The sequence below is a fragment of the Lolium rigidum genome, chromosome 4 (genome assembly GCF_022539505.1).
Source record: "Lolium rigidum isolate FL_2022 chromosome 4, APGP_CSIRO_Lrig_0.1, whole genome shotgun sequence".
Classification (NCBI taxonomy): Eukaryota; Viridiplantae; Streptophyta; class Magnoliopsida; order Poales; family Poaceae; genus Lolium; species Lolium rigidum.
Window position 1 is genome coordinate 134,612,043 of NC_061511.1, and position 72,089 is coordinate 134,684,131.

The 72,089-nt window shown below is 45.9% G+C and overlaps 1 protein-coding gene and 1 long non-coding RNA gene across 2 annotated transcripts; both read left to right on the top strand.

Moving 5' to 3' along the window:
• The first annotated feature begins 30,283 nt into the window (after positions 1-30,283).
• On the top strand, positions 30,284-30,917 carry LOC124705869. Its single transcript, XR_007004174.1, has 2 exons — positions 30,284-30,422; positions 30,516-30,917. It is a non-coding gene; the product is annotated as an uncharacterized LOC124705869 (long non-coding RNA).
• Positions 30,918-32,168: 1,251 nt separating this feature from the next.
• Positions 32,169-36,740, top strand: LOC124647529. Its single transcript, XM_047187458.1, has 2 exons — positions 32,169-32,261; positions 36,048-36,740. The coding sequence occupies exons 1-2, from the start codon at positions 32,169-32,171 to the stop codon at positions 36,738-36,740; spliced, it is 786 nt and encodes a 261-aa protein (XP_047043414.1).
• Positions 36,741-72,089: the final 35,349 nt, after the last annotated feature.

Genomic DNA, 72,089 nt, shown 5'->3' on the forward strand with positions numbered 1-72,089 from the left:
ACCATCTCCGCACATTTGTCGCTTCAGCAATGCAGACGAGCAGAGCAAGGCGGATACTTCGCGCGAGGTTGGAATCCAATCCGGATAACTGTGTATCCACCGCGCAGAAGGACGCCCGCGCCGATCGGCATCCCGACGATGAATCACACACCGGATCCTCAGAGCGCAGAAGAAGGGCCAGGGAACACCCAAACCCGATCCCCGTCCCATCACAGACGCCTCCGTCGGATCCAAGAAAGGGAAAGGATGCGATGTACTCCGGACGAGACAGATACCGCAACCCCTCTCCTCCGCCCAACGGTTACCCGCGACCCCCCGCCGCCGTAGTCCAGCCCGGAAACACCGAGGCCCATAGGGCACGGTGCGATTGTTATCCGCGACAACGTGCTGCCAAGAAACGAGAAACGAGGAGCGTTCGCCGGAACCTCGCCGGAACCGGAACAATGTTCCCGAGCCCGAGCCCGAAGGAGTCGGAATGAAGACCGCGGTCCGAGAACCTCGCCGGAACCGCGATCCGGAACCTCGCCGGAGCCGCGACCCGAGCCTCGTCGGAGCCGTGACCCGAGCCTCGCCGGAATAACCGGGGCAGCCGGCGCCAAGGCGAAGGCAGCCACGAAGCCGGAGTCGGCACCGGGAAGGTCGTGGAGATTCGGATGGCGGAAGCAAGAAGTCGGACCGCCCACCTCGCAGGTCTCCTCGCCACCACCTAGCGGTGGCGGCGGAGGTGGAGGCGGAGGCAATGGCCGGAGATCTCGCTCGCGCTCAAAGTCTCCCCGCCACGGCTCGCGCGACGCACGGGACCGCCTTAACGAGTACGGAACCGACTACATTGGTCCGAAGTGCTTTGGCGGAATGATTCGAGAGGAACCAAAGCCAAGGAGCTCCCTCAAGCTACCCGGAAATCGAAGCATTATGATGGCACCGAAAGGCCGGATACCTGGATTGAGGACTACTACAACGCGAGTAACCTTGCCGGAGGAACCCCTAATATCGCTCGCCGCATGCTCCGAGTTGTACCTTGTAGGACCAGCCCGGATCCGGCTCGGCCGACCTCGAGAAGAACTCCATATTTTGCTCGGTTCGACCCGAAGACCGCTTTTGAAAAACACTTCGGGGGCACCTACAAAAGACCTCGCCACGGCAAGCGACTTGCAAGCTTGTATCCAGAAGAAGGGAGAAACCTCAAGAAACTTCCTCACACGATGGTTGGCATGCAGGAACGAGTGCGAAAACGTCGATCACACCACTGCCATGTACGCCTTTATTGGTGGACTGCAGAGAGGAGGATTGCCGAGGCATAAGCTTACATGTTTGGCGAACGCCAACAAACTGACTTTGGATGAGATGATCTCCATCGCCGTTGATCACACCGCCGCCGATGACGACGCGAGCGGTGACATCGCAGCTACGAAGAATCCCCCTCGCACCGCAGAAGAAGAACCGTGATAACGGTAACAACAGCGGCCACAAACGCAAAAACCCCGATGACCGGAAGAGTGGCGGATCCGAGATGGTCGCCATGGCGTTCCAACGCGGAGGTTCGAGGAGGCGGAAGAGGACGCGGCCGTGGAGGCGGAGCCGGCAGGGGTCGACGAGCATGGCACCGAGGTCACCGGCGGCGGATCCCGCGCCCGCAAACCTACGAGGAGTACGGAGACATGCCTCGCCCGGCCCACTTGGATCCGGCTACGGGGAAGTCCACTCATACCAACCGCAACCGCAAGTGGGTCAACGACCTCAAGAACGACCCGGAGGCGGGATACAAGCGAGCCCGGAAGCACCGCCCACGCGGCAAAGGAGGCAAGGGCAAGAACAAGGACAAGGAGGAGGACAGCTTCCGAGGCGATGGACGAGGATGATAACTCGCCGGATCCCAAAGCCGGATCCGCAGGAAAATCCAACCCCTTCGAGAAAAAGAGCGTGGGGGCTTACCACACCTTCCTCGGAACCCCACGGTCCGTGCTACAAAATCAGCTACCCGGTTCCCGAACGCCACAGCTTCCGGCCTGTGCCGCAGTATGTCAGGTGGTCGGAAGTTCCGTGCACATTTGACAGGGGGGATCATCCCGCCACTGTGCCAAAAGAATACTACGCCTTGGTTGTGAGTCCCCGCATAGACGGGTATGACTTCTCCAAGTGCCTCATGGATGGCGGAGCCAGCTTGAACATCATGTACCTGGAGACTCGGAGCGGATGAACCTCACCAAGGAACAGCTCAAACACAGCACCACCGAGTTTCACGGCGTGGTTCCGGGTAAGAAGGCGAACTCCCTCAGCAGCATCACACTTCCCGTGGCTTTCGGCGATGTTCATAATTTCCGCGAAGAAAAGATCACGTTTGAAGTTGTGCCCTTCAAGAGCTCCTACCACGTCATCTTCGGCAGGCCCACCTACCACAAGTTCCACGCAAGAGCATGCTATATCTACAACAAGCTCAAGATGCCGGGTCCCAATGGTATGATCACCATAACCGGAGACTACAAAAAGGCTCACGAGTGCGAGTTGGGCGAAGCCGCCTTCGCAGAGTCTGTCATATCCGGAGAAGAGCTGAAAGGCTACAGGGCCGCGGTGGATCCGACTGAGATGCAGACCACCAAGAAGCAAATCTCCGAGCAGAAAACCTCCTTCAAGCCCGTGATAGAAACCAAGAAGCATGACCTTATTCCGGGTGACTCTTCCAAGCAGGTTTCAGTCGGGGCCAACATGGACCCCAAATAGGAAAGCGCGCTCGTCGAGTTCCTCCGCGCTAACATGGATATCTTCGCATGGCAACCTTCGACATGTCCGGAGTACCTAGGGAACTCGCCGAGCACTACCTCAACATAAATCCGGGGGCTAAACCGGTGAAGCAAGCTATGCGACGCTTTGGAGATAAGAAGCGCCGCGCCATAGGAATGGAGCTAGCAAAGTTACTAGAAGCAGGTTTTGTAGTAGAAGTTATCCACACCGATTGGGTCGCGAATCCTGTCCTTGTACCCAAAAAGAACACTGAAATACTAAGAATGTGCATCGATTACTCTGGCTTGAACAAACATTGCCCGAAGGATCCGTTTCCCCTGCCGCGCATTGACCAAGTCATTGATTCGACGGCGGGGGCGGAACTTCTGTGTTTTCTTGATGCGTATTCCGGTACCATCGGATCCGGATGAAGGAATCCGACCAAAAGGCGACTTCATTCATTACCCCGTTTGGTACTTACTCGCTATGTTACTATGCCCTTTGGTTTGAAAAATGCAGGTGCTACTTACCAACGTACGATGCAGCGGTGCTCGAAGGACCAAATAGGCCGGAACGTGCACGCTTACGTCGACGACATCGCGGTCATGACCCGGAAAGGATCCGACTTGATCGGCGACCTCACGTAAACCTTCGACAACCTCCGCAGGTACAAGATGATGTTGAATCCGCTGAAATGCGTCTTTGGCGTACCAGCACGGAAAACTCCTTGGCTTCATAGTCTCTCACAGAGGCATTGAGGTGAACCCGGAAAAGATCAAGGCAATCCCGTGCATCAAACGACCAACTTGTCTCAAAGATGTGCAACGACTAACTCGGTTGCATCGCAGCAATCAGCGAGGTTTGTTAGCCGTCTTGGCGAGAAGGCGCTACCTCTCGTACAAGCTGCTGAAGAAAACGAGACAAATTTATGCCGGGACGACGCAGCCGACGCAGCTCTTCGTGGGTTGAAGGAAATACTTACCTCCCCACCTATCTTGGCAGCCCTGCCAGAATCGAGCCAATGCTCCTTTATCCGGCGGCTACCAACAAGGTCGTCGACCTCGTCATCGTGGTGGAGCGAAAGGAAGAAGGTCATGAATATGACGTACAGAGACCTGTCTACTACATTAGCGAGGTGCCGACGGAATCAAAGCAAAGATATCCTCACTTTCGAAGCTTGCTTATGGAGTTTTCCTAGGCAACCGGAAGCTGAGACACTATTTCCAGGAGCACCCAAGAATGGGCTGTGAGCAAAGCTCCGCTGTCAACAATTCTCAACAACGCCGACGCAACAGGACGAACAACTAAATGGGGCATCGAATTATCCGCCTTCGACATCGCTTACAAGCCAAGGACTGCGGTCAAATCCCAAGTCTTGGCGATTTCGTTGCAGATTGGACGAAGCTCCGGATGCAAGTCCGGAGCCGGAACCAGAAACATGGGTCATGCACTTCGACGGATCCAAGCAGCATCAAGGCTCAGGAGCCGGAGTCACCCTGAAGTCCCCTACCGGAGAAGAACTGCAGTATGTTCTGCAGATCCACTTCGAAGCTACAAATAACATGGCGGAATATGAGGCTCTACTACACGGATTGCGCATCGCTAAGGAAATAGGGATCAAGCACATCATTTGTTGCGGAGATTCCGACCTGGTGGCACAGCAAGTAGCCGGAACCTGGAACGCCGTGAAATTCCGTCATGGCGGCCTACGGAGACGAAGTTGACGAGATCGCCAAGAGCTTCCTCGGATACGAAGTCAAGTACGTCGAAGAGACGACAATACAGCGCGAGATATGCTATCCAAGCTCGGATCCGGCAGAAAGCCAATTCCGCCTGGAATTTTCCTAGAGCATCTCCGGATACCCTCGGTGAAGGGCGCTAACCCGGAAAACCCAGAAGTGGCAGTGTTTCCGGCTAAAGAGGTGTTGGCCACCATTCCGGCTTGGACACAGCCTTTCCTGGACTACCTCATCGATCAGAAGTTGCCGGAGGACGAGGTCCTCGCGCGCCAGATCATCAGACGAGCACGATCCTACACAATCGTTGATGGACAGCTCTACAAACGAAGCGCAACAGGGGTATTTCTCAAATGCGTCTCAAATCAAGATGGCATTGAAATCCTCAGAGAGATCCACACGGGGACTCGCGGGCACCATGCCGCTCCCGTATCACTCGTTGCAAAAGCTTTTCGGCTAGGCTTTTATTGGCTCACAGCTAAAGAAGACGCCGATAAGATAGTTAAGACCTCGCCGAGGTTGTCGATACTACGCTACTCAACCAAACGCTCCAGCCCAAGAGCTGAAGACCATACCTATCACCCGGCCATTTGCGGTCCGGGGGCTCGATATGGTTGGTAAGTTAAAAAGATCATCTCCTGGTGGTTGCGAATACCTCCTCGGTCGCCGTTGACAAGTTCAGCAAGTGGATCGAGGCCAAGCCGGTGAGAAAAGCCGACGGTGCTACGGCACTAAAATTTGTCATCGGCCTCGTAATGAGATTCGGCATCCCACACAACGCATAATCACGGATAATGGCACAAACTTCGCTCGGGGAGAATTGAAGGATTACTCGTGAGACAATGGGGATTCGATTGGACCTTGCATCTGTGGCTCACCCACAATCCAATGGACAAGTCGAAAGAGCTAACGGTCTAATATTATCAGGAATCAAGCCACGCCTCGAAGAACCGCTGCGACGAGCAGCCGGAGCTTGGGCCGATGAACTAGACGCTGTTTTGTGGAGTTTGCGAACTACCCCTAACAGGTCAACAGGGTTTACCCCTTTCTTCCTGGTATACGGATCCGAAGCTGTGATTCCCTCCGACATCATCCATGATTCACCGCGAGTTTCCGCCTATAACGATGAAACAGTCGACGACGCCAGCACAGCTATCTCGTGGACCCGATCGAAGAAGCTCGGAACCTAGCTGACCAGCGTTCCGCCATCTACCGCACGAGGCTCCGACGCTATCACGGCTCGTCGAGTTCGGAAACGCTCCTTCATGGCCGGAGACCCGGTCCTCCGCCTTCGACAGTGAAAGACCATAAGCTGCAATCTCCATGGGAAGGACCCTTTGTCGTTAGCAAAGTGCTTCATAACGGATCGTACTACCTTGTCGATTTCCGCGAGCTGAGGGATAGACCTGCTAACTGGCGCCGGAAACGCAAGCGTGAGGATCCGGATGACATCTACGATGAAACAGATCGCCCTTGGAATATCGCACAGCTTACGTCCTTTCTACACTTAGCATATTTTTCCGAGTTACAAACTCGTAATAGTTATACATGATCAATGAAATAAAGCTTATGGTTCACTCTTTGAGTCTTTTACCTCCTTTACTTGTTCATTTTAGATCGTGTATGTTTTTTCCGACTAAAACCGCAGAGCTGGATGTTTTCCGCCTAGGCGTGTATAAAAGTTGTGATTTCTAAAATCGTCCTTCGGGACGTAAGCTTAAGTTTTCTGATTAAGTTGTTATCTGTTGCGAACTCGTGGATTCCTAGTAGCGATTTCCGGCACCTATGCCTGGGGGCTTGTTTCCGCGGTTATGGACGGATTGCCATTGGGCTTCGTCGCCGCTGGCGAGCGTCTCCGGCTAAGGTTTTCCGGCTCGTGGAAGGTCAAGCGGGCAAGCCGGAAAATAACAAGATCAGCACTTGCTTTCCGACATAAAACGAAACATGCGCATAATATTAAATGGATAGCAGGATAAGTGTTTCCGCCCCATGCATAATCGTTTCGTTCCTAGCTACTTAAGAATTTAAAGTCTTATTACAAACCCTCGCTGGGGCCAAAATGATGCAACTTGTTTCATTGTTTCAAACAGGAACTCTACTCGGAGTCCTCCTCTTCAGATTGCTGGTAGCTGGAGCCGTCGTTGACATAGGCATCCCAAATGGGCCTGCCTAATATAGTACCCGGGGTTTATTAAAGGCCCACTACTCGAAGGATAAGAAGACTCGAGAGCCCAAGATGTATTTAAGGAAAAGATAGAGTTGTAATAGGAAGTGTTATTTGTAATCTGGCGGGATGAGTTAGAAACCATCCCGGACTCCGTAATCCTTGTATAGCACGAATCCCTCGGTTCCACCTATATAAAGGGGGGTCGAGGGACGAGAAGATCATCGAATCATTGTCCGCAAACCCTAGTTTTCATATTCGTCGAGTACTTTTCTACTGAAACCTTCGAGATCTACTTGCCCTCTACTTCTAACTAAACCCTAGCCTACAATCCATAGGCATTGACAAGTTAATCCCTTGTCAATTGGCGCCGTCTCGTGGGAATTAGAGGCGTAAGGATCTGATCTCGATGGCACGTTCAAGATCTTCGACATCGTCAACCGGAAGCAACACTATGGATCGAGGTAAACAGATCGCTATCGGGTCCCGTTGATTTTGTTCCTCACCCACCCTCCCGTTTGGATGCATATGCGTATCTGGCGGAGCCCCTGGAGATGACGTTCGGAAGGTTCCACTTTCGCGTCGGGAAGGAAGGATCGTATCGTGTCGAAATTCCGATTTCGTCGGGATCGTCGGCGGTCGATTCTGAACTTTCAAGCTATGCATCATCAAGCGAGTCGAAGAAGAAACTTCGGCAACACGCTACGTCGGCATCGAGCAAGAGAGAAACTCGCCAAGATCTTCAGCAACGCATCGTTTGGGTCATCTCGCGGACTCATATATAAGCGATGGCTCAAGCGATGTCGACAGTTACGACTTCGTCGACAAATCTCTCACAGTGGGCAAGGTCTTCATCAATCTCAACAATGATGTCACCGAACCCAACATAGATCTGAGTACAAAATATCATCAGATTTATGCTATCGAAGACCAAGAGGAAACATCGGAGGCTTTCGACCAATTGGGAAATCCTTTTGTCGATCCCTCAGATCTAAGGAGAGGTATGGGCACCAAATATGTCGGGCCCACACCACGCGTCAGAGTCCAACTTCCACGAGCAGCTCTGGGATAGAGCGGCAAAAGCCATAGATGGTTCGAGAACCAATGACGACAACAGCTACAGCTCAAGAACTGCAAGCTTATCAATATATGCTCGCACGAACCGCCCGAGAAATAGAAAAGCAGGCACTGAGCTAAACAGGAGAAAGGAGGCAGCTTACGCATCCCGGCGAGGAGAAGGGCAGATCTAAGTGGACAATCTAGAGTTTCGGGTGATAGCCACGGGAGGCTCGGAACGAGAGGAAGATCAAGGCTACAACACATACCCGAAGCGGACGGAGAGTACTTGGTTCAAAACCTCGACATGTCCTTTATGTCGATAGATACAAGAGGAAATATTATCCCTAGGACACCAGAAGCTGGGTATATGGCGACACAAGCTTACATCCTCGCATCCAAGCCACCCCCAGGAGATCCAAGGGAAACATTATACAACATGGCATTAGCAGGGAGTTGGAGCTATGGGGACAGCGTTCGTAGCAACGCCTCCCGAAGGAGCAAGCAAGGCAAAATAGTCCACGACCTGCAGCGGTAACGGCGGCAGCTCCGGAAGGACCAAGTGGAGCAAGAGACACAGGAGTGCAAGCAAGGGTCGACAGAGCAAGGCAAAGCAGAAGAGATCATCGGCAGTCCCCGGAGCTTAATGACGAGGATATGTGCGGTCTACCGTGCTTCACGAGAAGAGTCCGAAAAACTCGAGTCCCCTCGAGATTCAAGTTACCCGATCACTTCAAAAAGTTCGACGGCCCGCAAGACCCGGAGGACCGGTTAATTGATTACCTCGAGACGGTGAAGCTAACCGGAGGAACTAGAGCAACAGCGATGCAAAGTATTCAGGTGCACTTAAGTGGAGCCGCACGATCTTGGATCAAAAAACTTCCGCCAGGATCCATCGACAGCTGGGAAAGTTTCGAGGACGTATTCGTCAAGAACTTCAGGTCCACATGCAAGAAGCCTGCATCGTTGGAAGAGCTGAGGGCGTGTCGACAAAAGCCAGATGAGTCAATGAGAAAATACATCCAAAGGTGGAACATCATAAAAAACTCGGCAGAAAATATATCTGACGAGAGAGCAATAGATGCGTTTGTCGCAGGAATCAGGCGCGGAGATTTTGTCGAGGACTTGGGAAGGACCAATCCAAAAACAGTATCCGCGTTGATGGAGATAGCAAATAGATGGGCAGACGGAGAAGACGCTGTCCACAATAAACGACACAGGTCGCCATAGGAGGACCGTGGTCGAAATTATCAGACGAGGCGACGATTTCCTCGGCAGTATCCGAATTATGACGCCCCGGGGCAAATTTCGGCAGGATTTCGGTCAAATACGGAGCAAGCAACAGAGACGATTATCAGAGAAGCAATGAACAGCGAGGCGATAATAGGGACGACTCCCGTAACAGGCAAAATAGTGGGCCAAGGTTTCCACGACCTTTTATGTCTCCCGAAGAAATGCTGAACGGACCATGCCAGATGCATTTCTTCCTCGACAGCAATGGGAAAAGACAGTCAGGACACCTGCAGAAAGATTGTCGAAATTTCCAAGCAATGTTCAGATGTGCAGAAAACGCTCATGCACGAGCAGCACAGAGAAACCCTCGGGAGCCTAGGAGCGAAGTTCATCTACCGCCACCTCCCGCGATTACAGAAGGCAATCAACACCAGCTCAGAATAGCGGCAGCACCTGCACCACCACCCTATGTTGATCCTAACTCCAACGGAGCAGTGTCGATGATTCAGAAGGGAAGGCCATCCAATAGAGCTCAAAAAGTAATCTCACGACAAGTGTTTATGGCAGAGAAAATGCCTCCACCAACAGTTGAGTACCTCAATTGGTCAGGGCAAGACATTGGCTTCACCATAGCAGACCATCCGCAGCAAGTTCCCCGACCGAGGCGGTCGAGCACTCATTCTGCCGGCGGTTATCGCAGGATTTGACGTTTCTCGAGTATTCATAGATGGTGGCAGCAGCTTAAACCTCATGTATGCGGATACATTGAGGAAGATGAACATATCCTTAGCAAACCCGAAGCCAACGGACACAAGGTTCCACGGAATCACACCGCGAGAAACCAAGTTACCCATTGGGGAAGATCAACCTCGACGTTCAGTTTGGAACCCGAGAAAATTATAGAATCGAGAACCGGAGTTTGAAGTCGTGGATTTTCCATCGCAGTACCACGCTTTGTTGGGACGACCAAGCATACGCTAGATTTATGGCAGTACCACACTATACATACCCGTTATGGAGATTGCCCGGACCCAAGGGACCAATCACGGTCAAAGAGAGTTTTGCCTTAGCAGATAAGTGCGACAAGGATTTCCATCGGTTATCAGAAACCTTCGGGATGCAAGCTGAATACTTGGCGTCGAAGAGCATGACTGATTACGACGTATTGCCAGACGTCGGAAGGCCAAATAAAGAATCAACTTTCAACACAGAGAAAAATTCTAAGGAGGTGCGGATTCACCCGACGGATCCAAAAAGACGACATCCATTGCAAACAACATGGATATCGCATAGGAAAGCGCGCTCGTCGAGTTCCTCCGTGAGAACTGGAAAATCTTTGCATGGTGTCCAGCTGACATGCCGGGAGTACCCGGGGAACTTGCCGAGCACCACCTAAATTTGGATCCAACAGCGAAACCAATCGGACAACCTTTGCGGCGTTTTTCGGAACCAAACCGCAAATCCATGTCGTCGAAATAAATCGACTAGAAGAAGCTGGTTTTATCGGAGAGATATCTACGAAGCCACATGGGTAGCTAACCCGGTGGATGGTGCCGAAGAAAAACACGACAGTCCTTCGCATGTGCGTCGACTTTACGTGTCTCAACAAACATTGCCCTAAGGATCACTTTCCCTCCCAAGGATCGATCAAATTATCGACTCCACAAGCAGGTTGTGAACGTCTTTCCTTTTTGGATGCATACTCGGTTACAACCAGATCAGATTAAAAGAAGATGATGAAGCCAAAACAGCGTTTATTACACCTTACGGCGTGTTTTGCTACAAGACAATGCCCTTCGGTCTAAAAAATGCGGGAGCAACATATCGAGAGGATGATGCGAAGTGTTTAGCAACACAGATTGGGAAAACGTGCAAGTATACATCGATGATGTCGTCATAACATCAAAAAAGGGAACAACGCTGATCGAGGATCTCAAAGAAACTTTTGACAACCTCGACAAATTCTGCCTCAAGCCGAACCCGACGAAGTGTTCTTTTGGCGTCCCAGCGAGGAGAACTTCTGGGGTTTCTAGTTTCAGCAAGAGGGATTGAAGCAAATCCCGACAAAATACAAGCCATAGTAACAATGAGGAAGCCAACGAAGTTGAAGGAAATACAACAGCTAACTGGGCGAGTCGCAGCTTTGAGCAGATTCGTCGCCAGGTTAGGAGAAAAAGCGTTACCATTTTATGCGCTGATAAAACAAGGAGATAAATTCCAGTGGAACGAAGAAGCCGATAGAGCTTTTGAGGATCTGAAGCGAAAAATCTCGACACCACCAATCCTGGTAGCTCCAAAGGAAAAGGAACCTCTCCTGCTCGTATATTGCAGCTACACCCCAAGTGGTTAGCACGGTGTTAGTTGTCGAAAGAGAAGAAGAAGGGAAAATCCATGGAGTGCAGCGACCGAGTATACTTCGTGAGCGAAGTCTTGTCGCCCTCAAAACAAAGGTACCCTCGTACCAAAAGCTAGCATATGGAGTGTTCACGACGAAGACGAAAATTGCGCCACTATTTTTCTGCACACCCGATCATAGTGGTCAATGAAGCTCCCTTGTCAAACATACTGAACAACCCAGAAGCCACGGGTCGTGTCTCCCTTTGGGGAATAGAACTTTCCCCTCGGGACATCACATACGAAAAAAGAAAAGCAATAAAGTCGCAAATACTACCGGACTTCATCGCAGAGTGGATGGAGTTGCAAAATACAGGACCCCCAGATTTATCGAGAACCTGGACTATGAACTTCGATGGATCCAAGAGGTTAGAAGGGGCTGGCGCAGGAGTAGTACTCATATCACCTGAAGGCGACAAGTTGAAGTACATCCTTCGGATGACGTTCCCTAACGCGTCTAACAATGAAGCGGAATATGAGGCTCTCATACACGGGATGAAGATGGCGAAAGACTGCGTGAGCAACTCGACTAAAAATCTTTGGCGACTCACGGTTGGTAGCTCGGCAAGTTATGAACCAATGTGACGCGATCAATGATAGCATACAAGGAGGTGTACAATGAGCTCGAGAAATTGTTCGATGGATGCGAAGTAAATCATATTAGCAGATTGAGCAACGACGAAGCCGACGTTCTTGCAAACATCGGGTCGCGGTGCCTTGCGGTCCCACCAGGTGTATTTTGGGAGGAGATAACGAGAGATCCACCGAGACGTTAAAATCAAAAAAGAAGGAGAAGAAACCCTCGGGGGCTATCAAGGAGAAGCAAGAGGAAGAAGAAGAGGAGCAAGACCTGGTCCTAGTAATACAGATACCATGGATGCAGCCATACATATCATATATCCTCAGGAAAGAAATACCCGATGATCCAGTTGAAGCAAGGCGAGTAATTCGACGCTCCAAAGCTTTCACGGTGGTTAAAGGAGAATTATATAAGCGAAGTATTTCAGGCGTCTTGCAAAGGTGCGTTACACCCGAAGAAGGAAGAATAATTCTAAAGGACGTACATGAAGGAATATGTGGCCACCACGCAAGTAGTCGAGCTATCGCAGCCAAGGTTTTTCGGGCAGGATTCTACTGGTTGACAGCAATAGAGGACGCTAAGGACATAGTACGAACTTGCGATGCGTGTCAAAGGTTTGCCGCAAAACCTCACTCTCCGAGCAGCAGAGCTAGCACCAATACCTTTGTCATGGCCCTTTGCACAATGGGGACTCGACATGGTAGGCAAGTTACACAAATCGTCGCCGGGAGGAAAGGAATACATGCTAGTAGCTGTCGACAAATTCACAAAGTGGATAGAAGCGAAGCCGATAAATTCACCAGACGGAGCATCTGCAGTAAAATTCATAAAAGACCTCGTCTTCAGATTTGGAGTGCCCCACAAGCATCGTCACAGACAACGGCAGCAACTTCACATCCAATGAATTCAAAGACTATTGCGAAGAGGTGGGTATCAAGCTGAACTTTGCATCGGTCGCACATCCTCAAACCAATGGGCAAGTCGAGAAAGCCAATGGCATCATCCGCAATGGCATCAAGAAGCGCTTGTTAGGACCACTAGAAAAAGCTCGACATACCTGGCCTGAAGAACTACCAAGTGTGTTATGGAGCATCCGAACAACTCCAAATACAGCAACACAGGAAACTCCATTCTTTCTGGTACATGGAGCAGAAGCAGTATTGCCAATCGAAATAGAGCACAACTCTCCACGTGTCGCGGAGTATGACGAAGAAACGTCGAGAAAAGCGCTAGAAGATGATGTGGACGCACTTGATGAAGCTCGAGATGAAGTATTGTCTCGAGTAACCAAATATCAACAGGACTTGAAGAATTACCATAGTCGACGATTGCGGCCAAGATCTTTTCAGGTGGGCGACCTAGTTCTTCGGCTCACGCAAAAAAGTCATGAAAAACTCGAGTCACCATGGCTCGGCCCTTATATCGTCACGAAGTAATCGGAGGAGGAGCATACGGGATAAAGGACAAGAAGACAGGGGTGGAGGAGCCAAACCCCCGGAACGTGGCGCAACTCGGGCGGTTCTACGCCTAGAGTCGAAATATAGTCCTTGTAAAACTTCAATGTACTGAAACGCCCGCGAGTTTTCAGACGCACTCTTTTCCTTTTTCGGGGCACCGAGTGGGGCCGGAGAAGGTTTTTAATGAGGCGGGCTCGCGGTGCTGCAATATAATAAAGATAGTGGATATATCACCTTTTTCTTTATCAACGTGACCAAAGTCATCGCTCCGAACGAATTTCAATATAGTTCATCGATAAAAGAAGAAAAAACCTCGCCTTGGTATTCAAATACCTCGTGAGTCAATAAAAATACAAAATAGTACTCAGTAAAAGCTCGGAGGTTCATATTTGCCTTCAAAATATAAATGCCTTGGTCCACAACCTCGCAAATATACAAATATAGTAAAAAGTCACCGACACACTCGGGGGCTAGACAAACATAGAAATATAAAGGTTGCTTTACAATATAGTCATGGACTACAAAGAAGAAATTTCTACAAGAAGAAAATAATTAGTCTTGATTCGGTATGTCATCAAGAGTAACCTCGTTCTCTTCAGGAGCAAGCACCAAGAAAATCGGCATAATGGCCATCGGCAAAAAAGTCGGCATCCATCCGAAGAAGGTCCTCAATCATTTCTTCGGCTATAGGTGTAACCTTCGTATTAATCCTATCAACACCAACTCTCCGACGTTTTACCTTTTGATGAACCCTCTCGACAACTTGGGCAAGGTCAAGCTTCGAGTGGCAGATCTGGAGCATGATAAGAGCAAATCTGGCACCAGCCACCAGTTGTGCTTTGACAAAATCGTGAATACTGCGAGCATCCTTGAACCTTTCCATCAATTCAGGAAGAGTTTTTGGTGGGACATTCCGAGGAAACATGGAGTTGTAAACCATGGATAAGGTTTTGGTACAAAAGTGAAGGAAATCACGGGTTTGAGAGGTACGATCTTGAAATCTGGTAATTTGGCGGGTCCTCTCCGGAGTGGCCCAAAACAAAGAACCATGGTCCAAGGAAAGATTGACAAGGAGGTTTGTCCTAGTGTTTACCCTCTCTTCCTCGGCAGCGAGATCAATAAAGGCACCTATCAACACAACGAAGGGACAACCTTTAGGAGACAATAGCATGAAGATGAAAGATATCACAAGACGAGACAAACATACCCGACATATCTGCACTGGCTTCATTCATTAACTCGAGCATGAAATTTTCTCGAGTGACCGCTTTTTCAGCTTCAGAAACAGCAATCTCCTTAGCAGCCATAGCCTCGCGGACTTGCTGAAGGGCAACTTTTTCGGCTTCAGATGATTTACGAGACTGCTCCATCATCACAAGTGTTTGCTTCTTCGCATACTGAAGTTGTTGTCGAAGATCATTCAATTCTTGCGACAAGGTATCATCGACAGGTGCAGCATCAGTAACAGTTTTCTCCGCGCGGGAAGAAGGCGAAGCATTGGAAGGAGTAGGAATTGGAGTATAGTTATCAAATATCAACTGAAATTTAAACAGAACAACATCAAAAAACAGGCAAAGATAGAGTTCTTCATTAATCTCTTGGGAATAATTACAAGGGCACTACAGTGGAGCTAAGGAAATACGTGTCGCCAAAAGACTACTTTGGCGACAAGAGCAAAAGAGGCAAAAGAAAAACAGAGGCATGCAACTAGACCTCCGGCCTTGACGAACTAGGAGTCGACGTTGGCTTGATCCCGAGATACGCCAAGATTTTCTTCGTATTGGGCTTGGCCGCCTTCATCAGTGACTTCCACCTCGACTGCTCTATTTGATCGGTGTCGCCAACCTTCGTCCGGTCGAGAGTCCGCCGACCGTCGGCAATCCGAGCAACAAGTATTTTCAATGGCTACCTTCATGTTCTCATGGCGCAGCTTCAGCCCAAGATCTTCCGATGTATTGAACATCTTGGCGAGGTCAAGGAAAGTTGAAGGTTCCTCTTTCTTCGGGAAAAGTAGGGGAACAACGCCGACAAAGCCCCACTGGCATTGGCCACGCCTTCACGAATTTCGCGTCCATGGGACTCTAGAAGAGAAAGTGCGTCAAGGAGAGGGTCATTGACAGGTTTCTCCAGATCAAAATCTTGGTTGGTTTGAGCTGCCACATAAAACAGAATGTTAGTCGAAAACCAAGAAACAAGAAGTACAAGCAAAACAGAAGGGACAAGCGATATTACTCAGCGTACGTCGACTTTGCGAATTCAAGCGCTTGATGATCCCTTGTTCTCGTGCAACCTGTGCAGATTTTTGCTCGTGCAAAGCAGATTCAGCATCTTTGAGCCTTTGCTGCAATTCTTCGACACTAGCAGCCTTTGCTTTGGCATCATCAGCTTCAGCTCTGGCTTCGCTAGCGGCAAGCTCAGCCTTCTTGCGAGCCGTTTCACTTTTCTCAAGATTCCGAGAAAGTGTCTCGGCACGTTTGTTAGCCTCTCGCAAGTTTTTCCGTTGAGAAAGGAAAAGAAAGAGAAGAAAGATTAAAAACAGCGACAAGCGTAAGGAGTAAAAATTCAAGGAAAAACAGCAAGTACAACGATCGTTACCTTCGGCTCGTCTGGCATACTCGCGGTACCCAATAAATTGGGATCCGATGCGGATGAGATCCTTGATCATAGGCTGTCAAAGAAAAAAGTAAGAAGGGGAAAAACTTCGGCATTACAAGAGTAAGGGTCCGCAAAAGCAAAATAGAGGAAATATAGATCTCGATAAACTTACATCATCTAAGAGCTGCGACGAAGAGCTGCCCAATTGAGGAGGAGGCTCAACGACCATTTCAACCCTTGCCCTTTTTGGTGAAGGGACAAGGGGGCTCGATGGTGGAGTAGTGGTGACGACGTTTTGTTGGGGAGGCGATGTTTCATCTCCTTCAACTAACGTGTCTGAAACAAGCACAGTACGTGACGTGCTGGTCCGAGGAGCTACGTCAGTAACTGGTACTTCTTCCTCATCACTAGTAAACAAAAATCGACAGTACAAAAAGCAAGACAGAGTTAAATCTTTCGAGTACACCACAAAAAGGAGGAGAGATAAAATTGACTTACGAGCTGATGAGGGACTCAAAATAAGGATCATAAGCTGCCTTCGGATCAGAAGGAACAACTTCTTCAGCCTTAGAAATACCAGAATCCTCGACTTCAGTCCTTTTCCTTTTGTTCTTCGGAGAGACAGCAGGAGGAAGGGATTCAGTCGATTCACTAGCTTCAGACTCAACCTCTCTCTCATGAGAAGCCGCAGATTTGTGAGAACCCGCGACTTCACTTCCAGGAACAGAGGAGCCTTGAGTATCTTCGGCAACAATACCCATTTCTTCGACTTCTCCATCCTCAGGAAGAGGAGGAAGGGAAGCCATAGTAGGGTGATTCTACAACAAAATAGCGGCAGAGAGAAAGATAGCGAGATATTAATACAATGAGATGCAGGGAAAAATTCGGAACAAGATAAAAAATTCGAGAAGGCAAAATACCTCGGGGAGAGGATTAGTGGAGCTGTAGGGTTCCACGCGACAAGAGGAAGGAATAGGATCCTTCTTACTCAGCGAGGTAATTCTTCGAACAAGCTTCTCCAAGTCCTTCACGTAAAGATCATTGGAGAGCCTATTGGCGTCATTGGCACCGGAATACGTCCAAAGGGGATTTTTGCGAGCCCGAAGAGGCTGCACTCTAATCCTAAGAAAATAGGCTATGATTTGGACACCGGACAACTCTTTTCCTCGAGTATTTTGGAGCCGATGAACACGAGTCATAAGAGCTTCGTCGCCTTTCTTTCTTCTTCGGAAGCTTCGGCGTCCCAGGAGTGGCGGCGTTGAATCTTCGCGTTTCCGTCGAAAGGAACTATGTTGTGTTCCACGGAGTTGGCGCTTTCTTCGTGTATATAGAGCCACCTCTTGCGCCATCCTTGGACAGAGTCGGGAAATTTGACGTCGAAATAATCGACATCAGTTCGGACACAGATAACTACGCCACCTATGTTGTAGGTGGCGTGGTGAGCGCCATTACGGCGAAGGCGGAAAATGCGTTTCCGGAGAGCCCAATTGGGAGCAACTCCAAGAAAGCATTCGCAAAGTGTGATAAAAATAGAAATGTGAAGAATGGAATTGGGGGTCAGCCGGTGCAGTTGAATCCCATAGACAAAGAGAAGACCGCGGAGGAAATCATGGATTGGGGTAGAGAGGCCGCGGATAAGATGATCAACAAAACTAACCCGATACTCCATTGGAGGCTTGGGATAGCTTTCTTCACTGGGAAAGCGGATGGCGCCTTCCTTCTTCATCAGGCCAAGCCTTTTCATCAGGTTGGCGTCTTGGTTGGAGATTTTGGATCTCTCCCACTCAAGATCTTCAGCGGCCATCGCGGACTCTGGAGTGCTGTGGCGGGTCAAACGCGCACGCGGTGGCATCCACGGCAGCGGATTGAGCAATGTATGCGAGAGCGGGAATCGGCGAAGATTGGGCGCAGAGGAAGATTTGCGAAGAGGAACAGGTGAGCGGCGCAAGCGAGGGATGAACGGAGGTTGAAGACAGGTTTATATAAGAATTGGGTGAAGCGAGTGTACCGTTGGATGAGGAAATCGTGTGGTGAGAATTGATCTTCTAGTTACAAGGGCAAAAAAGTATTTTTATCGGGATAGGCGTTACCGTACGTGCACCAGAAAAAGCGGAGGACGTGTGTCCCCCACTTGCACGACGTGTCAACATGGTGGGAACGATGGACCCACAAAGCAGAAAAATATCGACCATTGATAGAGTTGAAGAAAATTTGGCAAGGGAAAATATGTCGACGAGAGAAAGGAGAATGGCGATAGGATAAGTTATTTGAATGCATCGGGAGCCTTTGGTCAGAAACAAGTTTTTGCCCAAATGCTCGGGGGCTACTTCGAAAAAAAGAAAAATTTCGACAATGGCAAATATAGAAAATGTTGAGCCTACAACCAAGCACAAGTTCTTGGCTGTAGCCTCGGGGGCTACTCCCATCAGGAGCGCTGTTCGCGCACCCGATAAATAAAAAAAAAAGAAGAGAGAAAAAAAGAAAGAGAGAAGAAGAAGGAGGAAAGAATATCAGGAGATAATGGCAATATAGTGACAAGGTGGACTAAAATGTCGAGCCTACAACCAAGCACAAGTTCTTGGCTGTAGCCTCGGGGGCTACTCCCATCGGGAACGCTGTTCGCGTGCCCGATGAAATTAACAAAGGAAAAATAGAACAAGCAAGAGAGTATATTTCGAGTTATCATTAACTCTCCATATACTCCCATCGGGAAAGCAATATAAATCATTTTTGACTCGATAAAATGTGCCATTCCAACAGCCGGAAAAGCACTCGACAATATATTCTCAGAACGCCGAAGTTGCGATCAATTTCTGAATGCCGCAAAATTGCGAAGGTAAGACCCCAGACCTATTCTGTTGGGCGTGGCATCGCCGAAGACTCGCGCTCGCTACTTTTATCCGTATCAACGGATACGAAGAAAAATCCTAACGGACGCGTTAGGTACTCGATAAATTTAACCGGGACTCGACGAATGGTAAGACCTTAAGCGGCGCTCGTCGAAGTTTACACCGGTATCCCGAAATCATGTCCGGGGACGTGATTTTGAAGTAGGTTTTTGCGGATTGCCACTAGAGCGGTTAACTAGTACACGATCCGTCGGATGAACTAGCCCCAATTACCAATATCCCTGTACAATATAGAATTTTGTGAGAAAAAGTATAAAAGTTAGAGCTTTCGAGTAAAAATAAGCAGTGGAGATTTTCCCTGATTCTACGATTCAAGCAAAATCTCGGGGGCTACTGACATAGGCATCCCAAATGGGCCTGCCTAATATAGTACCCGGGGTTTATTAAAGGCCCACTACTCGAAGGATAAGAAGACTCGAGAGCCCAAGATGTATTTAAGGAAAAGATAGAGTTGTAATAGGAAGTGTTATTTGTAATCTGGCGGGATGAGTTAGAAACCATCCCGGACTCTGTAATCCTTGTATAGCACGAATCCCTCGGTTCCACCTATATAAAGGGGGGGTCGAGGGACGAGAAGATCATCGAATCATTGTCTGCAAACCCTAGTTTTCATATTCGTCGAGTACTTTTCGGCTGAAACCTTCGAGATCTACTTCCCTCTACTTCTAACTAAACCCTAGCCTACAATCCATAGGCATTGACAAGTTAATCCCTTGTCAGTCGTCACTGTCACCAGATCCGGCTCCAGAGTCGTTTCCAGAGTTTCCTCCGGAATGCTCGTTGCTGGACCCGGATCCTTCCCCATAAAACTCTGGCTCGCTTGCTTCCTCCTCCGCGTCGGAAAAACCTTCGGGCAGGTTGTGCTTGTTGTACCAGAACGAGTGATCCACTCGCCTGACAAACAGCTCTTCATAGCCTTCAGTTTCCGCGAGAAGGGCGCTCATGTCGGAACTCTCGGGGGCTCCGCGGGCAACTTGCGCCAGATTGAGTGAAGGGAAGAAAGCCTTGCATGTGGCCAGGACCAAGGAGGCGGCTCCGCGCGCTGAAGATTTCTGCCAGTCCTTGATGAACTCCGGCACCTGTCGCATAAGATTGGTCATCGTATCGATGAGCGAGGTTTTGGCCTTCTTTAGCGATAGAGCCGTGGCAATTCCGCGACAGGCTCCAAACAGTGCATCAATGGAGTTCCGCACTTCCTCGTATGCTTCCGTCCTCGTCAGGTTTGAATCTTTCGTCCACTCAAAGCCAAGACTTGCTGTGGAAGAAAGAGGTTCAGTTCCGTCAGAGAAAACATGAAAGATGGTCGGAGCGACGACGCGGAAGAATGCTTACGGAAGATAAGTTTGTCAATGGCTTCCGCCTCCGTTTCCAGGGCTTTGTTCTTGGCGAGTGTGGAGATCACGCGGCCTTGGCTTTTCTCCAGCTTGTCAATCAGCTCCGCCTTCTCGCGGGAATGCTTCTCGGAGAGTTCCCTCCTCGCTTCAGTTTCTTTGCTTGAGGATTCTTTCATAAAGTTTTGGAGGGACTCGTTCTCCGCCTCAAGCACCGTGACCTTCGCGGAAAGCTCATCAAGCGAGGAGCGCTTAGCAGATTCTTCTGAAGGCAGACAAGTCACACATATTATGCATCATGCATTATGACTTAACACAAAAAGTAAAAAATCCGGATCTTGTACCTTTCAGGCGGGTCTCAAGCAGCTGGATAGCCTTTTGGCTATTTTCCGCGTTCTGGCGCAGCCCCTCGATCTCCGTGATCTGTTCCAGCACATGGATGCGCAAATCTTCATGCAATTTCCGTGTGGTCTGTGAAGCAGCAGGGAGTTAGCCGGATATTCAAAATCTTGGGGGCTAGCGAGGAGTTCAGTTTGAGATATAAAAATTTTAAATTTCCGTCTAAAGTACATTTTGAGAAAGCATCGGATAATACATGTTATTCGGAACTATATCACCCAATGCTTGGGGGCTAGTATTACCTGCCGCACTTCCCGTGCTTGGCGAAAAAATCCTTCGGAGTTCTCCTCCGGGTCGGCGAGTTCGCGCACCTCCTCCTCCGGTTTTCCCCATACTGTGTTCAGCATGACGGAAACCTTCGCGTGACGTTCTGCAAGAGTAAGCTTTTGGAGGGACGGAGTTGGTTGAAGGTTGACGCGGGTCGCGTTGGTGACTTGAAGTAGCTTGGCCTTTTGCTCCTGTTCTTCTCCGGTTGGCCCCGCGAAAGCGGAGCTTGGCTGATCAGGCGGAGGAATGGGCGAGGAGGTCCCCTTGGCGGAGTCGCCCTGGTAAACGGGATCTTCGGGAATGTCGTCAAGGTCAATGACGTCCTTCGGATCCGGCTTGCTGGCAGATGAAGCCTTCGGCGGAACTTCCACCTCAGGAGTGATAGGGACAGAAGCCGGAGATGGCTTGACCTTCTTCTTGGTGACCCTTGGGGCCTTGGGAGGTTGGCTTCCGGAACTACAGGAAAAGCATACAAACATAAGAACAAGTGTTAAAACTGGAACTTGGATCTCAGAAAGGAGACGCTTACCCGGAAGGTTTGAAAAAGTGCTGGATGGCAGGCTGCCCTTTGTTGCTGGTATTGATCAGCGCGAGGCGCTTCTTTTCCGCCTCAGCTTTCCGAGTAGCCGCGATACTAAGTGTTTCGCGGGGGCGTTTCGCTGGGGAGCTGGAAGGGGCTGGCCTTTTCCTCTTCGCAGGGCGGCTGGCTTCAGGAGCTTCCGCCTCCGATGCGGCTTCTGGATCCGGGTTACCGGTAGATGGGACTCGGAGGAGGTTTCCGAGTTCATTCTCTTCAAGCGCTTCGAGCTAATGCAAAGATAAAAACTTAGGCAAAGTTTGAAGAAAAACAATAAATCAAGTCCAGATGCCGTACCGCGGTTCCGGATCCCTCCGTGTGGATGTCTTTGTTGCATACGTGAACATGGAGTTCACGTGGGATTTTGAGGAGGAGCCGGATCCTCTTGTCAATAGCGTCGGCGGACAGGTTATCTTTGGTGGCGCGCATTGAATCTTCGCGCCCTGTGTATTCAAACATCAAGCGGTCCCTATGTTGGAGCGGCTGGATCCGCTTGGTAAACCAGGAGAGGGTCAAATCCTTCCCTGTGAGCCCTTCCTCCGTGAGCTTGCAGATCCGCCTTACTGCGCGGTTTAGCTGAGGCGAGTCGGAGAGGTGGGGGCACTTGTGTCCATGCCGGAGTCTCGTTGGCGGGGCTGTTCTTGAATGTTGGAAGTTTTTTGTCGCTCGCCGGGTCGGAGACGTCCTTCGGTAGAAGAAGCCTCCGGACCGGTACCTCGCGGATTCATGGCGATCGGTGTGGGGGTAGACGCGACCCGGGCGGAGGAGGAAAGTGATGGATCCGCAAGTTGGCGGTTCGGAAGTTTGGCGGATCTTCTCTTTCTTGACAGGTGAAGAAGTATCGGAACGAGAGGAAGCTGCGGAGTCACGCGGAGGTGGCCTTCGCAGAGAGCGACATGGTTGCTAATGGCGAGCACACTTGTTTGGAGATATATTGTGGGGTTGGAGCCCATATGTCTTCGAATTTCTCGGAAGAAGTCCGAAGGCGGAAACGAGAATCCGCGCTCCACTAATGCTTTCGTCGGCACCATCTCGTCATCCTTAGGAGCCGGAGTTGGTTCTAGTGGAACCGACCTCCGGCTTCCGGGTTGCGGGAAACCCTCCGCCTCGAGGTTCTTCAGTTCCGTTTCGGTGGTGGTACAGGGCCACCATTTTCCCTTAGCTTCAGAATCGCGCTTCCGAGCTTTGGATTTCTTGGCAGCTTCTTCCGCTCGCTGCTCCGTCTGGCCCGCCTCGGAGGTTTTTTCCGGGTGAGCGGAAGTTCCCTCAGTCTCCTTGCTGGAATCCTTTGAAGGATCCAGCCTGATGGGAACGAAAGGAGGAGGGGCGGAGGAGATAGGCGTCGCCATAATCGGTTCCGAGGTCGGAGGCGGAGTTGTTGAAGACATCTGGAGAAAAAGGTTGGCGGAAACTTTCCTTAGTCGGATCCCACTTCGTTTTCCCCAAGCTCATCCCTACCAACTGCGGTGCGAAAGTTGAGTTCGAAGTTTACCGTAATGGCGTGCGGTGGCCGGAGTTGCGGTAGCTCGTCGGAGTTATGAACACGAAGAACACTGCGGTGGCGGGAGTGCTCCGGTGATGCTCCGGTGGTTCTCCGGCGGGTTCCGGCACGGCGGCGGAGAAACTCTCAGGCGGCGCTCGGCGAGAGAGGAGAGGAGGGGTGAATGAGGGGTAAAGGGGTCGACGGGCTGGTATTTATAGGTCTGAGGGAATGAGATTCGTGTTCCGCATCCTGTGGTCGGAACGCAAGCGTCGCGCCGTTGGATGTGTGACACGTGTCCCAAACCCTAGCAGTAAAAACGGCTAGAGATAAGTTACCGCGCGAATCGCGCAAAAATGGCGCCAGAATTGGCGGAACCGTTTGAGTCTTTTTAAGATTCCGGGTAACTGCGTGAAGATAAGTTGTCTCTCATTCGAGCAGGGAGTAACCCGGAGATGTTCTTTTTAACGTCGATGGATGAAGTCCCGCGGGGTGGGAGCATTTTCCGCCTATAAGTTGGAAAAAAGAAGAAAATGCAACGTTGGAGCTCTTCAAGTTTCTCCGCGTTAGCACCGTTTGCCGGAGATTATGATGAACTAGCAAGGCGGAAACTGCAGGCGAAACTCGGAGAACTCTGGGGGCTACTGTTGTGGGTATACTTCATAGGTGTACCATCGACAGTGCCTAGATCCGGCAAGCCCGGGTGGCCCACAGACGGTGATGAGGCATGTGGCCCATCGGGCGGCCCGGTTGCTTGTTGATCATGAAGGAAGAAGTCCAGCCCGGGATCGGCGAGGCCGGATCCGTACCGACATAGGAGTAACCCGGATCCATGGAGGCCCATGAGGAACCGGATCCGAGTACGACGTATATGGAAGGCGGATCCGTGACGTGCACGGCAAGATATTGTACCGTAGTTAGGCTGTCCGTAATCCGGCTAGGACTCTCCATGTAAACCCTAGATCCGTGCGCCTTTATAAGCCGGATCCCGGGAGCCCTAGAGGCACAACCACAACTCATTGTAACAACGCGAAAGCGCCCGGATAATTCCGGACAAGCGGCGGTAGGCCCCTGTCATCGTGCGGGTGTTCCGAAGCTGGGTAACTCGCGTACCACCGTCCCGTGTGCACTCCGCCCTATGGCCCCTACTTCTTCTCCCCCTCGTGAGGATCCCTCCTCCGAGGTACCGTCGATTAGGCAACGACAATGGTATTGAGCTAGAGGGAAGGCATAATGTGGGGTTTGGAATGCACACCCGTTGGAAGATAATGCGTATCAACTCCGAGCAACGTTGGTCCATTTACAAGGAGACGGTGGCCGGGTCACAAGATAAGGCTTTGGAGTTGTTTGCAACCAAGACGGTTGAGGCTCGTATCGAGCTTGACCTTAACCGGCCCTCCTCCCCCGTTCGAGAGAGGACTCCTCCACCCATGAGCCAAGAAGAGGCCACCCAATCTCCCATTGTCCAATCTCCCATTGCCCAACAACCTCCGTTGGATAATGAGTATGATGAGCATGACGATGGTGATGATGGTTTCGAGATGAATTGCAACAATATCGGTGATTTGGATAAATATTGGAGGCAAGAGGAGATGGACCACTCCATTCCTTATTCCCGATGCTATGCGTCGGACTCGGATGATGATGGACCCGAAGAGGAGGTTGACGAGGATGGCTTCACGGCTAAGGAAGCCGAAAGAGCCGAGATCTTCAAGAAGGTAACCGGACGGGATATCCGGGTACCATTGTTCCGTGATGTTAGTCTTGCGGATGGAGCCGTGGTTGATGGTGGCAAAAGTTTACTTCTTGGAGCTAGGCCACTATCCAAGAGAGATGTGGATGGTACGACGGCTATGATCTCTAAAGGGCTAACGTTTGATACATTCTTGGAATTGAAGATATGGTTTAAGGAGTTCTCCATTAAGCATCATCGCCCTTACATCGTTGCTCACTCGGACTTGAAGAAGCGGTACACGCTAAAATGTGTGGATAAAAGGTGCCCATGGGTTGTCCGTGCACGACCTTTCAAAAAGGGCCCTCTTGGCACATAACAAGTTGTGTAGCCACTCACATGTGCCGGGGGCCGAAGCTTGATGGCAAGGATGCACAGCCGGACCACCGTCAACTCACATCCGAGTTCATTGCATACAAGCTCTCGGCGGAGATCTCATCACTTCCTATCATGAGCATTAGGTCCGTGCAAGATACGGTCAAATCCCGGTTTGCCTACGACGTCAAGTACGGGAAGGCATGGAAGGCCAAACAAGCCGCATTCAAGATGTTGTACGGTGATTGGGAGGAAGCATACAACCGTATCCCTAGGTTGTTGTTAGCGATGGCCGCAACTAACCCGGGCATGGTGCATGTGGTGGAGCCTTCCGCAACCAAAATGACATTGCATGATGGTAAAAGAGTGAGGGTATTTCACCGTGCATTTTGGTCATTCCAGCAATGCACGAGGGCATTCGAACATTGTAGGCCCGTCATAGCCGTGGATGGTACCTTCTTGACCGGTCAGTACAAGGGCACACTATTGGTTGCAATAGCAAGTGATGCAAGCAACCGTTTAGTACCATTGGCTTTTGCATTGGTAGAGATTGAGAACAATGATAACTGGCAATGGTTTTTCCATATATTGAGGACGAGGGTCATACCACCCTCAAAGGAAGTGTGTGTCATCTCCGATCGTCATCAAGGAATTCTCAATGCGGTGGAGGTTGCGATTCCCGGGCATGCTCCCTTGCATCACCGATGGTGCATGAGGCATTTTTGTGCAAACTTCTACCGGGCATGCAAGAGCAAAGAGTTGTCTGACCTTCTTCAAGATTGTTGCCTCGCTTATTCGGAGCGCCGCTTCGCAAACCTATACAACGGCTTGCTGAAGCACAAAGACCTCAACGCGGTGGTCAAGAGTTTCTTCATAGACACCTCGTATTTAACTCAAAGTGGGCGAGAGCTTATGATGAGGATGGGAGGAGATATGGCCAAATGACAAGCAACATGGCCGAGTGCTTCAACAATGTTTTGAAGGGTGTCCGTGCATTGCCCGTGACGGCAATCATTCAATACACATTCGAGAAGTTGAATGTCTATTTCCAGAACTACACCGATGAAACGGAGAAGGAAATTGCTTTGAATGCCGAGTTCCCAAAGAAGGTTCAAGAGTTCATGGATTTTCAGGCGAGGAAGGCCGACTCCCAAACGGCTACATGTTATGATAATGTTGACTGGGTTTACCAAGTGAATGAGCCGGGAGGCACCACACAAGGTGGTGTCCAACACGGAGGCCGGGCTTTCCGTGTGTCCCTAAAGACATGTGAATGCACATGTAGGAGGCCCTCTTTGCTTCATTTGGCTTGCTCCCACTTGCTAACGACGGCACGCACTAGACGTGTCGACTACAATAACCCGCTCACCGTTCGGGAGTCCGAGTTCTCAATCGAAGCCACAAAGAGGACATGGGCTCCAAGGTTTTCTCCTTACTTGGATCAATCACAATGGCCGGAGTATCATGGAGTGCAAGTTTGGCCAGATCCGGAATGGAAGGTTGTGAAACGTGGAAGAAGAAAGACAAAGAGGTATCACGGAGATATGGATAGATGGGGTCATTCGAGAAACAAGTTATTCCAGGAGTCTCGCGAGCCAACTAATTGTGGATCCTGCAATAGTAAGGGCCACAATAAAAGGAAGTGCACATCCGGCAAAAAATCAAAGGGCAATGATGCTAGCACAAGTCAAGCATCAAGTAGCCAACAAGCTTCAAATCAACCTCCAAGCCAACAAGTCCCAAGCCAACAAACCCCAAGCCAACAAGCTCCAAGCCAACAAGCTCCAAGCCAACCGCGTCAAACTCCTCCAAGCCAAACGCGTCAACCTCCTCCAACCCAAACGCGTCAACCTCCTCCAAGCCAAACGCGTCAACCTCCTCCAAGCCAAACGCGTGAACCTCCTCCAACCCAAACGCGTCAACAAGCTCCAAGCACACAAGCCCAACGGCAACAAGGTCCTACGCAAAAAGCTCCAAGGCAACAAGCCTCAAGGCATCAACCACAATGGCGACAAGCTCCAAGGCAACAAAGGATTCACGTAGGGCTTAGTAGAGGTGGCCGTCGCGGTGCTAGTATGCTACGATACCTAGCGGGGCCTTATCCGTATGTGTCTCGAAGTTACTACTTGCATTGTACTTTCTATTTTCATATTCCATGACTAATTTTGGTTTTTCAATTTGGTTTACAGGTATGGCAACTCAACCCACCAAGGGGAAGGGAGCATGGGAGGGCAATGAGAAGGAGGAGTCCGTTTGGGAAGAGGCGGTAAGGACGGTGCGGAAGAAGGAGAAGGAAGCACTAGAGAGGAAGAAGAAGGAGGAGGAAGACAAGAAGATGGCGGAGAGTGCCCGTATGCAAAAACAGTATGAGGAATACATATTGTTCCACAAGAGGAGGAATGCCAAGGTCGAAGGCCGAACGGGACCGCGAGGTACGGATAAAATTCTCGAGGAGCTGCCAACTTGAGCAAATTGCGAGGGAGAGGGCCAATAGGATGCACCTAGAGGAGGTGGCTAGGGAGGCTGAACGCATCAAGGAGGAGAGAGCTCAAGCGGAAGCTCGAAAAGACGGAGGAGCGCCACCACTTCTTCGATTCGGTCGTTCAGTTGGCTCGTGACTTAAGGGAGAAGGAAGAATTGGCTGAAGAAGCTAAGAAGAAGAAGGCAAGGGGGGAGGGAGCCTTTGCGACGCAGTGAACCTTGGCTATGTTCTTGTTGTCGAACCATTATGTTGTCTGAACCTTGATCTTCTCGAACCTTCGTGTCGTTGAACCTTATTGTAATTGAAACCTTGATGTCGTCAAACCTTATTTGTCATTTGAACCATTATGCTCGTGTCTATGTATGGTACATATTCAGTGCAATGTTCTTGTTGTCAAAACTGTTGGAATATGGTAGGATTTTTCATGGTTTTATCACAAGTCCATGTGTGGCGCCCTTCCCACTGGCGCCACAAGTGCTTGTGTGGCGCCCGTGGCATCGGCGCCACACATGCCAACTTATATGAGCTATTTGGTCGAAAACATCCAGGGGCTCCGGACGATAAGTCCTTAGCCGTTTTGGCGACCCTCTTTGTGTGGCGCCCGTGCCATCGGCGCCACACAAGCTTGTGTGGCGTTCGTGGCCTCGGCGCCACACATGCCAACTTATATGAACTATTGGACCCAAAACATACTGTAAGACAAATCGTCTGGGACTTAGCCGTTTTGGCGACCCTCTCTGTGTGGCGCCCGTGGCACGGGCGCCACAGAAGCATGTGTGGCGCCGATGCCACGGGCGCCACACAAAGAGGGTCGCCAAAACGGCTAAGTCCCAGACGATTTGTCTTACAGTATGTTTTGTGCAATTAGACATGCATCTGTGGGCGCCGATGCCACGGGCGCCACACTCTGCAATGTGGCGCCAGTGGGAAGGGCGCCACTCATTGACATGTGTTAAAACCATGGAAAATCCTACCATATTCCAACAAAACTGCCATCATGTCAAAAGCTATGTCATACACACATCATATCAACAGCCATTTTGTACACACATCATGGACATAACATCATCAAACCTAACATCGTAGCACATAGTTTCATACAATTTAAGATAGCATTCAAACAACACGAAGCAACGAAGATAGAGTTGACAACACTCGACGTTCTAACTATCGGTGTCGGAGCCGGATTCGCCGGTGTGGGGGTAGTGCACACGGCGAGCGGTGTCGTCGAACACCTTGACGATCATCTCGCCGTCCCCCTCGTACGAGGAAGGTGAGATGGCAGCCGGGCTCGAGGTGGAGGTCACGGGCGAACTTGTCCTACCCCGTGTGCAGGTACATCTTGCCCTGCCCGTCGAACGGGACCTCCACGGGCCAGCGGCGAGGTTGCGGCTAGCCTCCCGTAGGCTGCAAGTGCGCCGGCTCGACGCCGTCGACGAACTCGGCGAACTTGTCCGGTAGCCGCTTGATGCCGAGTGGATCGTCGTCGATACGAAGGAGGAACTCGAGCGGCGTTCGTCATGCGAAGACGAGGAGGATGCGAGTGATGGTGATCGTGGGGCCCTTGCTGCTCCACCGCGGCGGCCCCTTCCCCGGCCCGGGGCGCCCAGGACCGCGGCGGCCGCCCCTTCCCCGCCCACCGAGCACCGGCCATCCTACATGTTTACATTTTTGAACCATATTACGATCCATTCAACTAACAAATATGAGTTACTCCATCACAAATACTAGGCATACATGTGGGTTCATACACATACATACATAGAGTTCATACACATACATGTGAAATTTCATATGTAGATTTCTACACATCTATGGTTCAAACACATGCATACATGAGGCTACCATCTCCAACACAAACAATACAATATAGAGTGCACAAAAGAAAAAAAAACATGTCTAGGGTTCATGTCCAAATCTAGCCCGATCTATGAAATTAGTGGATGAATGGAGAAGATTTGAAGGAGATTACCTTGACAAATGGATGGGGAACGATCTCCACGGACGAGATCCGACGATTTGGTGGTGGATTTGGTGGGGGGAGAGGGAGGAGAGAGAGAACCGGGTTGGGGAGGAGGAAGAGAAGAAGAGAAAGAAAGAAGAAGGGTCGGGCTGGGCGCGCGCGGCGCCAAACTTAAGTCAATGTGTGGCGCCCTTCCCGGGGGCGCCACACTTTCAAAGTGTGGCGCCGGCCGGAGCGGCGCCACTCGTGCTTGCCACGTCGGATCGGGGTCACCGGCTCGGCGTCGACGGGCCACGTCGGATGGGTGTGTGGCGCCAGAGCTAGAGGCGCCACATGGGCACGTGTGGCGCCCTTGAGAGGGGCGCCACACAAAAGGGTCAGATTCGTGAAATAGTTTCGCCAGAGGATCAGTCTGTGTTTTTCTTTCAGTTTTAGGTTATTTTTGTGTAAATCGCCGGGTCTAGATGCTCCCGCAGCATGGACCAACCCGTCCTCGCCAGATGGAAGTTATTGTGTGTATATTGTCATGTATTGGTCTCGGTATCCTGAATATTGAACAGTGCTACTTAGCCCACTAGCTTTTATTCAGCAGCGTCTCTATTCCCGGTACAGATGATGGCCCAACGACCTGGACAAACGGCAGGATGAGCAATGCTATACGTACGACTGAATTTATCGTATCGTTTGGTACGATCAGACTCAAGTTAGCATCAGTCAGCTTATGGGCCAGATTATGGGAGGTTCCTGGGATTGCATGTGTTCTCGGCCCAACGACACTCTGCCTGGTACCACGCGTCTGAGTAATACAGCCCAGCTGTCCCATACACCTACACGTTGCCTCATTAAAAGCCAACACCACGGTCGCCATCTATTGTTCTTCCCCAATCCAGTCCAGAGTCCAGACATCCCAAGAACCATGGCGTCCTCGTCCTCATCCAAATCAGGTGCGCTCTCCCTCTCATCCCTTGTCCAGTGTGCAGCAGCAGCAGAGTGATCACGAAGGCACTTGGTACTACAAGTGCAGATTCTTCAGTGTAAGCTTCCTTTTTCAGCTGTCGATCAAAATCTGAGTTTCGACCAGTTGTAATATCCCTGCTAAGAGCAGTCGTTTCTTGGTTTCCATGCAGACCGGGCAGTGCTCAGGTGGAGGGAGAGATACACAGAATTACTGGAGGCGGATGGCGGATTGGCGGTCAAGGTGCCGCTCCCGGAGCCGCCTACACTCGCGCAACCTGCCTCAGCTCACAACTAGGAGTACCAAAGATCTGGCGCGCGCAAATCTTATGTACCCGTCATCGACACCATGGCTACGCTGATTGTGCTGGCCGGCCTAATCGCCCTGTTGGGATCCTGTCACAAAATGAAGTGTGTAGCTACCCAGGCATACGTTGTAGTAGGCCGAACTAGGTACACTACCACAGTTTGGATCTTTTTTGTGCAGGTACTACAGTTTGGTTCGGTAATCCTTTTTAGCTTAGTGTATGTTGCCAGCCTCTCGGCAGCTTATCTAAAATTCACTTGTATGCTTATGGCTGATCTGTTTTAGTTTACTGTACATTGTACTGTATCACCAATCAGGAAATCATCATGTAAGATCACCCCAAACCGACATGGCGACATGTTCCGCTGGTCCATCTCGTGATTACAGCACGTCCGTCAATCCAGCCAAACTCACAGTCGCCCACTCGTTACTGTGTCGTGGGCCATGGTTACGACCTACCAATGTATTCATGTTTTACTGCTGCTTATATATCAGACTATTGTTCCTGTACAGCAATCTCCAACCACTTCACAACGGTCCAGATAACAGGAGCAAATAGACCCGGGAGCCAAAACTCCCTTCCCGTTTTAATATGCAGATACTTACAAACCTAGATAAATTTGTAAGACCGTTTGAACAAACTACCTCCATTCCATATTAATTTATTGATTAACGCTAATTTAGTAAATTAACTACCTCATCTGTCCCGATTTACAAGACATGCTCGTGTCCCTAGATAGTCAACTTAACCAACACAATAAAAATTATATAACATAAAAATATCATTACAAAGTAAAACATCTAAACTTTCTTATATTATGTTAATCAAATTTACGATCTAGAAATACACATAAAACCTATAAACCGAGACGGTGGGAGTAAGGGCAACACGATAATTAATATTTATCAATCAGCGTTATCTTTTATGAGTACTAAATGAGCATTAACTAGTACCCTCTCTCCCAGTTTACAGGCCTTGCGTGTGTTCCTATATCACCAAATTGACTAACATGATATAGATTAAATAACATAAGAATTATATTATTAAAAATTAAAATATCTATACTTTTTAGTGATATATATATTTTTAATGTTCTAACTTATAAATAACACGAGACAATTTATGGTTGGGTTTTTTTTCTCACTTGCAACTCTCGTGCAATTTGTAAAATCTCCGTTGCCACCCCATGTACAATTTAGAAAATCCCACGTTGCACCAACCAGCTAGTACAGAATACAGAATTTAATTCGCCATGAGAAAATTTCCTTTTTCTGGCACACGTGTCGTGTCGAGTCAGCAATGGCGAGTGCGCGATGACAAGTTCTCGACGGTGAGTCCCCGAGTGTGTCGAATCCGCGATGGTGTGCTCGCGATAGCGAATGCGCGATGGCACGCCCTCGAGCGAAGCAACTGCCCGATGGCGAGTATGCGACGGCGAGTACGCGATGGTGAGTTATAGACGACGAGCCCCCGAGTGTGTCGAGTGTGCGATGGCGAGTCTGTGATGGTGAGCACGCGATGGAGAGCCCCCCGAGCGAGGCGAGTGCACGATGGCGAGTCCGCAACGGCGAGTGCGCGATGGAAATTCTCGACGGAGAGCCCCCGAGCGTGGTGAGTCCGCAACGTCAAGTGCGCTATTGGCTAGTCCGCAACGGCGAGTGCGCGATGGCGAGCTATCGACGGCGAGCCCTAGAGCGTGTTTAGTCCGCGATGACATCGCCCGTGCAGCGGCGGCTTCGGAGGGCAACAAGCCCCAACACAAGACTTCCCTCTTGTGGCTTCCCTGGCCGTAGCCACCGTCGACGCTGGCACACGCCGGTCGATAAATGCAGAGGGTTAGGAAACACATCGGGTGGATCCTCTCTGCGCGAAGGTGAAGCTTCCGTGGGTGCGCGTTGGTCGTGCTCTCGGCGACGTACACGGGCAATGGGCTGGCGACATGATGTGGAGGCCTGGACCACGGATCTTCAGTGGCGCGGCAATCGTCGGCGACTAGCCGAGCGGGCCCAATTAGGGCAGCACACTTTGCTCGATCTGGGTCACGCGGGCCGCGACTGTTGCACATACCTCGTTAGCCATGGGGGTGACGGTTGGTTGTGATGCGACGGTGGGCACTGTGTTGCTCATATGTCAATGGTGCGCCTGTTCTTTCCTACTGCGGTGGAGGTTCTGAACCTCCTTCGTCGTTGTTGGACGGTGGATGACGGTATGGGGGCTTGTACTTCTGCATCGAAGAATAAAGGTGGCACTCGCGTCAAGATGAAGATCAACTGGATGCTTGTCCTCCTTGATCTGGCCGGAGTGTCGAGTTCTGGAAGGCTCCCCCGACGAAATCGCTTGGGCGAATCATGCCTCGAGATTGCCGGATCGAATTGGATTCGATCATGTGTTTACATATTTTTGTGACCCTTTGGTTTCAGAAGGGAGCGGCGTGAAGCTCTACTATATGTTGCCATCAATGTTCATGTCTTTTTTGGTTTCATGGTGAAATCAGAGGGGGGGGTGAATAATATGGGAGTTGTGAGGACTATTGCTGGTGGTTCGAGGCTTTGTGTCGATGGTGAACTTGCTTGGTGTTTCTAGCTTTATCACAGCGGCATGCGAGTGGGAGCAACACCACAAGAGGAGTTCCTTAAATGGTCCCGTCCTAATTGGTTGTGTCCAACAATGATCTTGTTGAAGGTATTATTTTAAGAGCTGGTCTTTCTTCACGGTGAAAACATAAGATCTATGATCTGCCGACGATGACTTGTGCATTGTTTACTTTTTAGAGGCGCCGCTTTTGGGGAACTTGAACTTTAGATATTATCATGGTGGTGTGTTTGTGCAGCTGTTGTAAGGACTGAAACATGCCGGAATTTCTCTTTTTTTTAGCTTCTTCTTCTTTTTTTTTGGTTGCGTGCATCCGTACTACTATTAGGTATTATGTTGTTGCATAAGGTTGATATAATTAGTATCTTCTCGATATTAGTATATTTCTTTTATTAAAAAAATAGCTGCAAGGAGAGCCCCGCCACCAAGTCTACCAAGTTTCTTATTAAAAAGTCTATCGAGTTTTTGTCAATTCTATTTCTTACATAAGTATATGGATCACATGGTGTTGTTATTTTTTACTCTAGGAAGATCCCTGCTTGACTGCCCGTAAGGTGGTATGTGAAGCAATAGGTCAATGGGTCGTTTCAACAGTGTCTGAGGACCTCAATAATGCAGTTAGCAGTGAGATGTGTGTAAAATTCTCAGTTGTCTTTGGTATATGGTAACGCATACATTTTTGATCTTTTTCAAAGGTATACTAGCTTTTTCATGTGATAAATGATATATATACCTTTCAGTACATTAATGTGTACATACCTACATGCACAAATGCCTTATTAGTGATGTTTGTTGTTTACAAAAACAATATACTCCATGTATTCCATGGAACATGTTGAAAGTTTGTTACAATTTAAATACATCTAAGTATAAATAATGTCTAGACACGTTTAAATTTAGATAAACTTTTGACAAGATTTCATGAGAGGAGGAAGTACTTTGAGTTGAAGGGCAAGTGAGTTCTAATGTTAATTCAAATCCTTCATTTTGCAAAGTAGGTATTCATATGATGACATCATCTACAATAATGATCTTCAGCCCATCTTTGGACAACGAGATCTTCCTCCTAGACTCAATGATGATGTTGAAAGAGTAAAGTTTCTAGGTATTTGTTTTCGGATATTTCTTCACCGGATCAATCTAGGATCTTTTTTTATGGTTGCCGCGAGGGTGTTTATCCTTGCAATATTTATTCTGGCTCCTACGTCCTCGACAATGGTGATTCGTTCTCTCGGCTATCCGACGATGTCAGCTATGCTGTTTGGTTGCTTTTTCCTGACATACTGGTGTTGTAGTTCTTGCCGATGGTGTTTGACTATTTCACTGGTTGTGCGCGTGCACATAGCCTTGACATTGCGGTTTAATTAAAAATTATGGGAGAATCTTCTTCGGTATTTTCAGGTTTATTGTTTGGTATCTATCTTCGGCTTCCTCCGGGAAATTACAAGAATGTGTCATTAAAGAATAAAGGGTTTGAAAACCTCGAAGATTTGTCGGTTTCTTTCGGACTTTATTTTGTAATAGTTGAAGTCAGCCCGTGTATCTTTACCATGTACTATTTGTTAATATAAATATATGCGGTATTGATTGTCAACAAAAAATCATGTGCCATAAGTGCAATATTATAGAAAAATATTTTTCATTTGTATAGTTCCTATACTTGAGCCTAGCAAATAAGAAACATGTCGAAAGATACCAGAAAGAGATTCCTCAAGATTCTCCAACAACTAAATGTATTTTTTTACCCTTATTGGAAGTAACCCTTCATACTTATACTTTAAGAAAATCATTTGTTTTAACAATAATCATTGCATCATGGAATTTGTCTGCGCTATTTTCAAAGTTTTAGAAGTACTAAAGTATTTCCATCTATTTTGTTGTCCTTCATGTATTATATTTTAAGAATTTTTTTTGTTGTAACAATAACAACTGAAGTATAATTTTATTTTTGTAATTGCTCCCAGGTGCATATGCTTCCTTCACCTATAAGCTATATTTCTAATTGTTTAAAATATTCAAACAAATATTCTATATGTACATCTCGACAAGTTATGTGTGTTCGTACAATTCACCAAAATCAGATTTTTTGTGTGGTCGATGTAAAATACAAAACATGCCTCTCAAAAAGCATTATTTTTAGCGCCATATTTGTATTTTTTTTCACAGTTCATATCACAAGTTGATTTTTCATGGAAAGACTTTATACACACGTAGCATGTGAATATCTACCAGGAAATTTTTCGTTTAAAATTTTCTGATATTTTAAAATGTATCAAAGATGAATTTAAAATAAAGGTAGCGGATGCACCCAAGAGGCAAACATCACTCCCTTTCTTTTAAAGTTTGAAGTATTTTTTTAAAAAAGTTTGAAAGTACTTTTGGACTCATAATAAGATTATAGACCTTTTCTCGCATGCCTGATGCATATATACTTGGAAACCTACTGTACTATTTTTGGTATATATATATATATGAACATGGCCCCACATGCATGGCCCCATAGATATACAAACCATAATCCGGCAGTGAAAAATTATAATAAGCTGCAACGGCTGAGATTTTGGATGTACTACTATGTGAACAACCGTTCATATATCAAAGTTGCAATTAGAAAATCGGCCGGCTAGCCTGTCTTGGCACGATGGGCTCACGCAGGCCATTCGAGGACAAATGCTCAACTTTACTAAAATGGAAAATGCTGGATTGATCTGCCTATAAATTTCTCGGCTACCACAACTTGTCCGGTCACAAAAGCAACGTCGCCGCGCCTAGCAGGGGTTGCCGGCTGGCCAGGACAATATTTAGTTTTCCATGGCAACGGTCGCTGCTTCTCTACTGCTACTAGCCTTCCTCGTCGCCGGCACGTCCGGCGCCGTCACGTTCGAGGCGACGAACAACGCGTCGACGACCCCCGGCGGCCAGCGCTTCGACCGGGATTACGGCGTGGGCAACGCGACGCGGGTCCTCTCGGAGGCCTCCTCCTTCATCTGGAAGGTCTTCAACCAGACGGAGGCGGACCGCCGGCCCGTCGACCATGTCGCCCTCGCCGTGGTGAACGACACGTTCGGCGGAGTCGCGTCCACCAGTGGCAGCGCCATCGAGCTCAGCCAGCGCTACGTCGGCGGCTACACCGGCGACCTGCAGGCGGAGCTGACGGGGGTGCTGTACCACGAGGCGACGCACGTGTGGCAGTGGGGGCTGCAGGACTACGAGGCACACTGGTGGGTCTTCGAGGGGGTCGCCGACTTCGTCAGGCTGAGAGCCGGGCTCGGGCCGGCGCACTGGGTGGCGCCGGGGCAGGGGAGCAGCTGGGACAAGGGGTACGACGTGACGGCGAGGTTCCTCGACTACTGCGACTCGCTGATCAAGCCCGGGTTCGTCGCGGAACTGAACGCCGTCATGAAGGACAACGGGTACAGCGACGAGTACTTCGTGCAGATCCTGGGAAAGAGCGTGGAGGAGCTGTGGAACAACTACAAGGCCAAGTACGGGGCTTGATCCATGTTATAGCAGTCACGTTTATAGAAAGGCAACTCTGAGCGTCCCCGAAAGATCAAATCCCGGATTCCCTGGGTCTGTACTCTGTGGCCGTGGAATCCTGTGCATGTACGTCTCCGATCGCTCGTTGACTCGGCCCACGCCTGCGCGTCTCCATAGAGACGAAAACTTTCGTGCGGCTCTGCCCCCTGACCGGCATCCAACTCCGGCTAGGGCGGCATCGACGCCCGTTCGCAGCAGATGACTCACGCAAGAGAAAATTACCGCCGGCGCCGCTCCACCTTGCACAATACCACTCCATCCCCTTGCAGCAGGTAGCAGATGGAGTGCCTCGCGCGCAGCAACAGCGCGGCTAGCCGTCGCCGGCGACGCTCCTCGCAGCAGCACGGTCGCCCCGCGTTCGTACACCGCCGCCGCCTGCCACAAGCCCACAACACCGCCGTCATCCGACCGCCGTTGAAGACTTGAAGCATCGGCAGCCGGCCTTTGTAGCACCGGCGGCCGCCGTTTGTAGCAGGAGCCGACGAAGTTCGCAGTAACGCTGGCCTGCGCTGGACCTTTGCAGCAGCAGTGTGCGGCGCTCGTAGCAGCTGCAGCCGACGTTTGTAGCTGTGGTAGACGTAATTTGCAGCAAGCAGTCCTGGCCGACCGTCCTTGCAGCAGCGGCGTCGGCCGCTCGTAGCGGAAGGTTGTTTGTAGCAGGGCCGGCGACCTTCCGTAGCAGCACGTGCCTTGTAGCAAGGTAGACGTACGGTTGTTTATAGCAGCGCCGTCGGCTTTCTGTAGTAGTGCCGGCAGCCTTCTGTAGCAGGGCGGACGACCGTTTGTAGCAGCGGGCGAGCAATTCCAGGACCACGATGGCGGCGACGGCCGACACGAGCGACACACGAGGCGGTGGTGAGGCCAGACATGGAGCACGGGTGGTGAAGATGGAAAAGACTGCCCCCATTTTGAAGGGATTTAGAGAAGAGACGCAGACATGTAGATCCGACGAGCGCCAACGGTAAGGAATTCTGCTAATTTTCATAGAGTGCTACGGCCGCGAGGGGATTTGGGGGCATGTGAGAGTGGCGAGAAACAGAGGAGAACAGGCAGGGAGGAAGAGATAAGGCCGAGACCATCCTCCATCGTGTGTGGGCCTTGCGGGACGCGTGTCAAGCCAGCAAGCCGGAGGATGCGATGGCGTGGATCGTCCGGGGGAACAAAATCGTTTCCCTTTATAGAAACGCAAAATCTATTTCCTTCATAGACACTCCCCGTGTCTTACAGCATGCCCATGCTTCTCTTCCGTCAGATAGCGATCGAGCGGCGTGGAGCGAAGGGCGCTAATGTGCAAACCAACGACCACCTCGTTTTTTTTCTTTCCTTTTTTCGTTCTTTCTTTGTTCGAAGTCGAGGCTCGTGTCCATCCCCATTCTCCCCCCCCGCTCCGCAGTGACCACTGCCCTTCGATCTCCACCTCCAAATTAGCTTGTTGGCGGCGAACAGTCAGACATGAAGCTTCGGCAATAGTTTCCTGGTAGGTTGGAGTAGTTTGCTTTATCTGGCTGGGCTTACGCATTGATGCGTCAGAGGCGGGATTTGGTTGATGGGATGGTTTGTTTGGCGGCGCGAACCGACAATTTGACTGTTCTGAGGCGAGCGGACTTCGGGAGAGGAGCTTTCGAACTTCAGTCTGCATCGTGTCCTCGCGAATCGACCATTGTGAGTCGTGGCGGACGTGATTTGAGGCCTCAGCGATAGATCATGGGAGTAGCGGTGCCGGTGAGTTTTCCTATCTCCTTTTTTTTTATTCGGTGGCTTGCAATTGTATACGTAGGCACTCGATCTCACTTCCAATTTTTGGTCAGTGTCGTGCTAATTTTTGTTTGTCAGTTTTGATGTTGTTTTTGGTGTTCTTGCCTGTAGTGTCGCATCCATTAGTGTTTAGTTCATATAGTTTTTGTAGTAGGCATTATGTTTAGTAATGCTCAGTAGTTCTCGCTATAATTGTTACATGCAGATGATTTTTTAATAGGTACAACATGTTTGAATGCAAAGTACTTGTTTGAGATACACACTAGTTTTGTTCAGACCAGATGTAGGTTATGTACAATGCATCAAGAATAATACATCATGTGGTTATGGTTGTATGTATATTTTTGCATCGTGTTCATGTATGTAAGAAAAAGTTCTAACCATGATTGCGGCATGTAATTATAGAAATAGAACAATGTCTAATTTGTTGTAGTAGTTTTAATTATAACTATACAACTTTCATTCTACCTTTTTTTAATCCATAGGATGTATATTTCTAGTGATAAATACATCCTAGCAGCATGGGCATAATTCATGTATACTCGGGGTGTATTTTTTATACGTTTCGGTTGTTTCTTAGTTTTTATTGTGTATAGTCTACTTTTATAGTCATATGATGTACTTTGTGCGTAGTTAGTATATCTCCAAAATATTATTGTTAGTATATATATCCACAAAATAGGAAGTATTTTATTCTAACTAGTTGAATGCCCGTGTATTGCTACGGTGCAACATTGGTTTTAGTGTGTAATTATGGATATAAAATTAATAGGGAGTGTACTCTTTTGTCAATGAAATTTCTGCTTATTACCCCCTTTTAATTCTCTGATGAACTAAATAATACTTGGAAGGAAAAATACTAAAGGAGACGACTCTATTCATGTCACAGATTAGTAAAAGCAGCGGTCTAATTGAACTGAGTAAACCATGACTAATCATAATTATTATTATTCTTGTTTCTTCTCGACACCTGTTTTTTTCCTCTGATGCCTTAATTCTCGGTTCGTATAAACGCAGTAGTAATTAAGTATGTATTGCACATAACTTCAAATTTCATACAAGATTGCAATAGTTGGTATAAGTAACGGAACATCATACCATGATGTAACCAAAAACACGCAGGTCTGCATATATAGGAGATGAAGAAGAAAGATCATCCCATGAGTTTGTAGTGCATGAAATGCTACAAAACCCATATTCTGGAAGAAACAAACTCGAAGAGACTAAGTCTAGGAAATTGATCCGACTAGTCTTTAAATTGATGACATATCTATAGACGCAAAGTGTTAAACATGAGGTTTGATCACTGGTGGGTTGAGGTGAGGGTTTAGTGTTTAGGGTATGGGAAGGTTCCCCATCAGGTAGCCTAGGTCAACGCGTAGAATAAACTGACAAAATTAACTTTGTTGTTTTGTTTTTCTCTTCTAATTTATAGACACGTGGTAGAGCGCGGGGCCGGCCATCCTTGAAGCAGATTTCATAGCAGTTGGTGCAATGAATAGCCTGCTGATTCCACGTCACAAGAAGACTGCTTTGACCGGAACATGTGCTACATGGGAACAAGCGTTTGAGATTTAGGTGCACCCTAAAGAGCATTAGGTAAACAAACCCCAATATGTGACGAGGATCAGTACAACGCAAAGAACAACAACTGCGCACATGGCGATCGACGACGAGTGAACATCGCTACTCTGTGACTTATGTAGGAGTAATTCGGAGAACACAACTGATGAACATATGCACTAGATGTCCTAGAAAAGATGACTAGATCGACCAAAGTCGCAGGGTGGTATTGGTTTTGGGGATTTGCGTATTTTCAACCAAGCGGTGCTTGCACGGTGGGCATAAATGCTTATTCATCACCATCATTTTGTGTGCACATTTATTGAAAGCAAAGTATTACCCATGAGGTAATCTCCTTGACACGGCATTCATACAAAATACTTTGCATTCTTGGCAATGGATGCATGGTCTTGGATTGTTAAAGAGTGGAGTAATATGGTGAATTGGCTGGTGGGTCTCGAAACCCATCAACCCAGCTACGAGAACTTGTGATGAAGGTTTGGTCAGATCAAGTTTCCCGCATCATGATGTTGCTTCCATTCTAGCGATCAAGCTTACACAAATGTCGTGTGATGATTTTGTTGCTTGGTTCCCACCGAAAAATGACATGCTTGCAGTCCATTCTGCGTACACACTCGGTATGCAGCCATCTATGGAATTACGGAGCAATGGACAATCCAGTTTAGAACCTTAAGGAAATAGAGGCTTATGGAATCTCCTATGGAAAACAAAGGTGCCGAAAAAGTTACGAGTGTTCGCCTAGAAGGCGACGATGTCTACCCTGACAGTTCGCTTGGGGCTCCAGCAAGGAATGCCCATGATAGACCCAACCTGCACCATTTGTGGACTTGAAACTAAGGATGGTCATCACGCGCTTATACGATGCACAATGGCCATAGCTCTATGTGAAGATATGAGGAATGTATGGACCCTACACAAGAGGCTGAATTCCAAGTAACTAGCAAGAATTGCTTATGCACATATTAACAACTGCTTCACCCACCATAAGAGCGAAGCTTATTTTCCTTATGTGGCGTGCATGTCACCATCGAAACAACATTATTTGGTAAGGCTTCGGTAGTTGCGTCATCTTCATCATCACTAACTATCTAGAGCCCTTCTCTAATGTCAATGCACCTAAAGGAAAATAAGTTGTCACCTCTGAACACCATCTACCTAAAGGTTCAGTTAGCATCTCTAACAGGACAACACCAGTTGAAGGACAACTTAAAGCTAATTTGATGCAGGCTCGGAAGAGCTTACTAAGAAGGCTAGTATCAGAGTTATGATTCATGACAGGTGATTGCGTTTGAATGGAAATTTCTCCCATTATGTTCTAGTGCTAAAGAAACTGAGGTTCTAGCTTGCCTGAAGAGTCTCAAACACATGAACTCATTTCTTGATTATCCTTCGCTCACCTGGTAAACATGTTCCGATTGGAATGTATATTTGACCGATTTTTATGTAGACCGTGTTTAAATGTGCCTTCTTGCTCATGGGCTGGCGTGTACCACGCATCATGTTTGCTGACACGTTATAGTTGGGAGATGATAAATAAGTTGTTGTATATAGTGACAAAGATCATCAACATGGCGCGCGGGTGGGGGGCGGGAGGGTGTCGTCGTGGTGAATAGACAGATGCCTAGGTAGGCTTATGTTGGGGCCGGTGGACACCGGAGGATCCCGGGAGTGATGATGCGGTAAAGATTGCACACGGAAGAATATACGATGTACCCATGTTCAAGACCCTCGTGAGGAGGTAACACCCCTACTCCTGCATGTCTGACTATATATAGAGCTATACATGAGAACTGCAATGGCGCTCCTTGAGCTATGTGTCTCTTTCTAATGGTGCCCCTGTAAGCTTAATAGCTAGAGGAAGAAGAATGGTGCTCATATCAATGAGCTGAGGGAGAATGAGGCCTCCAGGGCTCCACGTGCGTGTGGTTCCCTAGTGTGCCTTATATAGGCTGGCACCCAGGGGAGATGGCCCCATAGCCAGCCCAAGATGGTATTTCTCCTTTGCTTGCATTTTACTTGTATTTCCTTCATAACTATTGACCTGTATCTTGCACACTTTATCTATTTAATCACCAATTTTGGTGTACCCGGGGTCATCCCTCGACAGGAGGGGGTAGGGGCTGCTATCCCGACGGTTGTTCCCTTTGACGGCGCCCCGTGCAACCCTTGTTTTCTTCCTTGTCCCAGCTCAATAATTCTCACAGTTTATATAAAGGTTTTCAAGGCAAACGGAACTGGTGGCGAAGGAATCAACATCATCTCACGCTATAGGGGAAAAAGACCATCCTCATTGCACCCTTTAGGGGCTGCCCACACCCGATCACCCTTCTGGTCCACCAGACCGCCTCCGCGGTGACTTCTAGTGCTTGGTTTCTTCTTACAAAATGTGTCACGGCAATATTAAAAAGACATGTCTAGATCTAAGTCGACTTAGATGTCATTCAAGTCTCAATTACAACCTAGTTGCAGCTTATCTACAACTTATAAGTCAGCACTAATATCAAATCAAATTCAATAGTCCGCATATCTATTTGTCAGTTACAACTTACGTGTAACTAGAAATATCTCAGTTGCAACCCATTTGTAATAAGGGAATCCGAGTTGTAACTTTCATATCACATCACTAATCGCGAGGAAAAATCTACGGCTAAGACTACCCACAATGGGGTATCACAGATACTATCATGCATTTCATGCACGCAAATATAATTAATGATGAAATAGATTATAGTGGTATCAAAGTAGATACCGCATCATAGCACGTATAAATAGAAAATACATGTTAAATAAATCTTTTACACAGTTTTACATCGAGATTTTACAAATCAATAAATATAAAAACTATGATTCTACTATATGATACCATGCATTGTAGAGATAGTATTATATATTACTATCATATGCATGATACAACTATATGATACTATGTATTGTGACTAGTCTAAAGGAGTCGAATGAGATTTGTGAAATCTCAGCTGCCTAAGAATTAACATTTCCCGTATTATAATTATACATTGGAATAAAAGTGAAAGGTCAAGCTACAAAGCTAGAAAAAAATCTAGCTAATAGATTGAAATATACTTAGATTTCGGGACTAAGGCAATAATCACCAAAAATATATAATAGAAACCGAGCAAAGAGAGGTATGTCGTCCTGACGTACCTCGTTAGATAGGTGTCGGGAACCCCGGAGGTCGGGGCTAGACAAACCCAGATATCACATCTGGCATAAGCCTAACCTAGATCTCTAGGGCCTACAGGGTGAGAATCGGTAACACAACAGTGACTCTACGAATGAAAGCAAATATATTACAACTCTTAGCAGAGTTAAGATCCAAATTTATTACACGCAGAGGTCACTGGCCACCATTCAACAAGCAACGGAAAGAAAATTATGTTATCTAGATAACAAGATTGAAAAGGGCCTAAGAGGCCATAACATAAGGTGACATCCCATCCCATAAGTCTTAGGCTGCCGCCTGGGGAATTCCGAACTACTCATCGACGTCGAGGTAGAAGCCACCATCAGTTGGAAGGACATCGTCTGAAACAAACCACGCAAGGCCGAGTCAGCAAGACTTAGTACAACCTGTTATCAAAGCGGGTATGCGAGGCCTTATGTGGAGCTTATTTTGCGGAAAGCCAGTTTTCCTTTGTAAACAGGAGGGAGCAGAAGGTCGTCTATTTTCGGACCATTTTCAAAAGGGATAAGAGAGCGATATCAACTCTAGCTCTAAGATCATCATGTTGAATCCACCGAATCTTCATCGTTACCTGAACCTATTACCTAGGATCACCCCCTCGACACCCTGAGAAGGGATCCTTATCAAACATTGACATCAAGTTTTACAATTAGGTTCAAGTTGTCTATGATCATAGAATCCATCACGAAGTCGTCCGTAACCGTGGACACGACTTTTCAAAAAGATTTACCCTGCAGGGGTGTACAACTTTACCCACACGCGCCGTCCGACTCTTAGTGCCACTAGTATAACACACTTCCTTGGTGTGTCGCGGCAGAGGTGGTCGACCAAAACCTTTCCCTTACTTCGCCTATTCCATGAGTCAAACTAACTGGGGAACTCCATCATCGTAGGTAGCCATTCTCCGAGGCGGTCCCGGTCATTATGCGCAGGGGATCCAGTTCAATGCCTCTAGCATCCTTCACCCTAGCCACGCCCTGTATGATGCACTTTGAAAACCTTTTCCACCTTTTCCCCATGCGTATGGAAAATGGAACTCGCAAACTAGTTGACTCATGGGTAAGCTAGGTAAGTTCGGGCCAAGGGGTTCCCATGGGCCCCGTGTGGCTGTACGCTCAGTCTTGGTTCCGAAGGCGAGAACTCAGGTCCTAGTATCGGCGAGAACGAGTCAAATCACCACATCCCCATGTGGAGGCCTCATACGTCTCAAACGTATCTATAATTTCTTATGTTCCATGCTACTTTTATGATGATACCTACATGTTTTATACACATTATATGTCATATTTATGCGTTTTCCGGAACTAACCTATTGACGAGATGCCGAAGGGCCAGTTCCTGTTTTCTGCTGTTTTTGGTTCCAGAAATCCTAGTAAGGAAATATTCTCGGAATCGGACGAAATCAAGGCCCATCATCCTATTTTTCCACGAAGCTTCCGGAACACCCGAGAGTCGCCGGAGGGGACCCGTGGGCCCCGTGACGACGGCCGGCGCGGCCGGAGGGGGGCCGCGCCCCCTAGTGTGTCACCGCCTCGTCGCCTCCCGACTCCGCCTCTTCGCCTATATAAAGGTCCCCGACCTAAAACACGAGACGGGAAAAGCCACGGTACGAGAAACCTTCCGGAGCCGCCGCCATCGCGAAGCCAAGATCGCGGGGGACAGGAGTCTCCGTTCCGGCACGCCGCCGGGACGGGGAAGTCCCCCGGAAGGCTCCTCCATCGACACCACCGCCATCTCCATCAACGCTGTTGTCTCCCATGAGGAGGGAGTAGTTCTCCATCGAGGCTAAGGGCTGTACCGGTAGCTATGTGGTTCATCTCTCTCCTATGTACTTCAATACAATAATCTCATGAGCTGCCTTACATGATTGAGATTCATATGATGATGCTTGTAATCTAGATGTCATTATGCTAGTCAAGTGGGTTTTACTTATGTGATCTCCGGAGACTCCTTGTCCCACGTGTGTAAAGGTGACGAGTGTGTGCACCGTGTGGGTCTCTTAGGCTATATTTCACGAGAATACTTATTCACTCGTTATGAATGGCGTAGTGAAGTGCTTATTTATATCTCTTTATGATCGCAATATGTTTTGTATCACAATTTATCTATGTGCTACTCTAGTGATGTTATTAAAGTAGTTTATTCCTCCCGCACGGTGTAATGGTGACGGTGTGTGCATCGTGTAGTACTTGGCGTAGGCTATGATTGTGATCTCTTGTAGATTATGAAGTTAACTATTGCTATGATAAGTATTGATGTGATCTATTCCTCCTTTCGTAGTGTGAAGGTGACAGTGTGCATGCTATGTTAGTACTTGGTTTGGTTATGTTGATCTGTTATGCACTCTAAGGTTATTCAAATATGAACATTGAATATTGTGGAGCTTGTTAACTCTCGGCATTGAGGGTTCGTGTAATCCTACACGGTTAGTGGTGTTCATCATCCAACAAGAGGGTGTAGAGTCTAGCATCTATCTACTTATTCTGTTATGTGATCAATGTTGAGAGTGTCCACTAGTGAAAGTATGATCCCTAGGCCTTGTTCCTAAATATCGCTATCATCTGTTTGTTTCTTGTTTTCATCGCATCTTTACTTCTGCAATATTACCACCATCAACCACACACCGATCCTGGACAGCAAAGCACTTTTACGGTGCCGTTGCTACTGCTCGCATTTATTCATACCACCTGTATTTCACTATCTCTTCGCCGAACTAGTGCACCTATTAGGTGTGTTGGGGACACAAGAGACTTCTTGCTTTGTGGTTGCGGGGTTGCATGAGAGGGATATCTTTGATCTCTTCCTCCCCGAGTTCGATAAACCTTGGGTGATCCACTTAAGGGAAACTTGTCTGCTGTTCTACAAACCTCTGCTCTTGGAGGCCCAACACTCGTCTACAAGAATAGAAGCACCCGTAGACATCAAGCACTTTTCTGGCGCCGTTGCCGGGGAGGAAAGGTAAAAGGTACTCACACTCCGGATCTCGGCTACTAAGCTATTTTCGCCGTTGTAAGTGCTCGAAGCTATTTCCTTTAGATCCTGCAATTGCAATTTTTTGTTTCTTGTTTACACTAGTTTGGCATAATGGACAACAATGAGCTTCTTATTCTATTTCCTGATTTAAGACATGGATGGTTTGATGCGAAAATTAAAAAACCTATGGAATCTTATTTGCATGCTCTGGTAGTAATATTAGTATGAAGGCTTTGAACACCATTGTTGATAATGATATAGAAAGTTCTAAGCTTGGGGAAGCTGGTTTTCATGATCTTTTTAGTCCCCCAAGCATTGAGGAGAAAATTTTCTTTGATGATACTTTGCCTCCTATTTATGATGATTATAATGATAGTGGTCTTTTGGTGCCACCTACTATGGAGAGTAAATTTTGTCGTGATTATACTATGCCTCCTACACTTGATGAGAATAATAATGATAGCTACTTTGTTGAATTTGCTCCCACTACAACTAATAAAATTGACTATGCTTATGTGGAGAGTAATAATTTTATGCATGAGACTCATGATAAGAATGCTTTATGTGATAGTTATATTGTTGAGTTTGCTCATGTTGCTACTGAAAGTTATTATGAGAGAGGAAAATATGGTTGTAGAAATTTTCATGTTACTAAAACACCTCTCTTTTTGCTGAAAATCTTGAAGCTGCACTTGTTTTATCTTTCTATGCTTGTTGCATTATGCTTCATGAATTTGTTTATTTACAAGATTCCTATGCATAGGAAGCATGTTAGGCTTAAATTTGTTTTGAATTTTCCTCTTGATGCTCTCTTTTGCTTCAAATACTATCTCTTGCGAGTGCATCATTAAAACTGCTGAGCCCATCTTAATGGCTATAAAGAAAGAACTTCTTGGGAGATAACCCATGTGCTTATTTTGCTACAGTACTTTTATTTTGTATTTGAGTCTTTAAAGTTGTTACTACTGTAGCAACCTCTCCTTATCTTATTTTATTGCATTGTTGTGCCAAGTAAAGTCTTTGATAGAAAGGTTGATACTAGATTTGGATTACTGCGCAGAAACAGATTTCTTTGCTGTCACGAATTTCGACCTGCCTCTCTGTAGGTAGCTCAGAAAAATATGCCAATTTACGTGCGTGATCCTCAGATATGTACGCAACTTTCATTCAATTTGGGCATTTTCATTTGAGCAAGTCTGGTGCCTCAATAAAATCCATCTTTACGGACTGTTCTGTTTTGACAGATTCTGCCTTTTATTTCGCATTGCCTCTTTTGCTATGTTGGATGAATTTCTTTGATCCATTAATGTCCAGTAGCTTTATGCAATGTCCAGAAGTGTTAAGAATGATTGTGTCACCTCTGAACATGTTAATTTTTATTGTACACTAACCCTCTAATGAGTTGTTTCGAGTTTGGTGTGGAGGAAGTTTTCAAGGGTCAAGAGAGGAGGATGATATACTATGATCAAGAAGAGTGAAGAGTTTAAGCTTGGGGATGCCCCGGTGGTTCACCCCTGCATATTTCAAGAAGACTCAAGCGTCTAAGCTTGGGGATGCCCAAGGCATCCCCTTCTTCATCGACAAATTTATCAGGTCATTTCTCTTGAAACTATATTTTTATTCGGTCACATCTTATGTACTTTACTTGGAGCGTCTGTGTGCTTTTATTTTTGTTTTGTTATTTTCATTCTCTGAATAAATACCATGCTTGTGTGGGAGAGAGACACGCTCCGCTGGTTCGTATGAACACTCGTGTTCTTAGCTTTTAATGTTCATGGCGAAGGTTGAAACTGCTTCGTTAATTGTTATATGGTTGGAAACGGGAAATGCTACATGTGGTAATTGGTATAATGTCTTGAATAATGTGATACTTGGCAATTGTTGTGCTCATATAGATCTTGTTTAAGCTCTTGCATCATGTACCTTGTACTCATTAATGAATAACTACATAGAGCTTGTTAAAATTTGGTTTGCATGATTGATCTCTAGAGTCTAGATATTTTCTGGTTGAGGTGTTTGAACAACAAGGAAGACGATGTAAAGTCTTATAATGTTTTCAATATGTTCATATGTGAGTCTTGTTGCACCGTTTTATACTTGAGTTTGCTTCAAACAACCTTGCTAGCTTAGCCTTGTATTGAGAGGAATTCTTCTCGTGCATCCAAATCCTTGAGCCAATAACCATGCCATTTGTGTCCACCATACCTACCTACTACATGGTATTTCTCCGCCATTCCAAAGTAAATTACTTCATGTGCTACCTTTAAACAATTCAAAACTTTATTACTCCTTATTTGTGTCAATGTTTTATAGCTCATGAGGAAGTATGTGGTGTTTTATCTTTCAATCTTGTCGGGTAGCTTTCACCAATGGACTAGTGGCTTCATCCGCTTATCCAATAATTTTGCAAAAAGAGCTGGCGAGGGGTTCCCAGCCCCCAATTAATCAACCTTCATTAATAATTCTCTTCACATGTTTTGCTCTGATTCATCAGTAAGCAACTTAATTTTGCAAATAGACACTCCTTCATGGTATGTGAATGTTGGAAGGCACCCGAGTATTCGGTTAGCCATGGCTTGTGTAAGCAAAAGGTTGGGAGGAGTGTCAACCATAAATAAAACTAAAATACATGTGTAAACAAAAGAGAAGAGGGATGATCTACCTTGCTGGTAGAGATAACGTCCTTCATGGGAGCCGCTCTTTGAAAGTCTGTTTGGCAAGGGGGTTAGAGTGCCCACTACCATTCATTGACAACAACAAACACCTCTCAAAATTTTACTTTTATGCTCTCTATATGTTTTCAAAACCAAAGCTCTAGCACAAATATAGCAATCGATGCTTTCCTCTTTGAAGGACCATTCTTTTACTTTTATGTTGAGTCAGTTCACCTATTTCTCTCCACCTCAAGAAGCAAACACTTGTGTGAATTGTGCATTGATTCTTACATACTTGCATATTGCATTTGTTATATTACTCTATGTTGACAATTATCCATGAGATATACATGTTACAAGTTGAAAGCAACCGCTGAAACTTAATCTTCCTTTATGTTGCTTCAATACCTTTTACTTTGAATTATTGCTTTATGAGTTAACTCTTATGCAAGACTTATTGATGCTTGTCTTGAAAGTACTATTCATGAAAAGTCCTTGCTTTATGATTCAGTTGTTTAGTCATGTCATTACCATTGTTTTGATCGCTGCATTCATTACATGTGTTTACAATAGTATGATCAAGATTATGATAGCATGTCACTTAAGAAATTATCTTTGTTATCGTTTACCTGCTCGGGATGAGCAGGAACTAAGCTTGGGGATGCTTGATACGTCTCAAACGTATCTATAATTTCTTATGTTCCATGCTACTTTTATGATGATACCTACATGTTTTATACACATTATATGTCATATTTATGCGTTTTCCGGAACTAACCTATTGACGAGATGCCGAAGGGCCAGTTCCTGTTTTTCTGCTGTTTTTGGTTCCAGAAATCCTAGTAAGGAAATATTCTCGGAATCGGACGAAATCAAGGCCCAGCATCCTATTTTTCCACGAAGCTTCCAGAACACCCGAGAGTCGCCAGAGGGGGGCCCTGTGGGCCCCAGACGACAGCCCGGTGCGGCCAGAGGGGGGGCCGCGCTCCCCTAGTGTGTCACCGCCTCGTCGCCTCCCCGACTCCGCCTCTTCGCCTATATAAAGGTCCCTGACCTAAAACACGAGACGGGAAAAGCCACGGTACGAGAAACCTTCCAGAGCCGCCGCCATCGCGAAGCCAAGATCTGGGGGACAGGAGTCTCTGTTCCGGCACGCCGCCGGGACGGGGAAGTGCCCCGGAAGGCTCCTCCATCGACACCACCGCCATCTCCATCAACGCTGCTGTCTCCCATGAGGAGGGAGTAGTTCTCCATCGAGGCTAAGGGCTGTACCGGTAGCTATGTGGTTCATCTCTCTCCTATGTACTTCAATACAATAATCTCATGAGCTGCCTTACATGATTGAGATTCATATGATGATGCTTGTAATCTAGATGTCATTATGCTAGTCAAGTGGGTTTTACTTATGTGATCTCCAGGAGACTCCTTGTCCCACGTGTGTAAAGGTGACGGTGTGTGCACCGTGTGGGTCTCTTAGGCTATATTTCACAGAATACTTATTCACTTGTTATGAATGGCGTAGTGAAGTGCTTATTTATATCTCTTTATGATTGCAATGTGTTTTGTATCACAATTTATCTATGTGCTACTCTAGTGATGTTATTAAAGTAGTTTATTCCTCCTGCACGGTGTAATGGTGACAGTGTGTGCATCGTGTAGTACTTGGCGTAGGCTATGATTGTGATCTCTTGTAGATTATGAAGTTAACTATTGCTATGATAAGTATTGATGTGATCTATTCCTCCTTTCGTAGTGTGAAGGTGACAGTGTGCATGCTATGTTAGTACTTGGTTTGGTTATGTTGATCTGTTATGCACTCTAAGGTTATTTAAATATGAACATTGAATATTGTGGAGCTTGTTAACTCCGGCATTGAGGGTTCGTGTAATCCTACATGATTAGTGGTGTTCATCATCCAACAAGAGGGTGTAGAGTCTAGCATCTATCTACTTATTCTGTTATGTGATCAATGTTGAGAGTGTCCACTAGTGAAAGTATGATCCCTAGGCCTTGTTCCTAAATATCTGCTATCGCTTGTTTGTTTACTTGTTTTCTGCATCTTTACTTCTGCAATATTACCACCATCAACCACACACCGAGTCCTGGACAGCAAAGCACTTTTACGGTGCCGTTGCTACTTGCTCGCATTTATTCATACCACCTGTATTTCACTATCTCTTCGCCGAACTAGTGCACCTATTAGGTGTGTTGGGGACACAAGAGACTTCTTGCTTTGTGGTTGCGGGGTTGCATGAGAGGGATATCTTTGACCTATTCCTCCCTGAGTTCGATAAACCTTGGGTGATCCACTTAAGGGAAACTTGCTGCTGTTCTACAAACCTCTGCTCTTGGAGGCCCAACACTGTCTACAAGAATAGAAGCACCCGTAGACATCACGGCCCATCCAAGCCTTTAGCATGTTTATTAACATTATCACTGATCTTACCACGTCATCTTGTCAAACTAGGTTCATTCGTAGCTCTGATTCATCAACCGGATGGATCAGACTTCACCAGCTAAGCATGGCTAAGCATAACACATATACGGCTCTAGCGATGCGAACAAGCTCAGACCTAGTTTTGCTGGGAGCGGTGGATCAGTAACTCTGAGCTACAAGGATGGAATGTGCACACAATAGGATATCTAAAACCACCGATAAAACATATTTGAAGCGGATGCAATATGTAAGAACCAGAAGTAAAGCATTTCGAAACCATATATGAACCAGGTTAGGGCTTGCCTTGTCCCTCGTTGTTCGAGTGCTGCTCTTCGGTGGTGTTGATCTCAGGCTCCCGTTCGGTCCCTATTGTGAAGAACCAAACACCGGAAATTGAAGAGCACAATCAAGACAAAGTACAATGCAATGCACATACAATATGATGACATGTCATATTAAAGGAGTTCGGTTAAACCCTAGGTGCATCGACGGAAAAAGAGGGGGTTCGGCATCGATCCCAACATAAGGGGGGTCGATTTAGGGTTTCATTAAGGGTCCACATTTAATTGGGTCAAACATGGATAAATAGCTAGGAAATGTTTTTCTGATCATTTTGGTATATAATTTTGTATTTTTCTAAATTAATATGAATTATTTATCAATTACTGGAAATAAAATAAAAAGATTTATGGCATCAGCATGACGTCATGCTGACGTCAGCTGGCCATGAGCTCTCTGTGAGCTCGGGCTGAGCTCAATCAGGCGATTTAGGCCGTGATAAGGTGCGCGAGCATTGGCAAAAGATGCGCCTGGACATGGGGAGTCGAGTGGTGGTGGCGCCACCCGCTTTTGGTCGCCGGAGCTCGGCCGGCGGCGAGCTCGAGCGGCGGCCGAGGTCGGGTGCTTGGCGCGGGCGCGATACAGAGGGTGAGAGAGGGAGGCGAGGGCACTAGGAGGTTCGTCTGCTCACCCTGAGCGCGTTGGAGAGGTCGCCGGTGGCTGGGGATGACCGGAGCGACCGCGAGCTTTGGTGGAGACGGCGGCCAGTGATGGTGAAGATGAGCTTGATTAGCCTGATTACTGGCTCCCCTGGATGTGCGCGACGACGGAGATGATGAGGAAGACGAGGCGGTCTGAACAGCGGGCTCACCGGAGCTCGGGGAGGCCGGAATCGATGGTGGCGGGGCGGTGATTGTGGCTAGGGTTTCGGCCCTAGCGCGCAGAGAGAGGCGCGGGGAGAGGCGGAAAAGGGGGTTAGGGTCCCTAGGAGGCGGCGGCGAGCTATTTATGGCCGCCAGGGGGCGGTGGAACGCATCGGGGCCGCCGGCGCAATCAGGTGGCCGGCGTGCTTCCAGCGACCTGCTTCGGTGCGCGGGGACGAAGACGGTTTTGCAGAAAACCCCTGCAAAGATGTTGGGCTGGTGGTGGGGGTGCAGCTGGGCCACTTGGGCCGAGCTGGTCTGCGGCCAAGAGGAAAAAGAGAGAGAAGTAGGTGGGCAGACCCCATGGAGAGAGAGGAGAGGGCTCTCTCTCTCTTTTTCTATTTTTTCCGATTTTTATTTCTCTTTTCAAAATCCAATTTCAAATCTGTTTTGAAGTTTGTTTGCACTCAAATTTTGCAGAGAATTTATTAAACACACATGGTCTTGTTGAATGACAACAAGTCCATGTTGCCTAATATTAAAAACATGAGAGAATTTGAGACAAAGAAATAGAGAGGGATTTGCATATTTGAAAATGGAGATGCAAATTTTGCTCAAATGCAAACTAAATGCATGCAATGCTCATGATCACTCATTTATTTAGAAAACAAGGTTGGGATGTTACAATAGGGTTCTTTTTCATTATATATGGTAGATATTACAAATACATACTCCTATACGTATACGATACGTTATACTCTAAAACACTTACTCATTCCCAACTATGGAAAGATTGAAATTGCGCTTACAATGCTCAGAAACGTTAAAGGGAGAGGTTTACTATAAATATTAAGAACTTGATCCTTTGAGGTGAATCGGATCTGTATTTGATTTTGAGGAACAAGTTCACGAATAAAGTGAAAGTCAGCTTCAATGTTCCTGGTCCTTGCGTGGTAGACAGGGTTCGATGAGAAATATGTTACACCAATATTGTCACACCAGAAGACTCGAGTCACACCAAGTTCTTGCAACAAATACTATACTCAGACAAGCTCTGCTATAGCATTAACAAGAGATTTATTCTCAGATCTAGATCTTGACACAATAGAATGCTTACGAGCACTCCAGTCGGTCCAATTCCCTCAATACAAGATAGCATATCCTTCCGTAGGTCGCTTGTCATCCATACGACCAACCCAATTTACATCCGAGAAAGTTGAAGACAACGTAGAGGAGGAGGATCGAAGTTGTAGCCTAGAGTTAATGGTATGGCACACATAGCGAAGAATACGCTTGGCAGGAGACTAGTTGTCAACACCCGGATTTTTAAGTCCAGATGCCTATTATGCCATTCATCGCAATCCCAGGAATATTGTTTTTGCGAGACATAATAGATCGATATCACAACACATCATTCATTACAACACATAATCGTCTTACAACAAAGGATCACATGATCGAGTCTTAATACAACATAGAGGATCTAGATATCCAAATACAAAACACATAGCGGAAGCGAAGTAGCGGTTGCAGTCCATCTGTTCCACAGGCAACTGTTGACGTCAGGAGTGGTCCTAGTTGTCGTAGACGTCCTGCTGTTCTTCATCCTGGTACTGGGGCTCTTCTTCATAGTCTGGCCATTTGAATAGCCAGGGACACAGCCATGAGTAATTTAAAGTACTCGCAAACTAATACTAATGTAATTACTTATCAAATGTAATAAGGGGTGCTAAGCTCTAGGTTTATTTGCATAAAGCCAAGTTTAGTTCATAAACATTTAGTAAAGACTCTTCATTTGCCTAACTTAACTCAAGTGGGAACATTAGTGTCATTCCCACAACTCAGTTATGATTCAAAGTCAATGTCACCTTTCAAATTCAAATCACAAGTCACCATTCATATTTTGGAAAAATTCTAATGATGGAACAGTATGGCCTTTCCAACTGTCCATGACCGCGGACGCGGCTATTCGAATAGGTTTAACTCTGCAGAGGGTGTACACTTGTGCCACAATAATTGCAATAGTCTGTCAGGGGTAACTGGCCCTGATTTATCACACTCGATGCGCGAACTACAAATCCTAACCTTTCATTTACATACCCTAGTATAGGCACCTCTCCCCATGAGCTTGGCCTCCCGGTGAAAACAAACCGTCAACCCGGGAACTGCACAGGGCTTGAGTCGGACATTCACCTCATTTCACGTCATTTCACTTTCAAAGGAGGCAGCCTCGGCATAACCCCTATGACGCTTGTTCAGAGGGAACCCATACTAAAATACATAAGTTTCCAGTTAAGCCTTACCCAGATTCAGGTATTGTGGGGATACTTAAGAATTGGAATGGTATCGCATCCGAACCCAACAATCAGTTTTTAGTAAATTTCACCAAGTCATTCACACGTCATATTCACCTTCAAAGTCTTTCAATAGAATAACTCATCATTCCAAGGTTTTCAAAGTCATTGGTTTTCACAAGTTCCCACCTAGAGTAGTCAATTTTAGTTTAGCACTAGCAACTAGTCATGAGGGGTGCTAATCAACTTGTATTGCCCTAGGCTAAGTTTGATGCTCTTGTACTACTCCATAACTAAACTAAGTGAATCATGAATAAAAAATAAACTTTGGTAAATCAAATTCAATAAAGCTTGTAAAGTAAAAAACTTGGGATAGGACCATTAAGCATAAAGTAAAAATGTAATGGTGCCTTGCTCTTGTAGAGCTTTGCACTTAGGTAAATTGCAAGGGTATAGATTGCAACAATATAACTTGCATTAGTCTAGCTTGCATTGGTAATAGGTTGCCTTGGTTGGGGTAGTGATCAAAGTTCTCTTCTCCTTCCTCTTGGTAGAATACCTCCTCCTCTTGATAGTCTCTGGTACTAGCGTCTATAAACGAATACGAGGATACAATCACCAAACAATGCTTAAGTAGACTTAATTTGCCCTAATGGCTCACACAAATGATCTAGCATCATCACTTAACATTACTCAACATTAAGCTAGGGTTTTCTCACTTAGTGTTAGGAAAATAATTTCCTCTCATTGAAATGTGGGTTAGGGTTTCTCTTTAGTTTGGGAGAAATAATTTCCTCTCATTGAATATTGTTAAGATTTAATCTCCTCAGATAACAAGTATGAGATTATGTTGACCAAGATCAACACTCCACACTTATCATTTGAGAAACATGATTTAAATGAGATTCATCATCTCATGCCATTTAAATACTATTGTGATTTAATATCCTCAAGTGAGAAAGTGTGAGACCATATAACTAAGGACATCACATTACTTCATAACACTTGAGAAAATAATTTAAATGGGGTGCTACACCTCATAGATTTGAAATCTTAAATTTTGAAAATGGTTTAAATGGGCTAGTATTGACTACATAGCCAATTCTTGATTCTAGCCCATGATCATACACAGTACCCATATCATATTTTTGCATAATCAATTAGAGTGTTTGAAATGTGAATCATAGCAATTGGATTCACCTCAAAACTCACTATGGTTGATTTTTAAAAATTATATGAACTCTGAAAAGTCTCTGTCTTGTTATTTTTGCTACATTATTTCTTCAACCGATATGAGTTTGAAACCAGTGTGGTTGGATAGATCATTTCATAGGCTTTCCAATAACATCAAAATTACTAAATTTGTCCAAGTGGATTGAGAGTTATTCAAATTCTAAGTGAGCACCAGTATTGAAATTCACTGAAACGAATTAATTCGAATTTGGACTAAACGGGCTAGGCGGGAAACTACTGGGCCAAAAAGATTTAAAAAGGAAAAAGTCAGCCCAACAACGCTTCTCACGCAGCGGGCCGCCTGACTAGGTGGGGTCTACCTGTCAGCGAGTCTTAAACGCCGAAGCGGTACGGGATGATGCGGGCCGTTGGATTAAAAGGAGATCGCACGGCTCTGGGTCGTCACCTTCCGCGACATGAGCTCGCCAGAGAGCGAACCCTACCGGCGTCCAGAGGGTCGCGACGAGGGGCTTACCGGCGTCCAGCGGGGTCGGCGAGGCGGGCGATCGGCGTTGGAGACGACGGTGAAGCAGAGGGTGGTCGCGGCAGAGCTTGGGGTGGAGGAAATCAATGGCGTCGCTGAGCTACGGTGGCGGCGGACTCCGACCAAATTCCGGCGATGGTGAGCTTAATCAAGGTGGAGAAAGGGTCGAGGAGATCGAGGAGAATGAGGGGAGGTGACTGGTGTGAGGATTGGAGGCGCAGGTGCTCTCCTTTTATAGGAGCGCGAGGTGGCCGTGGGGTGCGGGCAAGGTCGACGACGGCGACGGTGTTCTAGGGCGCAAAAGGGCAAGGCGGTGGGTGCGTGAGGTAGGCGACATCCAGGCGGTACTGGTAAGCGTGATGGCACGACAAAAGATGGATGGAGGCGTGCAGGAGAAGTCGTCGGCTTTGCAGTACTGGCGCGGCAACCTTTGATCATGGCGACGGCGACGGTGCACGCGCGTCCAATGGAGCTTGTCTAGCAGGGTCCTGGCACGGTGTGGAGTGCGCATGCGCAAGGAGATGGGAAGGGAAGGACTACGGCGACGAGGCGACGCAGTGTACTGGCGCTTCCAGTGACGTGCCAGTGCACGCTCTGGCGCGCCCAGGCGTGGTGATCACGTCGCTGCTAGGGTGTTGTCGTGCATGGTTTGGATCGGAATCGTGTCTGGCAGGTGCATCAAGGTGTGGTGAGTCTCGTTGACATTGCGAAAGGGGCCAGAGAGAGGGAGAGACAATGAGTGGCATGAGGGTGTCTATCATGGCCGGCATGGATGCAATGTGATCATATCTCCCACTTTTATCCGTGCCAAAGTACATGATCTGATGCAGAGGAGGTACAAGGACCCTAATGATCTCAATCCATCTCTGGTTTAGGCTTAAAACCATTGGGTAAAGGCATGTATGCAATAAGTGATTTGATGCCTGCCATGTGTTTGTGTTAATGGCCGCATGAAGATTTTTGTTGAATTTTGAAATTCTTTTTTGTGAAGTTGATTCAAATATTCAAAGGAGTAGAATGGTGGTGGTGGTGGTCAAAATGGTGCTGGTTTGCCAAATGTCAAAATGGGTATGATCTTAACTTTGTTTCAAAGTCTCCACTTGTCTCATCTATAATAGTCAAACTAGGCAGAGTCAACTATGATGGTCAACACCAAAAATGTTCATCTTGGTTTGGTCTTGGATGAGGTGGAAAGAAGTGGTAGGTTTTAGTTTAGAAATCTTCTAAACCAGGGGTGCAAAGTGGGTATGATGATATAAAGGTCACATATGACCATTATCATATGTGAGTGGGATTTGCAATTTCCTTTGATTTGATTTGTGTTTCTTTGATGCAATTGTGTTTGTTATTGATATATTAAGGTTTCACAAGCAATGGCACAAGCCAAATTGGCCTAGTTTAAAGATTTGTAAAAATGGCCATAAACACATATGGGCATTTTATGTTTTTATTTTATTTTCCTTTTCTTTGACCAAAGGTCCTTGTTTTGAGTTCATGGAGTGTTAGATTAAGTTTAGTAAGAGTTTCAAACCATTTGGGCCAAGTATAATGGTATAGGTCAAGATTTGGTAAAATGGCTATGTGCCACATATGCTTCTATGCATATGTTTAATTTCTTTTAATTTATTTTTGTTTCACCTTGGTTTTGATTGGGGAACTACTAGATAAGGTTTATTAAGGTTTTCCAATTCTCTAAACACGGTAGAAGGGCCTAGGGTAAAGTTTACTAAAGTACCCATAGCCTCATATGGGAAGCTAGTAGCATTTTTTATTGAGAGCCTCACTTGGATCCAAATGATCATGGCTAGGGTTTAGTGGGGTTTAACCATGGTTCACAACCATTTGGAAAAGTGGCTAGGGCAAAGGTCAAGATTTGCAAATTAGGGTTTTAGGCCTACATAGGTTTTCTCTTTTCTTTTATTTTTAATTGGTTTGGTTTCATTTGTACTTCAAAGAGCAAGGTTTAGGGTTTTAGGCCACTTTCAAATACTAACTAAACAATCATGGCAATATCTCAACATCTAAGCATGATCACTATGTATCAAACTTAATTTAAGAAAAGTTTTTGTTGGTTCCAAATTTTGGAAAAGGGGAATTTCATTTTCTTTGTTTTGAAATTTTTGGGATGTTACAAACCCTTCCCCCTTAAACAAATCTCGTCCCGAGATTTTAAGAAAAGTTAGGTTCCTAAGAGAAATTGAGCAATTTGATTAACAGGAAAACATACTTGGCAGGGCCTGGGGTGCTTCCTGAGCTTCTGTGGAACTCATGTGTAGAGACGGCCGTTGTGATTGTTCTGGTTCCTTCTGGTTGCGAAGCGGCGCTGTTGCTGGGCAGGTGCAGCAGTATTTGGGGCAGTCTTGGCAAGTTTCTTGGGGCACTCATTGGAGTAGTGACCCACAGTTCCACATTCATAGCATGTTATTGTTGACTTGTCCTTTGGGGCAATGGGGGTAGCATTGCTCCCAGTCCTTGGGGCAGTATTGGTGTGGTTGTTGTTCCCATTGTTGTTGTTGCTGTTGTGGTGGTTGTGGCTGTTGTTGTTGTTGCCTCCGGGCTTTGGGGGTCCTCCGTTGTTTTTGGTGTAGTTGGGGCGATAAGTCTGAGTAGTTGGCTTTGAAGGGATTCGTAGCATAGAAAAAAAAATTCCTACCGCGAGAACGCAATCCAAGCCAAGATGCAATCTAGAAGACGGGAGCAACGAGGGGATGAACGAGACTAACCCTTGAATATTTCCAAAGCCTACAAGAGGAGGCTCTCGTTGCTGCGGTAGACGATCACTTGCCGCTTTCAAAAGCGCGTAGAAGATCTTGACGGTACCACAATCGGGCAGCACCTCCGTACTCGGTCACACGTTCGGTGTTGATGAAGACGACGTCCTTCTCCCCGTTCCAGCGGGCAGCGGAAGTAGTAGATCCTCCTCGGAATCCCGGCAGCACGACGGCGTGGTGGCGGTGGTGGTGGAGAACTCCGGCAGGGCTTCGCCTATGCGCTGCGGGAGTAGTATGTGGAGGAGGGGCGCTAGGGTTTGGGGAGAGAGAGGGGGTAGGGTGCCGACCATGGGCAGCCCTAGGTGGTGCGGCCAAGAGTGGCTGCCCCTCCCTCTTCTCCTCATTATATAGGTGGAAATCCCCAAGAGTTGTAGTCCAAGTCTTCGAATAAGACCCCAACAACAAAACCTCCCATAGGTGGGAAACCTACTCAAGGAGGGAATCCTACCCAAGGTGGGACTCCCACCTTTCCTTTAGGTGGGGTGGCCGGCCACCTATGATGGAGTCCACCTGGGACTCCACCCTTTAGGGTTTGGCTGGTCATGCAAGGTGGAGTCCCTCCGGGACTCCACTTTCCATGGTGATTTCTTCGGACTTTTCTAGAACTTTCTAGAACCTGCCATAAATGCACCGGATCATTTCCAAACTTGGAATATGACTTCCTATATATGAATCTTATTCTCCGGACCATTCCGGACCTCCTCGTGATGTCCTGGATCCCATCCGAGACTCCGAACAAAACTTCGAACTCCATTCCTTATTCCATATCTACTTAAACGACATCAAACCTTAAGTGTGTCACCCTACGGTTCGCGAACTATGTAGACATGGTTGAGACCTCTCTCCGACCAATAACCAATAGAGGGATCTGGAGATCCATAATGGCTCCCACATATTCAACGATGACTTAGTGATCGAATGAACCATTCACATACGATACCAATTCCCTTTGTCACGCGATATTTTACTTGTCCGAGGTTTGATCATCGGTATCTCTATACCTTGTTCAACCTCGTCTCCTGACAAGTACTCTTTACTCGTACCGTGGTATGTGGTCTCTTATGAACCATTCATATGCTTGCAAGCTATTTAGACGACATTCCACCGAGAGGCCCCAGAGTATATCTATCCGTCATCGGGATGGACAAATCCCACTTGTTGATCCATATGCCTCAACTCATACTTTCCGGATACTTAATCCCACCTTTATAACCACCCATTTACGCAGTGGCGTTTGATGTAATCAAAGTACCTTTCCGGTATAAGTGATTTACATGATCTCATGGTCGAAAGGACTAGGTAACTATGTATCGAAAAGCTTATAGCAAATAACTTAATGACGTGATCTTATGCTACGCTTAATTGGGTGTGTCCATTACATCATTCATTGACATAACCTTGTTATTAATAACATCCAATGTTCATGATCACGAAACCATGACCATCTATTAACCAACAAGCTAGTTATACAAGAGGCTTACTAGGGACTCCTTGTTGTTTACATAACACACATGTATCAATGTTTCGGTTAATACAATTTATAGCATGGTATGTGAACATTATCATAAACACAAAGATATATCATAACCATTTATTATTGCCTCTTGGGCATATCTCCAACAGTCTCCCACTTGCACTAGAGTCAATAATCTAGTTTACATTTGTAAATATATAACACCTTGGCCTTCCGGTGCTTTATCATGTTTTGCTGATGGGAGAGGTTTTAGTCAACGGATCTGACACGCTCAGAAACGTATGTATTTTGCAATTCATTTGCGTCTCAACGCATCACTCATTTTCAAATGAGTCGGCATTAAATATGTTTGGTCTTCTGGTGGAACCTTAATCCCGCGGTCTGAAATATGTCACTAATATTGTCACACACAATATAGCTTCGAAGTTCTGACACTATCGGAACTACACCAAGTTCTCAAAGAACCTCTTGACTTAACATCCTCAGTCATTGTCAAAACAATGACATACTCTGTCTTCGTTTGTAGAATCCGTCACAATATTTAGAACTCTTCTAAATCTAGCATAGACAACTTCTAGCTCATTGTGCTACCTTTTAAACAACATTTAGTCTAATTTGAGATTGAAATTTTATTTTTATATGTGACAAAACAAATATTGGTGCAACACCTTACAGCGATTTGGTTGTCTATGTAGGAAGCTCAATTGGGGCACCTAGGAGCATGGGCACCAAACGTGTATTTCGTACATACCTGGAGTGTACGTATCTAAATTACACATACCTAAGGTTTACATACCTAATATATACACATACAAGTTACACATAGGTATGTAAATGTTAGATATACATACCTAACATTTACATACCTAACATACACACATGCAAGTTACACATACCTAACATATATATATATATATACGTATCAGTGTACGTACACCTTAGGTATGCAATATATTAGGTATGTATCACTTGAGTATGCATATCTTAGGTATGTATACCTTAGGTATGTGTAACTTAGGTATGTATACCCTCGGGTATGTGTACTACAAAGCAAAAATACGCGTATCTACGTATGGTGCCCGGGCACCTAGGAGCACCGAGTTAATTTACCTAATGTATATATATATATATATATATATATATATATATATATATATATATATATATATATATCCTTGGTTCTTCGTAAGTACTCAAGAATATTCTTACTTGTTTTTCAATGATCATCACATGTATCATTCTGGTACATGCTCATAACACTTTTAGAGCACAGGACATCCGATTGTGTACATATTATTCGTGATCTATAATCACTCATGTGTTTTTACTCATTGAGTGTCAGATACACTCAAGTCTTGTTTAAACCTTCACATGACAAGAATATTTTCTTAATATTTCTATATTGAACTACTTCAATATCTATTCTATGTACTTTGACTTAAACTTATTTATGTGTTTCAATCTATCTTCATAGATCTTGACACTAAATTTGTTTCAGTCCATATCCTTTCATTGAAGTTAATTTCTCAATGAAAACTTTTAATCAAGTATATAATTACTTTATTTATAACCCACTATATGTCATCTACATAAGTATTATAAATATGTCTCAGCGCTCCCACTTAATTTCTTGCAAATGCAAGCATCTTCATCGTTTCTGATGAAATCAAAAACTCTTTGACTATTTCATCTGGTGAAGATTCCAACTCCGCGATACTCACTTCATCCAATTGAAGTTTGTATACCTATCTAGTATTCCACGGATCAGCAAAAACTATTGGTTGTATCTTGTATACACCTTTAATACACACTTCTGATAAGTAATATATTTTGCCATCCTACTAGCATATCTCATAAAAGAAATATGTAGTGATTACTAGAATAATCCACATAGACTATAAGTATTGCTACAAAAGATCTAATCTTATCGTAGTCAACTCTTTGAACTTTGTCGTAAACAATATTTCGAAAAGTCGAACTTCTTCAAGGATATTTCATCCAATTCCATCATAACTTCTTTGTTTGTAGTTGGTTTATCGTTGTTCAAAATTAATCCTTTGTCTACAAATCATTTATTTGATCACAAAGTAAACCATACCTACAAGGTTCAATATGTACTTCGATCTCCATGGTTAAAACACTTTGTAGTCATGGGAGCCATGATCGTCGTGGCCGCTTCCGGAACCAATTACGATGCTGCACTACTCTGATCATTATGCTCAGGTTCATAAACCTTATCAAATTTTATTGTCCTCCCACTCAAATACTTTGCTAGAAACAATTTCTTGGAAATAAATAAGAAACATCGACAAACACTTTTGTCTTTGTATCCATAGTGAAAAGAATTCCCAATCAATACTTTGGGATAACCAACAAAGACATTCATCCGATTTTGGTTGTAAACTCTTAGACCAAAATTTAAAGAAAGGACTATTAGGGTTTATACCCATGCCATAACTCGTATGGTGTCATTTCAACGGATCATGATGATGCTCTATTTAATGTAAAAGCGGTAGTTACTAAAGCATAATCCACAAAAATATAACGGCATTCAATATTTTATCTCATCATTGACCCAACATGGTTTGGATACATCTCTCGGATACTATATCATCACTATGATACTCCAAGAAATGTGAGTTGTAGAACAATTTCATAACTCTCTTAGATGTTCGCTAAAAAATCGTAATTCAAATATTTTCCCAATGATCCAATCATAGATATTTGACTTTTCTATTACGATGATTTCCACTTCATGCTGAAATTTATTTGAATCCATTCAAATGTTTCGGACTTCTTCCTTATCGAATATATCCTCATATATATACTCAATTCATTGTTGGAAGTTTTCATGAAGTAGAAGAATCTCCCGCACACAACTATGCCTAGTGAACCACATACATCATCATATATGTTTCCACTAAGTTAGTTGCCCATTCAACTCTTGGTCTATGAACGGTATTTTAGTCATTCTCTTTAGAAAAGATTTGCAAGCGCCAGACGATTCAAAAATCGAATGACTCCAAAAATCCATTTACATGGAGTTCCTTCATGTGTTCCTTTCTAACATGACCTAAATGGCGGTTCCACAAATAAGTGGAATTCAAATCATTTGCCTTATGGCATTTTAGCGTCAGTATTATGTATGTGTGATTCACCATTAAGATTTATAATAACTTATCCATCGTATATGGAGTAATGTCATAATTTGAACAACTCATTGTTTTTATTTGACCAGAGCAAAATAACAATTATTAAGTTCTTTATTATAAATTCTAAGGGCTAGGTAGAATGCCAATGACAAACATAATAACACTTTATTATGTTCCAGACGTGCATTATTACCATATTCCTTATCAGTCACTTAGGCCATTGTATTATTGTATTGCGTTGTTTTGTATGACATTTCATACCAACCAATATGGTACAAATACCCAAGAATTTCATTGTGTGACCAAACTAGGAATACAACCATAACATGTATATCATTTATATACACCTGAGCTGGACTTTCTAGTCTTTTATTTTCTTTTACGCCAAAATATCTTTTGTAGTTTCTCTTTTAGCTTTCCTCATTATTCAGAAAAACACTTCAACATCATTAACTTCTAGGTTTGTTGGTCAAATACCAATAACCTTGAGGTTCTTACTTTGAAGTTGATCATCATATGACAAGTGTTCCAGGTTTCACTATTAGTAACTTTGTAATATGATGAACAATTTCACTCATAATTTTATCCATCATATCATGACGACTTTCCAAGACCATGTCTGTACATGCTAGGCTCGTAAAGTTTTAACCTTAGTATTCGCATGTGTAAATCTGGCTTGCATCCGTTGTATGCACACGTAGAATATATCACACCCGATCATCACGTGATGCTTCGAAACGACGAGTCTTAGCAACGGTGCATACTAAGGACGATCACTTCATGGATATGCGAATATTGTTAGTGCCCCAATAGTTGGAGGATTGTGACGCCTGGCATCTTCAACCTTCATACATTCCCATAAAACTTATGAGTTTATGTAGTCTCACTAGATTATATTCTATCATCTTGCAATAAGGTCTTAGATATCACATATATCTCATACCTTGCTTATTTCTGAAAACTTTTTCAGCTCCTTACTTTTTCAAACAGATTTGAACTTCAAGTTTCATGGAGACAAGATAACTTTAGGTACTAATTGAAACCCCAACTCTTTGAATCAACAATGTGAGGTTTACTAAAAGTTCGCAATAGGACTTAATCATTTTTTAATTCTTTAACAATACGGTACCAGTCCGTAAAGTTTCTTGTCAGACTTAACAGTATTTCTATCTCAATTACAAGACTAGCGCATGGTAGAAAACGGATGCCAATACTACAAAATTAATTCAAAATACTACTCAGACTATTTTTATGATAATTAGTTCATGTTTTAATCTAATTACTAATGAACTCCCACTTAATACAACATCCCTCATAGTTGTTAAGTGGTACACGATCCAAATCCACTACACCAAAACCGATCATCACGTAAGATGATGTAGCTTCAATAGTGAACATCAACATGTTGATCATATCATCCATATGACTCGTGTTCAACCTTTCGGTTTCCGTTGTCCCGAGGCCATGTCTGTACATGCTAGGCTCGTCAAGCAAACCCAAGTATTCCGCGTGTGCAACATGGCTTACACCCATTGTATGTGAACGTTGAGTCTATCACATCCGATCATCACGAGATGCTTCGAAACGACGAGCGTACAGCGGTGCATACGAGGGGAGAACACTTTATTATCTTGATATTAATGTGAGGGATCATCTTATAATGCTACCGTCGCGTTCTAAGCAAAATAAGATGCATAAAGGATTAACATCACATGCAATTCATATGTGATATGATATGGCCCTTTAGTCTTTGCGCCTTCGATCTTCATCTCCAAAGAACGGACATGATCTCCATCATCAACGGGCATGATCTCCATCATCGTTGGCGTAGCGTCAAGGTCCATGGCGCCGTCTTCATGGTTGTTCACCTCATGTAGCAACTATTACAACTACTTTGAAATACTACTCAACATGAAATTTAAAGACAACCATAAGGCTCCTGCCGGTTGCCACAATACAATAATGATCATCTCATACATATTCATCATCACATCATGGCCATATCACATCACCAAACCCTGCAAAAACAAGTTAGACGTCTCTAATTTGGTTTGCATATTTTACGTGGTTTAGGGTTTTCAAGTAAGATCCAATCTACCTACGAACATGAACCACAATGGTGATACTAGTGTTGTCAATAGAAAGAGTAAATTGAATCTTCACTATGGTGGGAGAGACAGACACCCGCAAAGCCACTTATGCAATACAAGTTGCATGTCGAACGTGGAGCAAGTCTCATGAACGCGGTCATGTAAAGTTAGCCCGAGCCGCTTCATCCCACCATGCCGCAAACACTACAAGAAAAGTTGCCATGGACGACGAAGTTGAAGTCGCGCCGTGGTTGCTGGTGTACCATGGCCGACGATTTTTGGTCTCTCCGTTGTGCATGTCAAAATGTTTTTTTTCTCGTTTTTGAGGCCACCTAGCCCGACGAAAACAGCCAAAACGTGGCGTATGGTGTCCCGGGACGTGGTGCATCTCGAATTCTCGGGTTCGCCGGCCGAGTCAACGCAAATCCGCACCGCCGAGGGATGTAGGGCCCAGATGGCAGCCTCTCTGGCATTGTTTTTTTCTCGATCGCGCCATCTCGTTCAACGCTCTCCGATCGAGCCGTTTACGATGCGGGATCATGGGTCCCGCATGTCATCCTCTATGAACCAAAATACTTTCTATTCTTGGATTTTTTGACCCCCGATTTCTGGCTACTTCCTTTTTCTTTTGATCCCTTGCCGCCTTGGAAACGTTGAGACCGCTGCTGCTAATTGGGACCCGCATGTCATCCTCTATGAGCAATCAACTTTCTTTTTTGGAGTTTTTTTGGCACCTCAAATTTGGTCACTTGCCTTTTTCTTTCGATCCCCTGCCGCCTCTCAAACGGTGATACCGCTGCTGCTAAATGGGATCCGCATGTCATCCTCTATGTACTATAAAACTTTCTTTTCTTGGATTTTTTTTGGCACCTCATATTTGGTCACTTACCTTTTTCTTTTGATCCCCTGCCGCCTCTCAAACGGTGAGACCGCTGCTGCTAAATGGGACCCGCATGTCATCCTCTATGTACTATAAAACTTTCTTTTCTAGGATTTTTTTGAACATCATATTTGGTCACTTGCCTTTTTCTTTCGATCCCATGCGGCCTCTCAAACGGTGATACCGCTGCTTGCTAAATGGGACCCGCATGTCATCCTCTATGTACAATCAAGTTTCTTTTCTTGAATTATTTTTGGCTCCTGATATTTGGTCACTTGCATTTTTCTTTCGATCTCATGCCACGTTGAGGACCCTGCAGGCTCATGGGACCCGCATGTCATCCTCTATGTACTATAAAACTTTCTTTTCTTGGATTTTTTTGGCACCTCATATTTGGTCACTTGCCTTTTTCTTTCGATCCCCTGCCGCTTCTCAAACGGTGATACCGCTCGTTGCTAGTTGGGACCCGCATGTCATCCTCTATGTACAATCAAGTTTCTTTTCTTGAATTATTTTTGGCTCACGATATTTGGCCACTTGCCTTTTTCTTTCGATCTCATGCCACGTTTGAAACGTTGAGGACCCTGTCTGGCTCATGGGACCCGCATGTCATCCTCTATGTGCTATAAAAGTTTATTTTCTTGGGTTTTTTTTCACCCTCCGATTTTTGGCTATTTCCTTTTTCTTTTGATCCCCGCCGCCTTGGAAACGTTGAGTAAGCTGCTGACTCATGGGACCCGCATGTCATCCTCTATGTACAATCAACTTTCTTTTTCTTTTGATCTCAAGCCGCATTTGAAACGTTGAGACCGCTGCTGCTAATTGGGACCCGCATGTCATCCTCTATGTACAATAAAGTTTTTTTCTTGGATTATCTTTGGCTCCTGATATTTTGTCACTTGCCTTTTTCTTTCGATCTCATGCCGCCTTTGAAACGTTGAGTAAGCTATTGGCTCATGGGTCCCGCATGTCATCCTCTACGAACAATAAAAGTTTCCTTTCTTGGAGTTATTTTTGACCCCTAATTTCTGGCTATTTGCCTTTTTCTTTTGATCTCCTACCCCCTTTGAAACGATGAGGACGTTGTTGGCAGGTCGGTCCCACATGTCATCCTCTCTGAACAAGAAAAGTTTCCTTTGATGGATTTATTTTGAACCCCTAATTAATTTTGGGATATTTCCTTTTTTTTTCCTTTGATCCCTTGCCGCCTTGGAATCGTTGAGGATGTTGTTGCCTCATGGGTCCCGCATGTCATCCTCTCAGAACGGTAAATGTTTTTTTCTTGGATTTTGTTTACCAAATGATTTTTGGCTAATTTTTTCTTTCGATCTCCTGCCGCCTTTAAAACGTTGAGGACGCCGCTGGCTCACGGGTCCCACATGTCAGCCTCTATGAACAATAAATGCTGAGGATGCTGCTGCCTCATGGGTCCCGCATGTCATCCTCTTAGAACGAAAATGTTTCTTTTCTTGGATTTTGTACCAACATATTTTTGGTTTATTTTTTCTTTCCATCCCCTGCCGCCTTTAAAACGTTGACGATGCTGCTGGCTCATGGGTCCCCGATGTCAGCCTCTGATACGTCTCCAATGTATCCATAATTTCTGTTGTTCCATGCTTGTTTTATGACAATACTTACATGTTTTGCTTGCACTTTATGATGATTTCATGCATTTTCCGGAACTAACCTATTAACAAGATGCCACGGTGCCGGTTCACGTTTTCTGCTGTTTTTGGTTCCGGAAAGGCTGTTCGGGCAATATTCTCGGAATTCGACGAAACGAAGACCAAACCTCCTATTTTTCCCGGAAGCATCCAGAACACCGAAGAAGAGTCGGAGAGGGGCCAGAGGGCCACCACACCATAGGGCGGCGCGGCCTGGCCTGGGCCCGCGCCGGCCTGTGGTGGGGAGCCCCCAGGTGCCCCCCTGCGCCGCCTCTTTCGCCTATAAGATCCCTTTCGACCTAAAAACACCAAAAATCTTGACGAAACTCCAAAAAGACTCCAGGGGCGCCGCCACCATCGCGAAACTCCAATTCGGGGGACAGAAGTCTCTGTCCCGGCACCCTGCCGGGACGGGGAAGTGCCCCCGGAAGCCATCTACATCAACGCCATCGCCTCCATCATGCTCCGTGAGTAGTTCCCCCATGGACTACGGGTTCTAGCTGTAGCTAGTTGGTATTCTCTCCCCCATGTACTTCAATACAATGATCTCATGAGCTGCCCTACATGATTGAGATTCATCTGATGTAATCGGTGTTGTGTTTGTCGGGATCCGATGGATTGTTACATTATGATTGTCTATCTACAAAGTTTATGAAGTTATTGTTGCTGCAATCTTGTTATGCTTAATGCTTGTCACTAGGGCCCGAGTGGCATGATCTTAGATTTGAGCTCTATACTTATTGCTTAGATTATATCTAAAAGTTGTATGCACATGTCGCTGTCCGGAACCAATGGCCCCGAAGTGACAGAAATCGGGACAACCGGAGGGGATGGTAGTGATGTGAGGATCACATGTTTTCACCAAGTGTTAATGCTTTGCTCCGGTGCTCTATTAAAAGGAGTACCTTAATATCTAGTAGTTTCCCTTGAGGCCCGGCTGCCACCGGCTGGTAGGACAAAAGATGTTGTGCAAGTTTCTCATTGCGAGCACGTACGACTATTATTGGAAAACATGCCTACATGATTAATGATCTTGATATTCTGTCTTAATGCTATTTCAATCCTATCAATTGCCCGACTGTAATTTGTTCACCCAACACTTGTTATTGGAGAGTTGCCACTAGTGTAGATAGCTAGGAACCCCGGTCCATCTTTCATCATCATATACTCGTTCTACATGTCAACTGTTTTCTGGTGCCATTGCTCTCATATTACTACTACTGCTGTTGTGTTACTGTTACTATTGCTCTCATATCACTGCTACTTTCACATCACCCCTGTTGCTAGTGCTTTTCCAGGTGCGAGCTGAATTGACAACTCGGTTGTTAAGGCTTATAAGTATTCTTTACCTCCCCTTGTGTCGAATCAATAAATTGGGTTTTACTTCCCTCGAAGATCTGTTGCGATCCCCTATACTTGTGGGTCATCAAGACTATTTTCTGGCGCCGTTGCCGGGGAGGCATAGCTCTACTCATAAGTTCACCTGGGGAGTACACTCCACCTCTCTCTCTATTTTATTTTATTTTATTTTGTTTTGCTTAGATTACTTTTTCCTAGTTTATTTGTGCTTAGTTTATTTCTGTCTAGTATTAGTTTGCTTAGTTTACTTTTGCTTAGTTTATTTTTGTCTTGTTTTATTTGTCTCATATACCCAAAAATCCATAAAAATTTGAAAAACCAAAAAATTAAAAACTGCTTTGTTATGGGAGAACCAACAACCTACTTGGAGCTTATAGAATGTTATAATTGTTATAGAGAATCAAGAACTGGTAAAATAATGAGTGCTATGATAGAAAAATTGAATACAATTGCTAAAATCTTGCTTGAACGCCATAATATAAACTGTTGCTCTCAACAGGATACTAAACATCTTAAATTTCAATGTGGCTTTAGTGAGGAATTTTTAATTAAGAACTATAATCAGAATTGCTATATTCATTATGGGTTCGAAGAGGTAGAACAATTTGTCTTATTTATGGGAGCCTCCGAGATAGAATCCTTCATGGTTGAGAATTATGAAACTTGTGTTGTTTGTAAGGGCCTTAAAGATTATGTCTCTACTATCCTTAATTCTTGCATAGAATGCTACAGTAGGAATCCTTATATCCTTGATTATAAAGAGAGACACATTAATGCACAAGAATGCACTCACAATTTGCAGGAACCGGTGGAAGAAGAAATTGATGAACCTGAATGCTCATTGGATGAAAAAGAAGAGGAGAGTGATGAACAAAAGGAGGAAGAATGGATTAGCTACCCATGTCAACCTTCTAATGAGAGTAACTCTTTATCTCTTACACTATTTGATTGTCCTCCATGCTTACCGGAACAGGTTGAATGTTATGTTCCTGTGGATTCTCTTGAAATAGTACCTATGAGTAATACTTGTGAGAATGATTATGCTACTGTTATCTATGATAATCCATGCTACTTTGATAAATCTTATGATAATGCTTTGTTTGTGCACGATGTCGAAATGCATGGTACTAAAGAATTTTGTTTGGCAAATGTCTATGATAAAGCTCTTGATGATGGTCCTATGTTACTCGATAATATTAATTGTACTACTAATGAAAATGGGATTGGAGAGTTCTTGACTTATTCTATGAGTCCCATATCTATTGAGATTGATCAACTACCTTGTTATATTATTAATAAAAGTAAGTTTGAAAGTTTTAATTCCACTATTCTTGAACTTGATAAAAATTATGTGTTTGGAAATCATGAAAAGTATGCTGCATGTGATAGCTATATTGTTGAGTTTGTTCATGAAGCTACTGAAAATTATTATGAGAGAGGAAAATATGGTTGTAGAAATTTTCATGGTATTAATACACCTCTCTATATGCTGAAATTTTTGAAGCTACACTTGTTTTATCTTCTTATGCTTGTCACTTTGTTCTTCATGAATTTATTTGTGTACAAGATTCCTTTGCATAGGAAGCATGTTAGACTTAAATGTGTTTTGGACTTGCCTCTTGATGCTCTCTTTTGCTTCGAATACTATTTCTTGCGAGTGCATCATTAAAACTGCTGAGCCCATCTTAATGGCTATAAAGAAAGAACTTCTTGGGAGATAACCCATGTGTTATTTTGCTACAGTACTTTGTTTTATATTTGTGTCTTGGAAGTTGTTTACTACTGTAGCAACCTCTCCTTATCTTAGTTTTGTGTTTTGTTGTGCCAAGTGAAGCCTCTAATCGAAGGTTGATACTAGATTTGGATTTCTGCGAGAAACAGATTTCTATCTGTCACGAATTGGGCTGTTTTCTCTGTAGGTAACTCAGAAAAATATGCCAATTTACGTGCGTGTTCCTCAGATATGTACGCAACTTTCGTTAGTTTTGAGTTTTCTGATTTGAGCAACGGAAGTATTTTATTAAAACTCGTCTTTACTGGCTGTTCTGTTTTGGCAGATTCTGTCTCTGTTTTTTGCATTGTCTCTTGTGGACTTTAAGCGAGGTTTTCTAGACGTGGAGAGCTGTAGCTAATGTTTTATTGAGTTCTTGCAATGTGCC

Coding starts and splice junctions, on each gene's coding strand:
- LOC124647529 (XM_047187458.1), top strand. CDS start 32,169: ATGGAGAGCCCCCCGAGCGAGGCGAGTGCACGATGGCGAGTCCGCAAC. Junction 32,262..36,047: donor ACGGAGAGCCCCCGAGCGTG/GTGAGTCCGCAA, acceptor GACAATATTTAG/TTTTCCATGGCAACGGTCGC.